Here is a 72,089-nt window from a genome sequence, read left to right on the forward strand (position 1 = left end):
TTTGAAAGTCATGACAATGAATATGTTCCTGTGTCCTAGAGAAAAATAAACTAAGACAAAAAGAAACATCATAGCCTTAAAAATATATAATAGGGTTCCAAGTAATAAATAGGGTATATTATAACAGTTATTTGTCAGCCAGTTGTCTGGATCCTAAAATATGTATCCATGCATCTAACATAGTGTCTGGCACATGGCTGGCACTCAGGAAATAGCTTTTGGATGGATGGATGGATGGATGGATGGATGGATGGGTGGAAAGTGTAAATGGCAGTTATATTCCCTGACCTACAGCTAGAAAGGAACTTGATGTGCTTTGTGTTGGTTATCCTTATGTTTCAAATTGGCTAGGCCCTAGTATCCACTTATTCAGTTAAACACTAATCTAGGTGAAGGTATTGTTTTAGATATGGTTAACATTTACAATGAGTTATAATTAGAAAAGGAGATTATATTTGAAAATCTAGGTAGGCCTTGTCCAATCAGTTCAAAGGCTTTAGGAACAAAACTAAGAGAGAGATATGTCAACAATTGTTGAATCAATATGAATGATATAGAGAAGCTCATTGCACTATTTAATTTTTGAAGGTGCAAAATCTTTTTCAAAATCAAAAAAATATTTTTTTATGTCAGGAATAAGGTGAATGGAGTAAAGTGCTCAAAGTCCTCATTTTGTCCAGGAAGTGGTAAAAGTATTTATTTATATTAATTAATCAAGGACTCATGTTATAAGTCTTGGGTAACCACTAAAAAGGCAGTAAAGAATACCTAAAAGGCAGCCCTGGCCGGTTGGCTCAGTGGTAGAGCGTCGGCCTGGCGTGCAGAAGTCTAGGGTTCGATTCCCGGCCAGGGCACACAGGAGAAGCGCCCATCTGCTTCTCCACCCCTCCCCCTCTCCTTCCTCTCTGTCTCTCTCTTCCCCTCCCGTAGCCGAGGCTCCATTGGAGCAAAGATGGCCCAGGCGCTGGGGATGGCTCCTTGGCCTCTGCCCCAGGCGCTAGAGTGGCTCTGGTCGCAACAGAGCGACGCCCCGGAGAGGCAGAGCACCTCCCCCCCCCCCCAGTGGGCAGAGCGTCACCCCTGGTGGGCGGGCCGGGTGGATCCCGGTCGGGCGCATGCGGGAGTCTGTCTGACTGTCTCTCCCCGTTTCTAACTTCAGAAAAATACAAAAAAAAAAAATACCTAAAAGGCTAAAATGCGGGGAGCAATGGAGTAATAAAAAATAATCCAAAAGAAAGCAAGAAAAGCTGGGCAAAAAGAATACAGAACACATGGGCTGGGTGGGAAAGGTGATGAGATTAGGCAAAGAGAAATCCTGTACACACAGACCACAGTGTGCAGACCGCAGCAGGGAAGGGGGTGGGGAGGTGGAGGAGGGGAGGCGAAGGCCAGACTGGGTGGAGGGAGACGACTTGGGGTGGTGAACACACACTGCAGTGTACAGATGCTGTGCTGTGGAACTGTGCACCTGAACCCTGTGTACTTCTATTAACCAATGTCACCCCAATAAATTCAATAAAAAATGTAAAATAAAGGAAAAGCAGTAAGATGATAGATTTACATTCAAATATATGAGTGATTACATTCATTGTAAACAGACTACTCCAATGAAAAGACAATGATTGTCGGAATGGGTTAAAAATGATTCTTCTTTCATAATGAGAGTAAGACATTCTTTGCCTTTCTTATTGTTCCACCGAGGGTGAAAGCAGTAGCGGGGCAAACCGCGGGCGCCTTTAGCCCAATTCCAGCAGCGCCACCAGACGGCACTTCAGCGCCAGGCACCTGCCAAAGCAAAGTCCGTGCCACTTCAGAATGTCTTTGAGGCCCTGGCCTGTTGGCTCAGTGGTAGAGCGTTGGCCTGGCGTGCATGAGTCCTGGGTTCAATTCCCAGCCAGGGCACACAGGAGAAATGCCCATCTGCGCCTCCACCCCTCCCCCTTTCCTTTCTCTCTGTCTCTCTCTTCCCCTCCCGCAGCCAGGGCTCCATTAAAGCAAAGTTCCTCAGGCGCTGAGGATGGCTCCATGGCCTCTGCTTCAGGCACTAGAATGGCTCTGATTGTAGCAGAGCAACGTCCCAGATGGGCCGAGCATCGCCCCCTGGTGGGCATGCCAGGTGGATCCCGGTCAGGAGTCTAACTGCCTCCCCTCTTCTAACTTCGGAAAAAGACCAAAAAAAAAAAAAAAGAATGTCTTGGATGAAGCATTAAACATTACTACTTTTATGAATCTACTTCGCAAGTACAGTTCTCTCTTAATACAAAAGGAATCTTAACAGTCTTCTCCTCCCGTCCTATTTTCATAGACAAATCACTTCTTCGGGATTTTTATAAATGCTTAATTAGTCTTGGCTTAAATGCTGCAAGGATTAGGGAATGTGTTCCTTAGAACAGAATTTGATGAGAGAGCATCTATTTCTACTGTCACATCTCCAATTAACCTCTTAGCACCGGGTGCTCACTTCTCCGCAAGTGTACTGTGCCCTATTTCAGTGGTCCCCAACCCCTGGGCCACAGACCGATACCGGTCCGTGGGCCATTTGGTACCAGTCCGCAGAGAAGAAATAAACAACTTACATTATTTCTGTTTTATTTATATAGTGTGTCCATAAAGTCATGGTGCACTTTTGACCCATCACAGAAAAGCAACAAAAGAGGACAGAAATGTGAAATCTGCACCAAATAAAAGGAAAACTCTCCCAGTTTCTACCTATTCAGTGCAGTTTGATGTGGGCTCACACACAGATTTTTTAGGGCTCCTTAGGTAGCTATCCCGTGTAGCCTCTACAGACTCGTCACTGACTAATGGCCTACCAGAACGGGGTTTCTCCACCAAACTGCTGGTTTCCTTCAACTGCTTATCCCACCGAGTAATGTTATTCCTATGTGGTGGCGCTTTGTTATAAATGCACCGATATTCACGTTGCACTTTGGTCACGGATTCGAATTTAGCGAGCCACAGAACACACTGAACTTTCCTCTGTACCGTCCACAGCTTGACTGGCATGGCCGTGGGCTGCTCCGCTGTATACACGGTATTACATCATCATCTGCGCATGCGCACATGCTGCCACATCAACCTACAGAAACTGGGAGGGTTTTCCTTTTATTTGGTGCAGATTTCACATTTCTATCATCTTTTGTTGCTTTCCTGTGACCGGTCAAAAGTGCACCATGACTTTACAGATACACTATATTTAAGTCTGAATGATGTTTTATTTTTAAAAAATGACCAGATTCCCTCTGTTACATCCGTCTAAGACTCACTCTTGACGCTTGTCTCAGTCACGTGATACATTTATCCGTCCCACCCTAAAGGCCAGTCTGTGAAAATATTTTCTGATATTAAACTGGTCCGTGGCCCAAAAAAGGTTGGGGACCACTGCCCTATTTGACCACACTTGTTGCTGAAGGCAACATTTCAGCAGCATTCTAATACCTTAGAACTGCAATTTTCAACCGTTTTTCCTCATGGCACACATAAACTAATTAGGAAAAAGAGGGGCACTGACCACTTCTCCCTTAGTAACCATTGTGGCAAGGAAAAACTAACATCTTATAGAAAAAAAAAAACCAAAGAGTGAAGAATAAAACAATTGATGCTGCCCTGGCGGGTTGGCTCAGCAGTACAGCGTCGGCCTGGCGTGCGGGGGACCCGGGTTCGATTTCCGGCCAGGGCACATAGGAGAAGCGCCCATTTGCTTCTCCACCCCGCCCCCCTCCTTCCTCTCTGTCTCTCTCTTCCCCTCCCACAGCCAAGGCTCCATTGGAGCAAGGATGGCCCTGGCGCTGGGAATGGCTCCTTGGCCTCTGCCCCAGGCGCTGGAGTGGCTCTGGTAGCGGCAGAGCAATGCCCCGGAGGGGCAGAGCATCGCCCCCTGGTGGGCAGAGCGTTGCCCTGGTGGGCGTGCCGGTGGATCCCGGTCGGGCGCATGCGGGAGTCTGTCTGACTGTCTCTCCCCGTTTCCAGCTTCAGATAAAAACAAAACAAACAAACAAACAAAAAAACAATTGATGCTCTGTTTAGATAGACACGATGTGAAAATGCCAGCCATATTTAATATTAGACAAAAAGACTCCGCCAAAATTGCATCTGATGGTCTTTAGGATTACATTTTTGGAAAGAATATTTCTGAAAAAGTTGCATTTCTTACATTTCAACTAATGTCAAGGATATTCAAAGCAAAAACCTGCCTGACCAACTTCTCTGCTGGATCTCACTCATCACGTGTGTCCCACCATGAAAACAGGACATGCTCCGGTGCACACACTCATGGCAAACAAGCCCTGGATACTAAATGACTTCAAACAAATGGTCAATAAGCTTGGGAATGATAGAGAAAAATCCAGCCTATCTAATTTCTTAGAAAACTTATAAGAGGCCCTGGCTGGTTGGCTCAGTAGTAAAGTGTCTGCCCAGCATGTGGATGTCCCAGGTTTGATTCCTGGTCAGGGCACATAGAAGAGACCATCTGCTTGTCCACCCCTCCCTCTCCCACTTCTCTCTCTTCCCCTCCCATAGCCATGGCTCGACTGGTTCAAGCACATTGGCCCCAAGCACTGAGGATGGTTCCAGGGAGCCTCTGCCTCAGGCAATAAAAGTACTTCGGTAGTGAGCATGGGCCTTAATGGTCAGAGCATTGGCCCAAGGCCCCAGACAGGCGTTGCCAGGTAGAACCTGGTCGGAGTGCATGTGCGAATCTGTCTATGTCTCCTTTTCTCACTTGGAAAATATTTTTAAAAAAGAAAACTGTGCCCTGGCCAGTTGGCTCAGTGGTAGAGCGTCGGCCTGGCATGCAGGAGTCCCGGGTTCGATTCCCAGCCAGGGCACACAGGAGAAGCGCCCATCTGCTTCTCCACCCCCCCCTCCTTCCTCTCTGTCTCTCTCTTCCCCTCCCGCAGCCGAGGCTCCATTGAAGCAAAGTTGGCCCCGGGCGCTGAGGATGGCTCCATGGCCTCTGCCTCAGGCGCTAGAATGGCTCTGGTTGCAACAGAGCAATGCCCCAGATGGGCAGAGCATCGCCCCCTGGTGGGCATGCGGGTGGATCCCGGTCAGGCACATGCAGGAGTCTGTCTGACTGCCTCCCTGTTTCCAGCTTCAGAAAAATACAAAAAAAAAAGAAAGAAAGAAAACTGTAAAAGCTGAAGAAGCCCAAATTTGAATTGGATAAACTAATGAAAGTAGTAGTTCTGGAAAATTTCTGGGGAATAAAAACTGTCTAGCCTAGCAAAAGACAGTGATGGATTTAAGAAGAATCTTCTTTTTCATTATTATTATTTATTTATTTATTTATTTATTTATTTTTGTATTTTTCTGAAGCTGGAAACGGGGAGAGACAGTCAGACAGACTCCCGCATGCGCCCAACCGGGATCCACCCGGCACGCCCGCCAGGGGGCGACGCTCTGCCCACCAGGGGGCAATGCTATGCCCCTCCGGGGCATAGCTCTGCCGCGTGACCAGAGCCACTCTAGCGCCTGGGGCAGAGGCCAAGGAGCCATCCCCAGCGCCCAGGCCATCTTTGCTCCAATGGAGCCTTGGCTGCGGGAGGGGAAGAGAGAGACAGAGAGGAAGGAGAGGGGGGTGGGGGGTAGAGAAGCAAATGGGCGCTTCTTCTATGTACCCTGGCCGGGAATCGAACCTGGGTCCTCTGCACGCCAGGCCAACGCTCTACCGCTGAGCCAACCGGCCAGGGCCAAGAAGAATCTTCTTAAAAACAAAACTTTTAAATGCTGACAAGGAAAAATTCTTATGAGGGAGGTGGAGAGCACATGAGTGGTTAAGAGAATATGGCATATATTATTTAAATATTAAATAAAAGTTTCTGTCCTCACAGAATCTATCTTCCCTTTTTGTATACTATACTCTCTTCTTTTTGTTTTATTGTCTTTAACTTCTTTGCCTAATGCTAGTCAAACTTGTTTAAATTTTCTTCCTCCACAGGACACTAACAATAAAATTTCTATTTTAAATTATTTTAATCAGTGTGTTGTACAGTCAGCTATTTATGTGCCAGTAGAAAAAGATGGTTGAAACCAAATTAGAAATAAGTGAGAAAATAGTGGTGACCAGATATAAAAACTTAGTTTTAAAAATCAACCACATATTGCTGATAACATTAAACATTTGTTTACAGCTCACTGTGTACCAGGCATCTACGAGCATTTGTCAGGTGCTCTCACACCTGAGGTTGACAGCAAATCTGAGTGTTATCAGTTGGGTCCTCAGGAAGCAGATGGGAGGCAGGAATACAAAAGGCATATCGGGGGACCATGCTCGTGAAAGACAAAAGGGGGAAAAGGCAGATTCGGGCAGGGAGTCTTCAGACCACACTGCAGATCTGACAGTTATTAAAGAAAGGGAGAAGGAACAGGTTGGGCAGGAACAGCTTCACATCATGCTGCCATCTGACAAGGTCTTGGCCATAAGGAACTCTGGAGCAATGTTTGCCCCTTACAAGGCTGAAATGACTAGGCCCATGCCCCACTGAGCCCAGTGACTGGCTGGGGGCGACCCCAAAAGATCATGACCTCATCTCAGAATCAGAGGTGGATGCTAAAATGCTAACAGGAAAGCACTCCTTAGAACTAAACTAGCAGGGTGGGTTTCTTGCAGGAAGATCTGCGTGCTATATTTCATGGCTGCCACAATGAGATAGGTTTTATTATGGTCCCTGTTTTTTGATAAGGAAAACAAAACACAGAGGTTATGCAAATTTTCCAAAGCTATACACCTAGTCAAGAACTAATAAATGTTTCCTATTTTCCTTGAGGCTCAATAAGTAATTTTAAAATGCTTTATTAATCATTTTTTTTATTATTAAATGAGAGGTGGGGAGGCAGAGAGACAGACTTCCACATACGCCCAGATCAGGATCCACCCCACATGCCCCATGCCCCCTACCTGGCGATGCTCTGTCCATCTGGAGTCACCACTCCATTGCTTGGCAACCAAGATATTTTAGTGCCTGAGGCAAGGCCAAGAAGCCATTCCTCAGCACCCAGGGCTGACTTACTTGAAACAATCAAGCCATGACTGCAGGAGAAGAAGAGAGTAGGGGGGAGGGGGGGAGAAGCAGACGGCTGCCTCTCCTGTGTGCCCTGACTGGGAATTGAACCCGGGACTTCCACACACTGGGCCAACACTCTACTGCTGAGCCAACTGGCCAGGGCTGTTTCATATTATTTTAAAGCCTGCTAAGTATACAAAAAGTTATAATTTGAAAGCAAAATGTAGGAGAATATATTCCAAATTCCAGATATGTTTAGCCTTATTTTCTTTTTTTCCCCCAATCAAAAGGCCTTGTTGTTTTTAACAATGAAATCTCCAGGCTGCAGTCAAAGGTGCTAAGTTCCAATGTGGATGAAGAGTTTACAACATAGTTTTAAACATCTGAAAACTGGAATTGCAAGAATTACAGTTCTCAGGACCTGTAATTACAGTAGCACTCCCAGGTGCTGCATAACAATTTTATTGTCAACACATGGGTCCTTTTTACTTCCTTCACGAGGGAGATATGAAGGTCCAGAGGAAACAGTCAGCAGGCCGTCTATTGGTTATAGGTACCATTTGCCTAATGACATTTTCTAAATCAATTCTTTATTGCCCAGAAACTTTCATGTTTTCCTGACTCTGAGGAAAACACAGCTTTGGCAAGCCAGACAGTCAAAGTGGCACAGGCCTTTAAAATTTCTGGGCTCGTCCATTTTAGCCAATTCTTGCTTCGTAATTTAGTTATGGGAAAGAGAAAGAGGAGAGGAAACCTAGGGAGGAAAGTTTTAGAGCCAGAGTTGGAATCACCTTTGCCGTGAAAAACAACCCATCTGGCTTTCATTGAGCTTTGTTTTTAACATAACTTTAAAAAAACCCAATATAAGTTTATTGTGGGAAAATCAGGAGGCAAAACGCTAGGAGGCAAAAATAATAAAAAACAACCCAAAAGAACAAAAAAAACCCTGCTGCCCAGGGCCACCTAAATTTCAGCGTATGCCCTTCCTGTCTCTCATTCACTTGTGTATTTTGGTTTCCTTTTTGTTATTTTTTTCCCCAAAATACAGGATCATTCCTTAAATATTATTTTGTAACTGGTTTTTCTTTACTCAATATCATGAACATCTTTTTAAATCAATAAATTAATTTCTACAAATTTGTACATATAGCTCTAGCACAGTTCAAAGAATGCCCTTATTGAACATTTACATTTTTTCTGCTTTTTTTCTTTTCTTTTTGAGAGAGGCAAGGAGAGAAAAACAGGAACATGGAGCTGCTCCTGTGTGTGCCCTGACTGGGGATCAAACCCACAACCTCCGTGCTCTAAGACATGGTACAACTGACTAAGCTATCTGGCTAGGGCTTAATTTATTTTTTCTTTTCCTTTCCTTCCCTTTCCTTTCCTTCCCTTCCCTTCCCTTCCCTTTCCTTTCCCCTTCCTTTTTTCCTCCTTCCCTCCCTCCCTCCCTTCCTTCCTTCTTCCCTCCCTCCCTTCCTTCTTTCAATTTTCAGAGAGACAGAGAGAGAAAGGGAGAGGGGAGGAGGAAGGGAAGCACTCACCTGTTGTTCCACTCAGCGGTGCACTCACTGGCTGCTTCCCCGTGTGTGCCCTGACCCAGGATCAAATCTGCAACCTTTTTTCCGGACAATACTCCTAACCAACTGAGCTAATCGGCCAGGGCTCTTAACCGAGTGAGCTAACTGGCCAGGGCTTCTTTTTCTTTTTTATTCTTTTTTATATCAAAAATAGCAGTTGAGCCTGACCTGTGGTGGCGCAGTGGATAAAGTGTCAACCTGGAAATGCTGAGGTCGCCGGTTCAGAAACCCTGGGCTTGCCTGGTCAAGGCACATATGGGAGTTGATGCTTCCAGCTCCTCCCCCTTCTCTCTCTCTGTTTCTCTCTCTCTCCTTTCTAAAATGAATAAATAAAATAAAATAAAAAATAGCAGTTGAGTGAACAAACTTTTTGTAAATTTTTTGAGATAAAATTCATAAAACTAAATTTACCATTTTAATCATGCTCAGAGTATACAATCAGAATTTTTTAGTATTTTCACAAGGTTGTGCCACCATCACCAGTACCTAATTCTAGAATATTTTCATCACCCCCAAAATAAACCCCATACTATTAGCAATCACTCCCAATTTCCCCCTACCTGTACCTCCTGTCAACTACTAATCTCCTTTCTGTCTCTGAATTTATCCGTCCTGGGCATTTTCCATAAATAGAATTATATTGTGTGTCCTTTTGTGTCTGGTATCTGTCATGTAGCAAAGTGTTTTCAAGACTCATCCACGTTACGGCATTTGTCAGTACTTTGTTCCTTTTTATGACTGGACAATCTTCCACTGTATGGATGTACCACAATTCGTTTATACATTCATCTGTTGAGGACACTTGAGTTGTTTCTCTTTCCTACTTTTGTGAATAATAATACTATGAACATTTCTGAACACATTATTGTGTGGGAATATATTTTTAATCCTAGAAATGAAATTCCTGGATTATGTGGTAACTCTGTTTTCACAGTGGTTATGTCATTCTATATTCCCACCAGCAATGTGTCAACGTTCTCATTTCTTCATCCTCACCAACGCTTCTAGTTTTCTTATTTTAAAATTACTGTTATAGCTATCCTAGCAGGGGTCAAGTGGTATCTAATTGTGGTTTTGATTTACAATTTCCTAACGACTGATAAAGTTGAATGTCTTTTCTTGTGCTTACTGGCCATTCGTATGTTTTCAAAGAAATGCCTATTTAGATCCTTTGCCCCTATTTTAATTGGGCTGTTTGTCTCCTTATCGTTGGTTGTAAGAGTTCTTTATATATTCTGGATACTATCCCCTTATAAGATATATTATTTGCAAATATTTCTCCCATTCTATAAGTTGTCTTTTCACTTTCTTTATAGTGTCCCTTAACATGCAAAAGTTTTCAATTTTGATAAATTCCAACTTGTTTTTTCTTATCGCTTGTGTTTTGGTGTCACATCTAAGAAACTGCTGCTCATCCAGGACCATGCAGATTTACACCTAGGTTTCCTTCTAAGAGTTTGAGCTTTGACACTTAGGTCTTTGATCTACTTTAAGATTATTTTGTATATAGTGTGTGTGCAGGAGGCGCAGTACAGCATTGTAATTACAGATGGATTTTAGGGAGAAATTTATTATGATTAGTAACAATAAAAAGTAACCAAGGCAAAATCAAAAAGGGATTTGAACTTATGTAACCTAAAGTAGAATAAAGAAGAAGAGTCAGCCTGACCAGGTAGTGCCGCAGTGGATAGAGCGTTGGACTGGGACATGGAGAACCTAGGTTCGAACCCCCAAAGTTGCCAGCTTGAGCACAGGCTCACCAGCTTGAGCGTGAGATCATAGACATGACCCCATGGTCGCTGGCTTGAGCCCAAAGGTCACTGACTTGAAGCCCATGGTCACTGGCTTGAAGCCCAAGGTTGCTGGCTTGAAGCCTAAGGTCGCTGGCTTGAGCCCAAAGGTCACTGACTTGAAGCCCATGGTCACTGGCTTGAAGCCCAAGGTTGCTGGCTGAGCCCAAGGTCGCTGGCTTAAGCAAGGTGTTACTGGCTTGGTTGGAGCCCTCACCCCTCCCCCGGTCAAGGCACATATGAGAAGCAATCAATGGACAACTAAAGCGCCACAACTACAAGTTGATGTTTCTCATCTCTTCCTTCTTGTCTCCCTGTCTTTCTCAAGACAGAAGAAGCAAGAGTGTACTCTCTAACAACACATTATGGTCTCTTTGTAAGCAAAGGATTAAAATCAACAAGAAATTATTGGAGTGCTACCTAACTCACCATCTATTTCTGTCTGCTATCTCTACTATCTCAGTTATCCTGTCTGGTGCATTTCAGAATTCTTGCTGTAAGAATTCATTTGGGACTTTAACTGTTAGGTCACTGTGGCCAAGTTTCATCTCTCTCTATAAAGCGTCTACATGAGCAGATGGCACAGAGTACACAGGCTCTTCATAAACATGAGAAAATGCAGAAACCATTTACAGCTATCAACCCTTGTTCATCTAAGAAAATAAACTTTCCTTTATCCTCTCATTTTCCAAACATGGATTAACTCCTCTTTCCCTAAACTCCTTTTCCTTTGAGCTACAAAATAGAAACCATTGAAGCTTTCATCTCTTCTCCCTGACGGTATTTTATCACTGCTGGTAAAGCTGTAGGGAAGAAATCTGCTTGACCCTCTCCTACCACTGACTCGCAAAGCTGCTGACGCAGCAGGGGAGCAGAAACCACTTCCGGAAAAGAGCAGGAACTGGAGACTGAGCTCTGGAGCGGAAGACAAAAGACCAAGGCTATTCTTGGATTGAGGGTTGGATTTACAAGTGCCTTTCTTTTCTTTTTTAGTTTGTTTTTTTAAATAGTGTTGCTCCATTACCTTCACAATGAAAAACAGGTTGCCTTCTCAACTATGGTTATTTGTTCTGGTGCAAAGAGGGTCATTTTTAATGCACCCATTGCACCCTACATGACATAAAGATAATATCATAAAAAGAGAAACTGTGTGAATGTATACATATAATATGTATAACTTACATATGTTACATATGTGTGTGTGTGTGTATATATATATATATATATTTAAATCAAGACAAGAAGAAAGCTGTATCTAACCAAATAGCAACTGAGTTCTCTCACAATGTGAAAAAAATAAAATGTGAGCTTTAAAACTCAGTTGAGGCCTAAAAGCTCTCTCCCTCAGATGAGTAAGAAAATCAAGCCTCTTGTTTCTTCAAGCTGTCTGACACAGATGATCAGATGATAGTGGAGCAATAGGGGTCAAGTTGGCAGTATTTTTTGTTTTAATATATTGATTTTTGAAAGAGAGATAGAGAAACATCGATTTGTTGTCCCACTTGATTGTGCTACATTCATTGGTTGCTTCTTGTATGTTCCATGACCAGGGATTGAACCTGCAATTTGGCATATTGGGATGATGCTCTAACCAACTGAGCTACCCAGCCAGGGTTGACAGTACTTTATATAGAGAGCACACTTTGCAGTTTCACTCTATACTCTATAAACCCCAAGCAAAGCTGTTTTTCTGCCTTCCTCTGTTTGGAAAAAGGCTATCCCACATGTTACTATTTTGTTCCTCTACTTCCTATCAGTGGTAAGCCTCCTTTTCCATTACATATAAACTCTATTTAAAAGTATACCTTAAAACAAAGATTTCTTAAAAGGGACATAAAAACATTAACCATAAAGAAAAAAGGTGGGCCTTGGCCAGTGGTTCAGTGGATAGAGCACTGGCTTGGCATATGGATGTTCTGGGTTCAATTCCCGATCAGGGCACACAGGAGAAGTGACCATCTGCTTCTCCTCCCCTCCCCCTTCTCTCCCTCTTGCCTTCCTGCAGCCAGTGGCTCAATTGGTTTGAGCATGGACCCCAGGCAATGAGGATAGCTCCTTGGTCTGAGTGTCAACTTCAAGCACTAAAAATAGCTCAGTGGAGAGCATTGACCCCAGACAGGGGTTGCCGGGTGGATTCCGGTCAGGGCACATGTGGGAGTCTATCTATCTCCCCTCCTCTCACATAAAAATAAATAATTAAGTAAATAAATAAATAAATAAATAAATAAATAGAAAAAAGGTGATAAGTTAACCTAATTAAAATTGAGAACATCTATGTTGATTAACTTGATTGAGGAATCTTTTTACGATAGTACCTATAAATACATAAATCTATCAAATGGTCACATTGTATACTTTAAATATCTTACAGTTTTATTTGTCTATAAAATTTGTCTCAGTAAAGCTAAAAAAAAACAAAAACAATTTCCACCCCAGTTGTGTATTTGAAAGTGTTTGGAACTCAATAGTTCCCAGGTCTCAGTTCCTCAAAATCTAGACACATCTCCCTACACACCGGCCAAAAATAAAATTAAGACCATATGATCAGAAGATACTATTAAGAGATCTAAAAGGCAACCCAACAGAGTGGGGAAAAAATATTTACAATTTATATGTGTACACACACACATGCACATATACACAGCATATCCCTCAAAGGACTCATATCCAAGATACATATACAATTCTTATAAATCAATAAGAAAAGATAATCCAATAAAAATACATTTCCTAAGAGGATACACAAATGGCCAATAAACACATGAAAAGTTATTCAACTTATCAGTCATCAGGAATATTTGGATTAAAACTAAAATGTGACCAGAATGTCTAAAATGAAAAGATGCAAAATAAGGCATGGAGCAACTGGAACTCTCATACACTGCTGGAGGTACTAAATGGTACGAACACTTAGGAAAACCATTTGCCAAACACTTCTAAAACGGAATGTGCGCATACTCTATGATACAATAATTCCACCCCTAGTAGATACCAAACAGAAAGCATCCATATGATCACCAAAAGACATGTGCTAGATTGTTCATCGAAGCTACCCAAAGAGCTCTGAAAAAGGTACGGTACAGTCACATGATAAAATATTAAACAGTAAGGAGAATGCTCTAAAACTATAGGCGACAATCTAGATGAATTTCACAAACAAGGTTTAGCAAAGAAAAAAAAAAAAGACCGGAAAGAGAACATGCCTTACAATTCTAAAGTATGAAAAGAGGCAAAATTACTCTGTATTCTTAAAAGTCAGGGGAAGAAGAGGGAGCCTTCTGGAAAACTGGTGATGTTCTGTTTCTTAAAGTGGCAAGTGAGCTCAGTCATTAAAATTCACCAAACGGTCCATCTATGACAGTGCCTTTCTCTTGATGTTATTACACATTGATAAAAGGTTTTGAAAATAAAGGTACCCAGGGAAGCGTACATTTCTCAGTGGCTAAATTGTTTTCTAACTATAAATACTTTTTAAGTTAGTTCTTAGTTTCTCAGATTTCTACTTATAGAATTTTTTGGAATCGGCATCAAACAGGTTTCTTACTAGCTGGCCTTGCTGGGCCCCTGTTTGCTCATCTGTAAAATGAGGACAACAGTCGAGTTTATTAAAAGCTTTAGTTTTAAAGTAGAGTAGATTTTAAAATCCAGTGTCGTTTTTAAAGTGCTTAGCACAGAGCCTGGAGCAAAATGCTCGATGAATGGCAACCTGGCATCGCCCCCTAAACCAGTGGGACTTGTTTAGAAACTCTTTCAGTGTGCTAACACAGCACCATGTACTTACCCCGTCTTAAGCATTTCTTTTTAAAACTTTATTTTATTTTATTTTTTTTACAGAGACAGAGATAGACAGGGACAGAGAGAGAGGAGAAGCATCAATTATCAGTTTTTCATTGCAACACCTTAGTTGTTCATTGATTGCTTTCTCATATGTGCCTTGACCGTGGGCCTTCAGCAGACCAAGTAACCCCTTGCTTGGGCCAGGGACCTTGGGTCCAAGCTGGTGAACTTTGCTCAAACCAGATTAGCCTGCGCTCAGGCTGGCAACCTCGGGGTCTCGAACCTGGGTCTTCCGCATCCCAGTCCAATGCTCTATCCACTGCACCGCCTGGTCAGGCTTAAGCATTTCTTACTGTCTATTTTCCAAGACTGTAAGGCGCTGGAGAGCAAGGGTAGTGTGTGGTCCACCTGGTATGGAATAAGAATTCAATATCTATTAAGTAGATGACTGAATAAATAAACTCCTGACACTTTGCAACATCTATTATTTTATTGTTAAACTATGGAATCACATTCTTTTTCCCTGAAAAAAATTTCCCTGGTTTCTAGTGCCCACGAATAAATTTTCCCCAAGATGTTCTGACTTGATTCTGTTCCAAGCGAACCTCTTTCTATTATTTCCTCATATTTTTTATTACCTGTCCTGTTAGGGCAGGTGTGTAGCTGCACTTTTACAACTGCTGAACCTAAATAACTGATTTTCTATCCTGCACCTTGTATCTTCCTTACAAAGCCTTGCAAGCGATTTTATCTGTCCCGGCCCACTTCAGGACCCTCAATAATGTAGCCACATTGGGAATTCCTACTATTTTCTATGGAGTTTCAAGATGATGAAGCGAATATGATTTCGGGCTAAGAATGGAGGGCATCCAGCTGAATGAGAGGCAAAGGCAGAAACTAGAAGTCCCCAGGTAGAACCAGGGTGTTTCTTTTCTCCATCAATGACAAGGCACGCTTAATAACTTTACTCCCGAGGGAGGATATCCCATTCTGAAAAGCACACTACTCATTCTACGTGATGAAGGCGGAGAGGAAACATTACACTGTGGGAGAGGAAACAGCCGTTTGATAAGCGTGTAATATAAGACAGTTCTGGCAGCTGATTCTGCTTCCCCTCACATGTAGTAAAGGTCCACAGGCCCAGTTTCTCTAATATTTCCCTAAAACAATCTCTTGGACTTGAAAACAAACAGTCCCTGCTACCAGCCTCCATCACTCTATGGCTTCTAAACCGCTGATCTTCAAATATTTTTAAAGTAAATGTCTTATTGACATATAATACACGTACAGAGAAGTATACAACTCTCTCCAATCAGTAAAAAATAACTATGTACCCTTAATTTTTTAAGTATGCACTTGTAGCACTGTGCTTGCATTATAAAAACATTAAAAATCGATCTTAAAGGTTCTCATCACAAGAAAAACATTTTTTTATAACTACACATGGTGACAAATGTTAACTAGACTTGTGATCATTTCACAATATATGCAAATACCAAATCATGTTGTTCACCTAAAACTAGTATAACATTACATAATTATTATACCTCAATTTCTTTTTTAAACAGGAGAAAAAAAGAATGAGGACAAAATAAACAGAAATAGGAGTTCTCATTTGAATAGGTATATTCCTCAATGGACCAGCCGTGCTTCCCACTTGGGAACTCACTCTGTAAAGACAGTACCTAGCGGCAACATGCTCGTCACACCAGATCAATTAGAGGCTCTAGGGACAGCTTGGCAACTCCTGGTCTCAACTGTAAGACATCAATTTAACCTTCAAAAATACACTGAACAGGCCCTGGCCGGTTGGCGCAGTGGTAGAGCGTCAGCCTGGCGTGCAGGAGTCCCGGGTTCGATTCCCGGCCAGGGCACACAGGAGAAGCGCCCATCTGCTTCTCCACCCCTCCCCCTCTCCTTCCTCTCTGTCTCTCTCTTCCCCTCCCGCAGCTGAGGCTCCATTGGAGCAGGGTTTGCCCGGGCGCGCTGGGGATGGCTCTGTGGCCTCTGCCTCAGGCGCTAGAATGGCTCTGGTTGCGGCAGAGCAGCACCCCAAGATGGGCTGAGCGTCGCCCCCTGGTGGGCGTGCGGGTGGATCCTGGTCGGGCACATGCGGGAGTCTGTCTGACTGCCTCCCCGCTTCTGGCTTTGGAAAAATACAGAAAAAAAAAAATACACTGAACAGACATTCAGGCTGTCCTCAACCTTTAGGACTATGGCCAAAACATCTGTGATATCTAAGAATTGAGTCCTACAATAGCATGCATTTATCCACATGGCAGTCTTCTGGGAGACGGGCATTTGGAGGAGTAAACAAACATTTCCTCTCTTCTTGGTGATAATTTTAAATTAACTGCAGTGCCTGACCTGTTGTGGCGCAGTGGATAAAGCATTGACCTGGAATGCTGAGGTCGCTGGTTCGAAACCTTGCCTTGTCAAGTCACGGTGCACTTTTGACCGGTCACAGGAAAGCATCAAAAGACGATAGAAATGTGAAATCTGCACCAAATAAAAGGAAAACCCTCCCAGTTTCTGTAGGATGATGTGGCAGGATGTGCGCATGTACAGATGATGATGTAACACCGTGTATACAGCGGAGCAGCCCACAGCCATGCCAGTCAAGCTGTGGACGGTACAGAGGAAAGTTCAGTGTGTTCTGTGGCTCGCTAAATTCGAATCCGTGACCAAAGTGCAATGTGAATATCGGCACGTTTATAACGAAGCGCCACCACATAGGAATAACATTACTCGGTGGGATAAGCAGTTGAAGGAAACCAGCAGTTTGGTGGAGAAACCCCATTCTGGTAGGCCATCAGTCAGCAACGAGTCTGTAGAGGCTATACGGGATAGCTACCTAAGGAGCCCTAAAAAATCTGTGCGTGAGCCCACATCAAACTGCACTGAATAGGTATGAAACTGGGAGAGTTTTCCTTTTATTTGGTGCAGATTTCACATTTCTATCATCTTTTGTTGCTTTCCTGTGACCGCTCAAAAGTGCACCATGACTTTACGGACACACTGTATATGGGAGTTGATGCTTCCTGCTCTTCCCCATCTTTCTCTCTCTCTCTCTCTCTCTCTCTCTCTCTCTCTACCTCCCGTCTCTAAAATGAATAAAAATAAAATCTTTTTAAAAAATAATAAAATTAACTGACCTGTGGTGGCACAGTAGATAAAGTGTTGACCTGGAATGCTGAGGTCACCGGTTCGAAACTCAGGCTTGCCTGGTCAAGGCATATGTGAGAAGCAACTATAAGTTGATGCCTCCCACTTCTCCACCCTCCTCTTTCTCTTCCCCTCTCCTCTCTCTAAAAATCAATAAAATCAGTCAATAAATAAAATTAACTGCAGAAAGTGCTAAGGGTTGGCTTTTAGTTCTTCTTGAGATTAAAATTATCTTGGTAAAAAGGAAATAGAATGATTCTCCAAACATTTTTAATGTTTCTAAGGCTTATATTTAAGCAAGATAACTATACATATTTAGTTGACAGTAGATAAAGCAATGGGCTAGCTTCCATTTTAGCTCCACGATTAACTAGGTAAGCAAAATGAGGGTGCTAAACTGGATGGTCCTAAATCATTCTCAGAGATCATGTGTGAGCAGCACCACCTCGTGGACATCCATATAGTGATATGTATATGATAAGGAAGCTAGCTTACATGGCCAGGATAGAAAAATTGATGGTTAGATACAGTAGTAACAAAGGGCTTATTTCTTCTGACATTTCTACATGGCAGCCTCCTTAATAATTCCATTAACAGGGCATATGGAATGGTTCTAGTTCTTTAGAAGAAAACAAAAATTATGTTTATCACAGATTTCTTCCTTTTAACAATTAAGACTGACATCCCCAGGATGCTCTGCAAATAGCCAGATATTCCTACGACATCCCCCATCACTGGCTCATTGGGAAAAGAAAATGTTACAGGGACCTGAAATCTGTCTAACAGAGAGTTTAAAAGCAGAGTTTCGTGCTACTAAAGCCAAAGCGCCCCTGAAACTGAGCGCTCCAGGGGACTGTCTTTGGCACCAGTAGAACTGGAGGAAGGGGCAGCATTCCTGTCACAATGAGACGGTGCTCCCTTGGAGCTGTTCCAGGAGGCTGGGCTGGCCGGGTTTAAACTAACTGGAGCTTTGGGCCTCGAAGCTGAGAGATATGTTGTGCTGTCTCAGCATGTTGTAGGAATTGGTTCCATAGTTCTGTTACCGCACAGCCAAATTTCACCCTTCAGAGATCATCCTGAGAGCCTATCTTGGCCACTCCCTGCATTTCAGCACACTTTTGTGTAGCTTAATTATGTCTGGCATGGCTTCATGCCCTCTATACAATTTCCCATTCCTGGGATTCATCTGCTGCCAAAGCATAATAATCTTGTAGTGAATACATTTTCTCCTTTAAACACGAAAACTTCAGGGAAATTTTTTTTTGGAGTGGGTACCTGTCTTGATGTGAACTATGTCAGACCTCTCCTGTGTTCCCTACAACTATAGACAGTAAAAGGTTTTTATTCCTACTGTACCAATTAGACCTCAGTGCTAGATTAAAAGAACAAACGATTACACAAACATCACTTTGTGACACACCTATCCCAGGCCCGGTCCTTTTTGATGCATTCGCTCATTCATTGTATACTGACTGCAACTCTATCACTTCCCCATTTACACAGGAAGAAATGAGCTCAGAGAAAATTTATCAAAGATCATAGAGCCGTGAAGTACCAATGTCAACATCTGAATTCAAGCCTTCTGACTTAAATTTGTTTTCTCATCTATGCCCTGGTGATATTAATAAGCTCGCCCTGGCCGGTTGGCTCAGTGGTAGAGCGTTAGCCTAGTGTGGGGAGGACCCGGGTTCGATCCCCGGCCAGGGCACACAGGAGAAGCGCACATTTGCTTCTCCACCCCTCCGCCGCGCCTTCCTCTCTGTCTCTCTCTTCCCCTCCCGCAGCCAAGGCTCCATTGGAGCAAAGATGGCCCAGGCGCTGGGGATGGCTCCTTGGCCTCTGCCCCAGGCGCTAGAGTGGCTCTGGTCGCAACATGGCGACGCCCAGGATGGGCAGAGCATCGCCCCCTGGTGGGCAGAGCATCGCCCCTGGTGGGCGTGCCGGGTGGATCCCGGTCGGGCGCATGCGGGAGTCTGTCTGACTGTCTCTCCCTGTTTCCAGCCAGCTTCAGAAAAATGCAAAAAAAAAAAAAAAAAGCTCATATGGTAAACATAACCCTTACCCCCTATTCGCCACAGCTTTACTTCTGAATGGGAAACACCAAGAGATCAAGAAAACAAAAGTCAAATGCAGTTAAATGGCAAGAATAAGCACAACCACCTTAGTGGGCTAGGATTCTTGAGGACTTAAGGATTACATGATTTCTCAAGTGTCAAGGGACTGTATAGAACACTTAGTAAGGTCTTGAACATATGCGCTCAATGAATACTTGAATAAAAGGTTATTTTTAAAATTCTCACAGTATTACCCCGCCGATTATTCATCCACACACAGAAAAAATGTACTTTGGAATAGAAAGATCTGCAAGTGACCAATCTTAGCATCCCTAACAGTGGACCAGCTTGACACTGTGTGCCTCTTGATGTGAAGCAAGAGAAACCCCACACACCTTGTCTCATTCTTGCCCAAAAGTATAATTCAAATCTATTGGTGAGAAAAAAAAAAGCATATAAAAAATCCAGGATATGGGACATTATACAACTGGTTTGAATACTTCAAAAAGTTCAATGTTGTGCCTGACCTGTGGCGACGCAATGGATAAAGCGTTGACCTGGAATGCTGAGGTTGCCGGTTAGAAATCCCAGGCTTGCCTGGTCAAGGCACATATGAGAAGCAACTACTTTGAGTTGATGCTTCCTGCTCCTCACCTTCCTTTCTCTCCCTCTCTCTTCTCTCTAAAATCAATAAATAAAATCTTAAAAAAAAAAAAAAAGTTCAAGGGAAGGGAGAAAATGACTATTCCAGATAAAGAGGAGAGACATAATCAAGTGTATGTGTGAACTTTGATTGTATCCTGGATGAGAGAGGTTTTTTGTGGGGTTTTTTTAAAAAAAATGTTTTTTAGGTGAGAGGAGGGGAGACAGTGAGGCAGACTCCCACAAGCACCCTGACTGGGATCCACCCAGCAACCCCATCTGGGGCCAATACTTGTGTACTGAGCTATTTTTAGCACCTGAGGCTGATGCACTCCAACAGAGCTATCCTCAGCACTCGGGGTCACGCTCAAACTAATGAGCCACTGGTTGCCAGAGGGGAAGAGGGAGAGAAGGGGAAGAGGATGGGGAAGAGAAGCAGATGGTCACTTCTCCTGTGTGCCCTGATCGGGAATCGAACCCAGAACATCTGTAAGCCAGGCCGACACTCTATCCACTGAGCCACCGGCCAGGGCCAACAAAAGTTTTAAAAGACATTTTGGAGAGTGATTTGACTTTGGGTGATGGGTATAGAACACAATCAATAGTTCAAATGCTATAGAGATGTTTATCTGAACACTGTATACTCATTGGTCAATGTCACCCCATTAAATTTAATTTTCTAAAAAAAAAAAAAAAAAAAAAAGACATTTTGGAACAGAAGGGGCAACTTAGTCCATACAGATTATCACATTAATTATTGAGTTATTGTTAATCACCTCAGGTGCAGCAGTGGCATTATCGTTTTATGTATAATACCTTATTGCAAGAAGATGAAGGCTTAAGTATTCAGGGATGATTGTCACAACTTTCAAACAAATTAAATAAAGTACATATCATAAAACGCTTTCAGTTGGTGACCTAAGGGAAGGTTATACTATTGTACTACCCTTTCATTTTTTTTATGTACGTAAAAAAAGTTTAAGTGTAATACTTTCTAAATTCTTAAAATTCAACAAGCCACTAGCATAAACTCAACTCTTTTATGAACCTGACATCTGAAAGTACAAAATTGTAATCAACCAGTGAATTAATATTTATTATGCTCCTACTTATATATAATAAATAACCACTAGACTATACTTTGGGAGCTATAGTGGTGAAAAAAGAAATGTAGTTGTTTTCATGGAAACTTCTTAGCATATAATTGTTTGTTGGGAGGGTTGGGGGTGGAAGCTATGGTTGTTCAGGAAGCCTTCCTCACGCCACCTAAACTTGAACCTGAAAAATAAGTATGTGTTACAAAGCTATTGGATAAGAAAATGGGTCAGAGGTGTGAAGGCACTAATGGTGAAGTCCGGTCAATCTGGGGAGTGATAGGAGTATTTATTCCTGGTGTTTCCCACAGTCTCCAACCCTTCTCACATAGCCTGTCTTCTGGTTCCAGTAACCACTCCCTCTTCAGACCTAGAATGGCCCCCAGGTGTCCAGTCCTGAGGACTGCACTCTCCCTTGGGGTTCCCCTGCACCCTGTGCAGAGCCTTATAAAGCCCCTTGATTAAACATACTTCAAACTATCCAATTTCAATAAGCCACCTATTTCTGCCAGCACCCTGATGGATAAAAAGCCCTGGAAATAGACCTGGAAGATACCTGCACATTTTAGATGGTATCTGGGACAGTGGGAATGGAGCTGGTCCGGGAAGAGGGCTGATGATAAAGACTGGGGTCAGTGGGCATCCAGAGTAGGAAAACCTGGAACCTGCAATATTATCACCCAAGAATATGTCAAGAAACTACAAAGCAATCAAGTGCTGTTGAGAGGCTAGAGGAGTGAAATGAGGGCTTTGGATTTCCCCGTGAGAAAGCCATCAGTGATCTGTGGAGCGGTGGGGACAGAAATCGACATTGGAATGGATTGTAAAGGTTGTTGGAAGCAAAGAATGTATTTGTTACCTTCAAAAAGAAAAAAAAAAGACAACTATGTTAACACTACCAGTGACTTGCTAAACATGAAACCATCCCTCTTCCTTGCAGTTACAAAATCGCTAGATACCTGAACAGTGTTAAAGCTCATGTAAGTTAGAGAGACTTGGAGAATGTCAGTTCTAAAACAGTCAATTAGACACTCCCCCCCTTTCAGACACTGAGACAAAGGGCAGGCTTTGCCAAAGCCTTTTGTCTAACTGAAAGATTAAGCTTTTTTACACTAAAACCTGCAACTAAGCATGTCCAAGAACCCCTACACAACATACAATAAGCAATTTCTAACCAGGGTGCAAGATATTTGAAACCTAAAAGCATTCTCATGATCACAATGAGTAACCAAACTCCACCACTCGAGAAACTGTTAGAACCCTTAGATCCCTTTCTTTGAGAACATGAGCCTGTGAAATTATCTGTCTTTGATCCAGTTTGGCTTTCTCCTCCCTTCCCAGTTCACTGAACATCACAGGAGTGATTGCCAGACACAGGACTAATTCTGAGGCAGGAGGAAACAGTTCCAGGGACACTGCATCGAGAGGCTCCTGCGTCTTCTTTTCCTCACTGCAGGGTAAGCAGTTAAGTCTGGCTTCCTTCATTTATTTTTAAACCCAATTGTTTCACTAAACCTCCTGGAGACTATTTTCTACACACACACACACACACACACACACACACACACACACACATTTATATTTCAGCATCAAAATTAACACACAAAGACTATATTTCAGCATCAAAATTAAGAAACAAAATTTGATGAACTGATTTAGACTGTAAAGTCAACCTTGCCTCAAGGGTAAAACTCACCCCTTGATTTCAGCCTTCAGAAGGGAGCCTGGTAACCTCTGGCACTGTAGGGTGAGACGCCCCCCCCCCCCCCCCCCCCCCCGGGCTACCGCAGGGAGAGTTCAATTTGGAGAGCAAAAGCTTGGGAATTCGGAAAGCTGATTTTAAGTTACCGGGATCTCCTTGCACTTCCACTCACCTGCAAACAGGTTTTGTTTTAATTTGCAAGGTTAATGTGCCTGGCCCCATAGTAGGTGTTTGATCATGGGGAAGCTTTTTTTTTTTTACTTGCTGCACAAACTGCTTATATTATAGGGTCAAGAGGCCCAATTTCATGTGACTCAGTTAAGAGAAAAATGAGGTGCTGTGGCAGAGAAAACTCTGAGGTGTCCCTGTGAGACCCACAGCCCACCCCTCGGGGCTCCTTGTGCACTTCCCTCCACTTGAATGTGATCTGTTCCTGGGAAGACAGTCTCACCAGCAGACTAGCTCCGGTGACTCGCTTGACACAGTAAAAGGCCATGGTAGGAGTCCACAGGTGTCAAGGATCTGAGGGGGCCTCCAGTCTGGGCTCACCAGCCTAAAGCCACAGGAAATTACTTCCAAGTCACCTGACAAGAATGCAGCCCAGCTGACACTATGTTGCATCCTTGTAAGACCCTAAGCAAAGGAGCCTGCTACTTTGTGCCTGGAAACCGAGAAATTTCCTTCAAATCCACTAAATTTGTGGTAATTTATTACACAGCAATAGACAATATAGGTAGTTACCTCTCCACTCTCCTAGTTAACTTCATAGTAACTAAATCAACAGCTGGCAAAACATCTAACTAGCCTAAAGGAAATTTAAATCGTAATAATTGTATAAAAAGTTGGGCCCACAGGATCTACATCTCCCACATAATAAAAAAATCCATTTTTTAAACTTTGATATGGATTACACCTATTTGGATTTCTCATAATCCCATAAAATAAATAGTTCTGTTAATTATTTCAGACATTTGGAGGCTCACAAAAGCCAAGTGACTCAAATGGCTGATAAGGGACAGAGCCAGGAAAGAACCCAGGTCTGACCCCAGTGCCAAAACTCATCTTTCCCTAAAATCACTTTTTATAGTTTCTCTAAAGTTTTGATGATGCTTCTCACTATGCCCATAGATAAGGTCCTACCAAAAACATTAAAACAATGGATGGATAAAGATGTGGTACATCTACACAATGGAAATTCATGCAGCAATAAAAAAGGATAAAGTCTTGCCATTTGCAACAATATGGATGGACCTAGAGAGAATTATGCAGTGAGATGTCAGAGAAAAACAAACACCATATGGTTTTTACTTATATGTGGGATCTAAAAAAACCCAACCAAACAAAACGCAGACTCAGAACTAAGAGACCAAAAGGATGGTCACCACAGGGGAGAGGGTGGGGAGAAGGGTGAAAAACGGGGAGGGGGTACCGTCAATATTGTGGTAAGTTTGCAGTGACAGATGTTTACTAGAATTAATGGGCTGATTGCATAAGATATAAAAATGTCAAATCATTATACTGTACACCTAGAACTAGTGTAACTAATGTATTATATAACAACTGTACTTAAAAACAAAAAAACCCACTGGAAACATTTGATTCTTCATTGTTAAAATAATCTTATCCATGAGGTTAATTGTTGTGTACATCAGTTGAAGTGTATTTTAAAGTCTTTATTTCTCAGTAAAGAGGGCTTTTTTCCTTCATGGCTCGTAATACCAAGAGCTTAAACTGTATCTCTGAAGGCCAGAAATGTTCTTTAGCCTTACCCAAGAATACCTTTCCAACAAAGCCACAAAACAGCTTCTTTTGTTTTCTAATAAGACTAAATTTATTCAATAACCTAGTAAAGTTTTGATTATAAGTATCCAACAGTATAAAAAGTACAAAACAGATTTGTAGATTTCTAATATATTAATACAAAGTGCATGACTACATACAGTACATCCTACAGGCAAAGAGAGGTGGAAGGGGAAAAAGAAGACTGTGGTTGAAGTCTAGTAATAAATAAATAAATACAGAAGTTGAGATGATCCATATTATAGTATATTCTACCACCAATACTGCAGCCAAAATGTACAAAAGAAAAAAAAAGAACCATTTCAAAATAAACTCAGGAGGAAGGTGATAATGGCCGAGATGCTTGTCGTACACCTGAAAAGCTGTGGGACAGCCGCCCAACTCACTGTGCACGTGGTGGCTGGTAGTTTCTTCCAAAAGCAATATAAAATCTTAAGTTTAGAGTAAGAACTATAAAACTACAGGGTGCCCTTAAAAAAGTGGCTCACTCCTTACTGTTATTTATGCTATCCAATTTTTTTAAATCCAGCTTCATAAATAAACAATGAGTCATTTTATTATAAGGTAGGCAAATGATCCTCCCTCATTATGATGCATGTGAACTGGTATTTCCTGAACTTTGAGAAAAGAGGTAATGAGAGTACTTTGGTTTGGGTTCAAGTAACAGGCTGTCAATAAAGATTTTAGAATTGAAGGGCCTGTGTTCGGGACTTACCATCTAACATCTCCATGTTCAGAATGCCTGACTACAAGAAGCCAAACCAAAACCAGCCTGCTCAGCATGAACACACCTCTTTTCTTTTCTTAGAATTTTACTTTAATATAGTGAGGAAAGAAACAACAACCCAATAGGTTAAAACAAGTCAAACAACCACTCTACGCAGATAAAACCTTCACAAAGGTCAACTGAAGTAATCCAGAGCTAAAACTGAATTGTGTCGTTTTTCAATGAAGTCACCAGTCATAGAACACAAACAAAAGTCAATTATTTACACACTCGGCAAGCCCTCTAGGAAATGGGCCCCCAGAAGCATTAACCTTTGTCATTTTTATGCTGTCCTAAAGGCTTGCCCATTTTATTTTTCAGATAATTTAACATTTTTAATAGTGTGTTCTCTACCATGTGGTAAAGCTTTGGTACTATTCATAGTAAGATTGCTTATCCTAAAGACTTGACATTTCCCCAAGAGGAGCTTTGATTCTGCTTTAGAAGTTTCATATAAATTAAAATCTTCATCAAATATCAATATGAGGGAGGTGACACAGGGTACAACATATACAGTCCAGTTACCTCTTTGTATACTTAGAAATTACTCCTTCAAAGTACTTGCACCAGGGAGCTTAGTCTGTCCTGCTTAATATTCAGTAGTACAGGTTTGAATCATCAGAACCTTGGCCAGACCTTACTATTTCAAAATTATTAACAACTACCTCTAAGGGGCAAGTCCAGGTTACTGAGTTATGACAAATTTATTATCATGAGGGAAAAACAAGTGTAGTCAGCCATCTTTAAAAATGCCCCAACCACTGCTTCTCAATATAGAAAGACTAAAACTACATACGTTTATCATACAACAAATCCCATCTCTGTCCCCTGAAATTCCCCTAGTTTCATTCATTAGAAGGGGATTTAAAAGAAAAAAGACTTAAAGAGCACTTTACAGCAGCATTCAGCTTTCCTATGAAATACTCAGCCTCTTAAATATTATGTACACGTCTTTTTTTCTTTTAGTAAGCTAGACACTGGCTTCAGAGTTTGTGGAACTTGTGGAAATGGAGGAAAAAAAAAACACCCATTCAGAACTATTATAGAAATTGTCTTTTGGCAGAATAGCGGGTATCCAAGTTTAAAATTGGAGAGTTATTTTGTTGCTGTGGGGTTTTTTTTCTTTTCTAAAATTTAAATCATTTTTGTTCCCCTTCTGCATAAACCTCAGTCACCACTCCTGAGTGGAGATGGGCAGAGGCTCCGGCCCCGGCTCCGCCGGCTTCTCAGCGGCCGCCTTCTTGTTGCTGCAGCAGGGCTTGAACAGGTGTGTGTCGATGAGGACTTCCCCAAAACGGCCTTTATAGATAATCCCACAACAGATTTTCTGTCTAAAAGAAAAAATAAAAGAGGAGAGAACAAAATATATTAATAAGGCAGAAAAACAGAAATACAAAAGTAAAAAAGAAAGAGAAACCTACTTCATCCTAACAGCTAAGTACATGATCAAAAGGACTACTTCTGCATTCCAAATGAAAGAGCTCCCAGAATGACCCCAACTGGCTAGGTACCGGGAACCACCCAGGTCCCTGCAATCCCACGCCAGAATTTTACCACAGAGTCAGGGGAGAGGAGGCATTCTGAGAGACGGCCATCAGTTTCAGAGGCTGCTGCCCAAGTTGTAAGCGGTTTCCTCCAAAACTCACCAATGCTTGAAGGAAAACAGCCACCATAAACAGGCTGATCTAGATGGTCATTTTATTATAATTAAGTACTTAGTAGACATAAGACATAAACATAAAGGCACACACAGAAAAAACGACAATACAAAACATCCATAAATCACATAATCTTTAAGGAAAAAAAACTGACTACCTCCTGTGAAATCCCTGTGATTGTCTCCAATCCCACCCCAAATCTCAGTCTTCCCTCCTCAAGTTTAGGGTTAGAACTCCTTTTTATTCTATACTTCATGGTTTCACATTTGCATCCCTAAACATAATACTTAGTTACCTCATTCATATATAAAATCATTGCATATAAAAAATCAGATAAAGGGTAAGGCAAAAGTAGGTTTAGAGTTGTTCATGTAGAAAATTAATGATTAGTAATAATATAATACAACATAAACTGCTTCACGTACAACTATAAATCTATTTTTGCCCCACCCTGTATATAAAATCAGATCACATTGATTTTATGCATAGCATTTATGGAATATAGAAACATGGAACCACACTCTATGCTGCATTAACTGAGGTTCATATTTACTGCTAGATAGCTTTATTTTTCTATTAATTTATTTTTTTGTTTATTTATTGTGATAGAGACAGACACAGAGAAGATAAAGCTTTATTTTTTAACTTACGTACAGCATTCCACCACGTGAACATACCACAATTTACCAATATCTCCTTTTCGTGAGGCAACTATGCTATTAAAAACATGCTGTACGGCCCTGGTCGGTTGGCTCAGTGGTAGAGCGTCGGCCTGGCGTGCAGAAGTCCCGGGTTCGATTCCCGGCCAGGACACACAGGAGAAGCGCCCATCTGCTTCTCCACCCCTCCCCCTCTCCTTCCTCTCTGTCTCTCTCTTCCCCTCCCGCAGCGAGGCTCCATCGGAGCAAAGAAGACCCGGGCGCTGGGGATGGCTCCTTGGCCTCTGCCCCAGGTGCTAGAGTGGCTCTGGTCGGGACAGAGCGACGCCCCGGAGGGGCAGAGAATCGCCCCCTGGTGGGCAGAGTGTCGCCCCCTGGTGGGCGTGCCGGGTGGATCCCGGTCGGGTGCATGCGGGAGTCTGTCTGACTGTCTCTCCCCGTTTCCAGCTTCAGAAAAATACAAAAAAAAAAAATGCTGTACATATTCTTGTGTGTGTATATATATATACATATATATATATATATATCTAAAGGGTTTTCCTAGGTTACATTGCTGGGATAGAGGAATGGGAACATTCAACTTTACTCAAGAATGCCAATTATTTATCAGTGGGTTCCCTATTACAATTTTGCTACAGGTTTTATTTTAAACCTTGATGAGATGTTAAAATTTATCAAACATCTTCAATGTACCACTAAGATGACAGGCATTTCCCCCCCTCATTTAGGGGAAATTATATTAGTAGCAAATTATATTAGCTGACTTTCTAATGTTTAAACAAACCCTACATCCCTACTATAATCTAATGTTTTGATATCAAACTTACGTTAGCCTCCCAGAATGCTTGAGGCCTATGCCCTCTTTTCTCCATAATCTGGAAAAGCCAGTGCAAGATTAGAATCATTTGTTCCTGAAGTGTTTGGTAGAACTGGCTTATCTGGTCTGGAGTATTTTCGAGGAAAGAATTATAACCACTGGAATAATTTTGATGAGACTAATCAAGTTTTCTATTTTTTCTTGAGATAGTTTTTGTAAACTGTCCTTTCCTACTAATATATGCACTTCACATAAATGTTCAAATTCACTGGCATGCAGTTGTTTATAATAGCCTATTGTCTTTCAAATTTCTGCTTTAGCTATATAGCTAAATCTCCCTTTCCTTATCCAAAATGCTATGTGTACCGTCTCTTTTTCTTGAGCCGCTTCATCTCTAGTCATTTCTTTTTGGTCTTTTTCAAGAACCAGTTCTTAGTTTTACTGGTCCTATCCACTACATAATGGTTTCCTACTCCATTTATTTCTACTTGTTATCTTTAGGATTTCTTGCTTTTATTTATCCTTATATTGGGCTTTATTAACCTTTAAAAATTAGATATGCTACACTTCATTTACTTTTAGTCTTCCCTTTATAAGCATTAGGGTGATCACTGTTCCTCTTTCCGCCTCTTTAACATCTTATCACATGTTTTGATTTGTAGGCATTTTTCAGTTATTTTTTAGTGATGAAGATTTTCTAATTTATTTTATACTTTCTTCTTGGAACCATGATTTTTTAAAATTTACAACTATATGTAGGTTTTCTATTACTCTGTTTTTTGCAATTATTAAAATTCTGTGATCTTCCCTTCTGGCTCTTGAAGTTTTGGGGGTTTTTTAATAATTTTATGTATTGCATTTTTATTTGTTTTTTTGTGACAGAGAGAGAGAGACAGATAGGGACAGACAGGAAGGGAGAGATAAGAGGCATCAATTCATTGCAGCACCTTAGTTGTTCATTGATTGTTTTCTCATATGTGCCTTGACTAGGGGCCTCCAGCAAAGCGAGTGACCCCTTGCTCAAGCCAGCGACCTCTGGCATCAAGCCAGCAACCATAAAGTCATGTCTATGATCCAACACTCAAGCCAGCAACCTCGTGCTCAAGCCAGTGACCTCAGGTTTCAAACTTGGGTCCTCTGCGTCCCAGTCCGATGCTCTATCCACTGCACCACCATATGGTCAGGCTATTTATTGCTTTTTTAGAGAGAAGAGAGAGAAAGATAGTGGGAGAGGAGCAGTATGTGCCTTGACCAGGCAAGCCCAGGATCTTGGAACAGGTGACATCAGCGCTCCAGGCCAAGGCTTTGTGCCACCACAGGTCAGGCAGCTCTGGGAGCTTTGTACTTATTTTTTACTGATTCTTTTGGTGGTTACATAGTTAATCAAGTTCCAAAACTATTCAATATATTTTTCTCAACAATACAATACATTTATATATTTTAACCTCTATCAATTCTGTTACCTTTACTTACGTTATTACTGTCACATAATTCTTTTTAACTTTTTAATCTCACAACTGTTATCATTTTAAGAAATCAATGTTTGTTTAAATTTATCTAATATTTGCTACTTTCTTTATTTCTCCTCAGAATTTCCATCTGGGATCTCTTTTTTTTCTGCCTGCTTTGCTGCACAACTTGGCAACCACTCTCAGTGGTTTTTTTTTTCAGTCAGAAAGTTTTATGTGGCCTGGCTCAATGGTAAAGCATCAGCCGGCATGTGATGTCCCAGGTTCAATTACCAGTCAGAGCACACAGGAGAAGTGCACATCTGCTTCTCCACACCTCCTTCTCTTGCTTCTCCCTCTCCTCTTTCTCCTCCCATCCTGCAACCATGGCTCGATTAGAGCGAGTTAGCCCCGGGTGCTGAGAATGGCTCCATGGCCTCTGCCTCAGGCACTAAAATGGTTCCGGTTGCATCGAGCAAGGGCCCCAGATGGGCAAAGCATCACCTGCTAGTGGGCTTGCTGGGTGGATCCCAGTTTGGGCATATGCAGGAGGAGTCTGTCTCTGCCTCCCCTCCTCTCACTAAAATAAAAATAAATAAAATAAAGGTAAAATCTTATGCCCTCATTCACAAAAGGACTTTGTGATATGTGTATATATACACACATACATAATATTCTAAGTTGAGACATTATCTGTTGGCTCATCAAAGAAAATAATCTATTGTTTTCTGTCTTCCTTTACTCACACAGAGAACTCAACTTTGCATACCTTCCAAAATAATGTCTTTCTTACTGCTTAACAGTCTGTTTTGTCTTTCAAGTTCTTTAGTTTCACTATGATATGTCTACGGGTCAATTTTATTTACCCATAAGACAACTGGTAATGTTAAGTCTTCCTGAATCTGACCTAGAAAATCCTTAACCACTTTTTCTTTTAATTTTTTCTCTTTTCTAGCCTATTATCTTTTTGACTTAGGGGATCCCACATTTACTTAGAATTGACCTCTGTTTATACCTTATTAACTTGCCCACTTATCAATGCCATTTTTAATGAACTGAAAATATGTATTTCTTGCCTGACCAGGCGGTGGCTCAGTGGATACAGTGTCGGACTAGGATGCAGAGGACCCAGGTTCGAGACTCTGAGGTCGCCAGCTTGAGTGCAGGCTCATCTGGCTTGAGCAAAGAGCTCACCAGCTTGGACCCAGGGTTGCTGGCTCAAGCAAGGGGTTACTCGGTCTGCTGAAGGTCCGCGGTCAAGGCACATATGAGAAAGCAATCAGTGAACAACTAAGGTGTCGCAATGAAAAACTGATAATTGATGCTTCTCATCTCTCTCCCTTCCTGTCTGTCTGTCCCTGTCTATCCCTCTCTCTGACTCTCTCTCTGTCCCTGTTAAAAAAAAAAAAAGGAAATATATATTTCTAGCCCTTTTACTTTTGTCGGTGCATAAATTAGGTCAGAATATTCATTCTGAGTCTACTCATACTAAGTCAACTCCATTACAGGAAATTTAGGTTCCCTAACATAATATTCATTTTAAATCATTTTAAATAGAAAAACACAAAATCCCAACCCTCAGCTCAATTCTTGTTTAATCCACCTCCAATCATGCATGCTAACAGTCATTTGCCAAACGCCATTTAACTGCTCAGGAAGTGGGAAACTGTTGCCTGTAATTAAGAAGTTTTGTTGGTTAGAGAGGTATTTTTCTATTGCTTTTACCTTTTCCAGTATGTGAGATCTAAAAAGGAAAAAACTGGCGTTCTGTTAGAGCCCGAAGCCATCTCTGTATCTGAGCCGTCATCTGACTGGTTACTATAGCATGGAGACTGAGCTGGGGAGGCACTTGAGGTGGTACTGTGAGCATCAGAATCTGCAATAAAGGTAAAAGAAATATATATAATTTAATTATGTGCAACTGCAACTAGGCCTCAGCATAGAACACTGTGAATGAGTTAAAAAAAAAAAAGAATTTATTTTCTCTTTACTACTGATACTTGAAGATATTTGTACTAAATTGTTTCTAAAAGAAAACAAGAACTTAAGCTTCCAGGAAGATAAGAGTAGACATACTTTCCCCTATTCTCCCTGTTTTAAGAAGTACAACTAAAAGCCCCAAGTGTTATATGTAAAACAAAGACTATGGAGGTTGGCAACAGCTAGAAAGCTTAAGACCCATAGAAGGTCATGGGGGCGAGTTCCCTAGTCTTTGTGGGCTTTATTTTGCCTTATAAATTGCTAACCCAGAAATATCTATGGATAAAGACATTTAAAAGAAGAAATAAAAAAACCTGGCAGGGCCCTGGCCGGTTGGCTCAGTGGTAGAGCGTCGGCCTGGCGTGCAGAAGTCCCTGGTTCGATTCCCGGCCAGGGCACACAGGAGAAGCGCCCATCTGCTTCTCCACCCCTCCCCCTCTCCTTCCTCTCTGTCTCTCTCTTCCCCTCCCACAGCCAAGGCTCCATTGGAGCAAAGATGGCCCGGGCGCTGGGGATGGCTCCTCTGCCTCAGGCGCTAGAGTGGCTCTGGTCGCAACATAGCGACGCCCAGGTGGGCAGAGCGTCGCCCCCTGGTGGGCAGAGCGTCGCCCCCTGGTGGGCGCGCCGGGTGGATCCCAGTCGGGCGCATGCGGGAGTCTGTCTGACTGTCTCTCCCCGTTTCCAGCTTCAGAAAAAAAATGCAAAAAAAAAACAAACCTGGCAGGTTAGCTCAGTTTGTTGGAGCATCATCCCAAAATGACAAGGTTACGGGTTTAATTGTCAGTCAGGGCACATATGGGAAGCAGCCAATGAAGTAGAATACATAGAATAACAAAGTGAATGTTTCCCCCTCCTCTCTCTTTCTCCCTCCCTTTCTCTTTCTCTCTATAATCAATCAATAAATTTTGAAAAGGAAAAATGTCAACAAAAACTTGCTCTCTCTAGCCAAAGGACCAGGAAAGGAGCAGTCTAGCAAGACAAGAACTTTTATTAGACAAACTACTCTACTCCTGGCACCCCACAGGAAAATACTGGGCCCCAGCCCTACCCACCTAAGCAAAGGCCAAGTGGGGAGCCTAGCTTTCCATCTTCATGAGACTGTCACAGAGCACCCGAACACCTCCACCAGTGTGGTGTCAGCATGCCGATTGAAGAATTAGGACTTTCACTATAACCTACCAAAAACAGGGCCACCCAACCATATGGGAACCTTAATTCCCACCCCCACATAGCAGCAAGGGGGAGCTCCTCCCATCTCAGAGGTCAGTTGAGGTAGAGAACTTGACTTGTAATAACCACCTGGCAATAACAAAGTGGCGCCCCTCCCCCACAGCCCCTGCTGGAGCAGTGTCAAAAAAGGCCAGTTAAAGCAGGTTTTAAATAAAATCCAGTCTCAAAAACATAACTCTAAAATATCCAGGTGTCAATCAAAAATCATATATCCAGTACCTGGAATATCTCAAACTGAATGAAAAGGCAAGTAGATGTTAACACCAAAGTGACAGAGATGACAAAATTATCTGATGAAAATTTTAAAGTAGACAAGACAAAAATGCTCCAATAAGCCGTTAAGAATGTGCTTGAAACAAACGAAAACACAGTCTCGGCAAATATGATGTCTCAGTTAAAATAAGAAAAAGAAACTATAAAGAAAAATCAAATGGAATGGAAATTAGAACTGAAAAAATATGATAAATGAAATAAAAAGCTCAGTGATGGGCTCAACAGCAGAATGAAGAGGACAGAGGAGACAATCAGTGAACCGGAAGAACAAACAACAGAAATCACCCAACCTGAGCAACACAGAGAAAACAAATGAATAGAGCTGCAGAGACCTGCAGGATGCTAAGGAAAAACCTGCATTCCTGTTACTGTAGTCCTGGGAGAAAAGGAAAGAGGGTGGATGGAGGTGCAGAAGTACTCAAAGGAATATAATGGCTGAAAACTTGCCAAATTTGGCAACAGACATAAACCTATAGATTTCAGAAGCTGAGCACACCCCCAACAGAATATACCCAAAGAAATCAAAGCCAAGGCACATAATTAACCTTCAGAAAATTAAAGAGAAAGGAAAATGACACCTTACAATAGATCTTGATTTAAAAGAGAATAAAGGTAATTAATCAGATATAAGCTAAATACAATTTAGTATTTTTGCCCTTAGAAGACTTCATATAAATTTCCAAGCCAGAAAGCAAATCTTTTGGTTAATAATCAGTTTACTATTTTCACTATTAGGCATTATACTGCTTCCTATCCACAAGAGACTGGGCTGACCACACATCTTACCTTCAGCTAAATTAGACTATCCCTCCGGGAGGACAGAGCAATCCTTCAATTCAGAGAACTAATCAAATATTTATTAAGCATCTACTAGACATCAAACCCTGTGTCATACCCTCAATGCAAAAAAAAAAAAAAAAAAAAAAGACTAAAGAAAATATTTTTCAATAGAACTCACAAGTAAAGTTTACATAAAATTAGGTGTCTAAAACAAAGAAAAGCACCATGTGTTCTAATTGTTTATTCATTATTAATCTCTGGATAGCCTAACTCTACACACACACACACAATCCTCAAGAATAGCAGACTTTAAAGAAGTAAGTCTACTGGAATGTTCTCAAAATATAGATAGCAGCAGTCAGCTCCATACTGCTGAAGAAAACTTACTACCCTAGAAACTGCTTAATGTCTATGAACCATTCAAACTTGCAATTATTTGGCCATTTTATACCTATAAAAATGGCAATTTCATATGGTTTAATCTACAATATTACCTGGGATACTAGGATACAACTTAATTATATACAAGCAATTAGTAAGAAAACTCTCTTCTAGAATGATGTCTGGAAATTCTTCAAAAAACTGCAATTTTAAAAAGAGAATTTGGAAAGGCACAGAGGAGTCATTAGACAGCATGGCACGAAGTAGCTAGGTACAATGAGCAAAACTGTGAAAGCAGAACACACTATGTATACGAGGGCAGCTGACTCAGCCCAAATATTGGGGTTTTTTTTAATTAATTTATTTTTTTACAGGGACAGAGAGTCAGAGAGAGGGATAGATAGGGACAGACAGACAGGAACGGAGAGAGATGAGAAGCATCAATCATCAGCCTTTCATTGCAACACCTTAGCCGCTCATTGATTGCTTTCTCATATGTGCCATGACCGCGGGCCTTCAGCAGACTGAGCAACCCCCTGCTGAGCCAGCGACCTTGGGTCCAAGCTGGTGAGCTCTTTGCTCAAGTCAGATGAGCCCGCGCTCAAGCTGGCAACCTCGGGGTCTCGAACCTGGGTCCCTCCACATCCCAGTCCGACGCTCTATCCACTGCGCCACCACCTGGTCAGGCCCAAATATTCTTATAAAATAAGAACTCCAAAGGCTTGACAGAAATTCTCAACTTTACTCTATAGCAACTTCAGAAATCAGATTTTAGGAAGAAGAATGACAAAAAATATATAGCTAACAATTTGTTGTATAGAAATTTGTTATAAAAAATAAAAACTCTTTTGGCCCTGGCCAGGTGGCTCAGCGGTAGAGCATCAGCCTGGCGTGTGGATGTTCTGGGTTCAATTCCCGGTCAGGGCACACAGGAGAAGCACCCATCTGCTTCTCCACCCCTCCCCCTCTTGCTTCTCTCTCTTTCTCCTCCCCCCCCCCCCTTCTGCAGCCATGGCTCAACTGGAACAAGCTGGCCCCAGACACTGAGGATGACTCCATGGCCTCTGCCTCAGGTGCTAAGAGCTCAGTTGCTGGGCAATAGAGCAATGCCCTACATGGGCAGAACATCACCTCTAGTGGGCTTGCCAGGTAGATCCTGGTTGGGGCGCACACAGGGGTCCATCTCTGCCGCCCCTCCTCTCACTTAATAAAAAAAAAAAATTAATAAAAAATAAAAACCCTTTTCACTTGATTTTTCCCTGCTTCTCTGATTAGGAAATTGTGGTTAAATCAATGTTAAGCGACACCAGGGTCACATATTTATGTCACGGGCAGTAACTCAAATCCAGATTTCAAGCTCTAGATCCAATGCCTTTGGAAAGAACGTCTCAGGGAGAGAAATGCAGGTATGGGCAGGATGCATGGAAGCAAAGGCATAACCAGAGGCAAGGAAACCATTTCCAAGATGGTGTGTAAACACTCAAGTATCTCAAAACTGGTGAATTTGCACACAGGTGCTAGCAATTCACAACACACCTGGGGAAACCCTGTTTAAGTCTGAATCCCCCAAACCCACACACCCTGCCTTTTCAAAAGGACCTATGTTTCCGTCTCCAACCACTCAACACAGCTTTATCGTAAAAAATCTAAAACTACGCAGGACACAGTCCCTTAAGTAAGGCAAAAGTTAGTCACATTATCACTTTCCCTATAATTAAAGGGATGAGCTAGGAATATATGCATGAATAATTAATTCCTCTAACCTTCATGTGGTATAAGAAAATTACTATTTCCCAAAGTTTATTAAAAACATCTAGTGAAGGCCCTGGCGAGTTGGTTCAGTGGTACAGTGTAGGCTCCGCGTGTGGCTCCCAGTCAGGGCACAGAAGCGACCATCTGCTTCTCCACCCCTTCCTCTCTCACTTTTCTCTCTCTTTCTCTCTCTCTCCCTCTCTCTCTCCTCCTCCTCCTCTGCTCCTGTAGCCATTGCTCAACTGCCCCAGGCTCTGAGGATGGCTCTATGGCCTCTGCCTCAGGCGCTAAAAAAAATGGCTCCAGTTGCAGCACAGCTGCTCCCCAGATGGGGAGAGCATCGCCCCCTAGTGGCTTGACAGGCGGATCCTGGTGGGGGCACCTGTGGGTGTCTGTCTCAGCCTCCCTTCCTCTCACTAAATAAAAAAATTTTAAAAAAAGACATCTAGTGAAAATGGATGGTGCAGTTAAAGTTAGTCTTTTTTCCTCTTGGAAATAGCCGGTGAAGAAAGGAATATGTATCATTAAAACATTCCAATCTAATGTTACCAAAATGTTTTACTATAAATGTATTAAAATATTTTAGCTAAAGATTAAATACAGGGTGAGGTAAGTTTACAGTTGTTCGTATAGAAAATAATACAATATTAAACAGTAAAAGTCCCCGAAGTCTCAAAAGAGCAATGATTTGTGGGATAGTATGGTAAGCCCAAAGCCCTCATCAACGCACATCTCATATGCAGTAATTGAACTCATTAACATGAATTTTGAGTATTTAGACCACTGCTTATAGGTTAATATTTTCTTGCATTTTTAACCCCAGATGTCCTTGAGCTCCACTGTTAGCTCTTCGGTTTCCATTCCTGAGTGAAGCCATGGAGAACGAGCTTCCAAGTGAGGTCTTTGGGAAATCGTGTGTGGCAGAGGTGGTGGGAAGAAGCAAGTCGAGCTTTTTCCCATTGAGAAACTTCTACATTTTGTATCTTTCCAAGCAAAAAAAAATGGGTACAAAAATCTTTTCATACCATTTTCGAACTTAACATTTGTTAAACACTTAAGATTGATGGGAAAGGCCTCATGAAACACTGTGAGTAAAGAAAATGACTGTACTAAACCCAGTTAATTGTTGAAAATGTTAAGTATCAGCTAGTCCTAATTGTCTCTAAATATAACTCTTCTTTCCTATTGGCTTAGAGTATTTGACGTGAAGAATGAATGGAGTGCAATGATAATGATCTGGTCCCACTTAGTCATACAGGATTAGCTTCATTCTCTTCACACATTCACTAATGACTCAAGTATCTGGCTAGTAACATACCCTAGGTTGCCTTTTTCTTTTTAATTGCCATGAGCCAAATATCTCCTCTTCTATACAATATCATTTTTTCTTGCTGCCACCACACCTTTTGATATAAAGACTTCATCTTCAAAGCGAAGATTTTGAAAGAACCTAGCGTGGAATAATACCACCACACTGGACTGAGTGGAAACTGCCCTTTTCAAAGGTGCCACATTTATGAGCCAAAAATTTGGTGTTTAACGGTTTATCTGGAGGGAGTAATGTGTGATAGAAATGGAAATAAAGATGTATAGCAACCTCATAAAAAAAGAGATTACTGATTCCATTGTGAATGGGGTGAAACTGTTAAATGGTAAAGTTTTCATGCACAGGCAAAATGTATTCACTAGGTTTCTACGTAGTGATCTGCTTTTACTTTGTAGTCCTCAAAAGGCTTTTAAAAAATAATGTCTATCCTTACACTTAGGTTATATAGGTCAGTCTTCTTTATTAATTTTTTATGTTTTTGTAAATTCTATGTTAACATCCAGTGGTAGCTATATATTTATACATTCAGGCATCTCAACTGTATACGCATTAAATAAATGCTCTTTTCGTCCTTTATAGGTCCCAAAATGTAAATGCTGGCACAGAATTATGATGCAGCGGAAACTACATAAACATTTCTCCAACCAAATCATTGTATGTTACCTCCATTCAGTGTGTTCCTCGTTCTATTATACATTGTATATAGTGAAAGAATGTGTCGTCTTCCAAAACTACATTATATCTTCTTTGTCTGATCAGTTTTTTTCCTTCAAAATGGCAAAGTAGTGTTTACTTACTACAATATTATAGTAAATGAATAAGTCACCTGTGCCAGTATATATAAAAAAGGGGGAATGCTTTCTGAAAAAAACTGTAGACTCGCATTTTAAATTTTAAGTGGTAATTCTGGAACTCAGCTGCCAAGGCCAACCTATGGCCTCAAGTACGTAATTCTTAACGTAGATGTTAAAACTGTACCTGCAGGACTGGATAAATGTTGGTTTTCCTAACTTAGTGCAGGTTTCAAAGGATAAGTCTCTTAAATGCTGTAATTAAATGTGTGTTTTGAGCTGATCCTAAGTTGTCCTAAAAATATTTATTATGCTATTCTTATGAAAATTCTAAATACCAAAAACACCACAGCTATTTTAACACAGTACTGATGGTGAGAGGAAATGCATGCGACGGAGGTTTACTTCTCATTCCATGTTTCTCAAAGCTCGTGAGCAACCTTCACCAAGAAGGCATTTTAGACTTTTCTAACAGCACTCCAATACATTTTATTATAGAGAAATAATAAAATAATAAATAATAATACAAGAATCGTTTAGCATACTTGCAACTGTAAACTTATGAAGTGGTAACACCTACTTACTTGAGTACCGGCGAGCCGCAGACCTGGACAGATCTTAGCGTTCTGAAGTATTGGTAATACTGTGCCAAACAGCAGGATGGTAGAGAAGGAGCACAAGGCTCTCGAGTTAGACAAACAGGAGGTCAAATTCATCTCTACCACTAACTGAGTGACCTGGGTCACCATTCTGTACTTCTAGTGCTAATCTCTAAAACAGGAATCATTGAGGTAATTATGCACGTAGAGTGCTGGGCAGTTATACCCCAGTGCTCACAAGATGATGGTTATCCTTCCTTTCTCAGTCGACCTGATCAGTAAATTTAACTGTCTTTTCCCAGTGTCCCAAAACAAGCATGAATTTATAATATTTTGTCGAATAGGGTCTTACAGATTTTTTTTTTAATTCTGAAAACTCCAATATAGGTCCACAATCCATATCTACAAACCTGACTAGCCTATTTACAGTTTATTTATTCCACTTACATGAACACTGTGAATATTTATTCTACCTATCTAAATAAAGTTTCACTGCAAAACACTAATAGGTTTGATTCAGTAGAGCTGCCTCTGACCTTACCAACCCAAAGAGTATGATACAAATATTACATAGTAACATCATATGCACTGTATTTCCTTCTCAAAAATCTTAAAACTACATTCCCAAATACAGAAGTACCACTATAGGCCCTGGCCCTTTGGCTCAGCAGTAGAGCGTCGGCCCAGCATATGGAGTCCTGGGTTTGATTTCTGGCCAAGACACACAAGAAAAGCCCCCATCTGTTTCCCCACCCCTTCCCCTTTCACTTCTTTCTCACTCTCTCTTTTCCCCTCCTGCCGACATGGCTCAATTGGAGCGAGTTGGCCCTGGGTGCTGAGGATGGCTCCATGACCTCCACCTCAGGTGCTAAGAAAAGCTCAGTCGCTGAGCAACAGGGCGATGGGCAGAGCAATGCCCCAAATGGGCAGAGCTTGCCAGGTGAATCCTGATTAGGGAACATGTGGGAGTCTGTCTCTCTGCCTCCCCTCCTCTCACTGAATAAAAAAAAAGTAGTACCACTATAGGTTCCCTACTCACAATGACAACTTCCTGTAAGAGTTTAAGAACCAGATATTAGCCTGAGCTGTGGTGGCGCAGTGGTTAAAGTGTCAACCTGGAAATGCTGAGGTTGCCGGTTCAAAACCCTGGGCTTGCCTGGTCAAGGCACATATGGGAGTTGATGCTTTCTGCTCCTCCCCTCTTCTCTCTCTCTCTCTCTCTCTCTCTCCCCCCCCATAATGAATAAATAAAACCTTAAAAAAAAAAAAAGAACCAGATATTAATTTGTCATTCTTCTGCCATTCTATCAACCCACACAACACACACTGCCCCCCTAAACTTCAAAGTCCTGAGGCTGGCTTTATTGCATGCAGTAAGTGAGTTATAATTTCTAAAGTTACTTTCCTGCACTTTGGTCTCAGATAATCCACTAATTATTAATGTACCTTTCTGCACATCTCCAGGACTGAACATCCTTATGCATAAAATATCAAGTAAACAAGCTTGAAAAATGGTGTCTTCTAGAAAATTAAGATGTCAATAAAGACATCAAAGTGGTCTCAGCACAATTTGAAGAAGGAGCTAGCTAGTGAAAGAACTTTTATGACATCAAAATCAAGAACAATGTTCTAAGATTGCACAAAAATAATACGGCTACCAAGTCAACGATCCCTTCCAACACTCCTTTTCTTAAAAAAAAAAAAAAAAAAGCAATGAAAGATAAAATGGCTCACATATAGCATATGTCACCCCAAGGCAAAAATAAAAATTAAACAACTATTCTTAAATACTTGTGTTTCCATATCAAACTTACTGTGACGTTTAAATTCCTTCTGCAATTTGTTGATCTGGTTGCTTTTTATCCTGTTTCCAGATAGAGTTTTCACTTTCTTTGGTTTCAATGTAGTCTTTAGACTGGGTCCTGCCCTTGCATCTACCACCTGGAAGAAAATACTGAATATTTAATACCATTTAAAAAATGACACCTCTGTACTCCTTTGGTTCAAACAAATGCCAATTTGAAGGAGCCCAATTTGAGGACCACAATTTTCTACTGGAGTGTTTGAGAGCCCGTGTGTACTCTTTTTTTTCTCTAATCTTTATATAGAATTAAAGAATAGTTTAACCACTATGTCGTACATCTGAAACTAATATAAATACTGAATGAAAACTAACTAAAAAATAAATAAAACAAAAAATAAAGCGTATCAAGGAAAGAGAAATTTTAAAAAGAATAGTTTATATGATGGGGTTTTCTTTGAAGTAGGTAAGAGCAGGAGTCTGCTGGACCAAAACTTGAAATAGATTTAAATATGGTGAGGATGACCCAAGTAGGTTAAGAAAGAGCAAGTCCAACAGCTAACATTTCTAACGGCATTTTTCGCAGTTTACAAAAACCTTTCATATACTTTTGATTTAACCTTCACCACAAAGCAGTATGGGGGCTATTTTTGTTGCTCCCATTATAGGGTAAAGGACAAAAGAGAAATGAATGATTTACTTTGCCTTATTTCACTAAGCTAGTAAAATGGGCAAGGGGAGGGGGCCAAGCCTCAATTCAAGGCGTTGGGACCTATGCTTTCAGCTCTTTTCACTACACACCCTTAATGCCTGAATCGGTCACCTGCGGATAATGGCATGTACCCCCCCCCCCATCTAGCACAGCTGTTGGTTCAGCCCTGTATGTGCCACTTCTCATGCATTCATTTATATTTACTCCTTGCAGATTTCTCCCCTGATATAGAACGGTTGCCATCACCTTCCAAATCATAATTTAGATCTTCTCCAAATTAGGTATTTAAAAAAAAAAACAACATCTTTTTTTTTATAAGTTAACAGGATCGACAGAAACCTCTCATAACAATGTAAATTACCAAAGGACAGTATAAGGCAAGTGTAGGAAACAAAGGTAAAGAATAAATACCTGATTAAAAACAAATATGTTTGTATTGAATCCATGTTAATACAATAAGTTAAAATTAATAAAAAAAAAAGGTAAAAAAAAAATATGTTGTATAGGTGTCATAAATCTGAAAGCTAGCACCCAAAAAAAATGAAATAAGACTTAGTGGTGTTACGGTAATCAAAAATATTTTTTGAAGAATTCTGGCGACATCATAAAGTTAAAGGTCAGAAGAACGCACATTTATATACCAGTTGTATCTCAACTAGATTTAATTACAGAGTAACAACAGCTTCCATCTAACTGAGTGCCTACTGTGTTATACTTTTTCTCATTCAGTTCTCACAACAGCTCTGAGAAAGCGATTATCTTGATGCTCTATAAGTGAATGTAACTTACCCCAAAGTTCGCAACTATGTAGTAGGTGAGAAGGGCCAGATTCAAACCCAGTTCTGATTCAAAAACCTACACACTCATTAGTACCAACACAACTCAGGATAAATGTCATCCTAAGAGTTGAAAAAAAGACCCATGCCTGATTAACTCTAGGAATTTCCGGGTTAAACCTAAAAATAGGTGAGAGTGTAGACTGGGAATCTCTGAAATGGGGATACCAGATACAGCTGGAGGGAAATGCCACACCACGCTACTTTGCTTCCCAACAGGACAAAACGTCAAGTGACTATATCTGAGCAGCAACTGTTTTTCTTTATTCTTTTCATATTTTCCAGGGACATATTACTTCCTAAATTGGGCGGAAACTCATGTCACTTTAACATGTAACTGAGGTATAATTGCGAGAGATGACAGATGCACTAACATGATTCCAGTTTTTCTTCGACCCTGCCGGCAGTTTCTTCCATCTCTTCACCAGCAGGACACAGGCATTGCAGATGTCTCCCGACCGGGTCTCGTGCAGCCTGAGAAGAGAACAATCCAACCTTTATTGGTCTCCTTCACATGAAAGAATTCAGGCAAGTACATTCCTTTTAGAAAAAAACAAACAAACAAACAACCATATCCATTTATAATTTATTTCTAATCATCCTGGATGATCCAGTTCCATTGTTTCTGTAGTATTTCAGAAATATAATTAACTTCTAGAATCAATGAATCAAAACTTTTATGTGCTGCAACTTGGTTATTTTAAAATAATGTTTTTAAAATTTAACAACAGTAAAATTTAGATCTACAGGGGATCCTGGTCACCATGGTTTTAAACAATACTGTCCAATTAATCTTTCCTGAAATATGTAGACACCTCATAAGCAATAAAATGCCACCTTTTCAAATATTGTGCAATGGTATTCTAGTTTCACAACTAATAAAACCAGAGGCACTGTCATTTTTAAAAAGTGATTATATCTGCATAAGGGGGGAAATCTATTAGTCACACCAAGCTGTTTTTTAATTATACCTCTGAGGAACTTTATCATTTACTATACCTGTCCCATATTAAATACATCAGAAAAATACTGATAATATTTATGATGTATACAACTGGAAATGACATTAAAAGGAAAACATAATTTTAAAAGGCAAGGTCAGTGGGGACCCTTTTTGACACCCTTAAAAATAAATACAATGTCCAGGATGAACAATAAATAATCAACAAATGTTTTGATAAAAAAGTGGTGAAATTAATTTCTAACATGGAAACTAGTTCAACATTAAGTATTTTATTTTATGCAAAGATATGTTGGGAAATAAATTCCACTTCTTATCTTACCATAGTCTTACTACTATCCCTAGCAGGCTGGGTTAAAATATATTTCTATAATTTAGCAAAAGAACACAAAAGACAGAAAATTACTAGAGAATAAATAATAGAATTTTTTTTTAATCTCTTTATACATACTGAAGTTAATAAAAGGGTTTGTTTGGCTATAAGTTCAAAAGGTTTCACAATTAATTTGGTAGTTCCTCATAATCTTAAAAAAGGTAGGCTGTCAGTGTGTTTAATTGGTTTTAAGAGCAAAGGCCTTAAAATAGCCTAGATTAGAATATAAGTGAAAAATTAGCACACTGCTACAATCTCCTTGTTCAGAAATATTTCCATAGGCTGTGATCCTTCTCACTCTAAGACTGGCACAGACATAGATGATCTTACCCAAAACAGCTCTGGAAGTCCTTTTCATAGCGTTTGCTGTCGGTGAATCGGGAGCTGGAGGACTTAGCTCTGCAGATACAGCAGCCTTCTATACTTCGGTACATCTTTGGCTTGTGAAAACCAAACATCTTTTCTTCTGGGCAATAGTCTGTAAAGCCAAGGGAATTGACACAGCTTTGTTGAGGGCCATTAACAAGAACCCATTAAGAGAGAGAGAGAGAGAGAGCGCTCTCTGCTCGACCCACCCCCACCCCCTTGGTATTACATGACCACGCCAGAGAGGAGGGCCCTGGGAGAAGACCTCCAGGACCGCCCTCCATTCTTGGCACTAGCCTGACAAGAAAACACACAGATGAACTCAGTTATTTACAAAGGCCTCTACTATAACTCCTTCTATCTTCCTGGTAAACATGCCTTCTTAACCTAGGGGATGGGAGGCATTTTTAAAAAATCAAGTTTTAAGTAGAAAATACAACAAACTTTCCACAAACCTATAAAATGATGGACTCCTACACAATGAAGGACATACCTTAAAATTTAAGCTAAGGCCCTGCCCTTTATTTTGTGCCTCTGTGTCAATGTGATTCCCCTCCGGGGGAGTTTTGAGCATTTAACCATGACTACTATTTGATACTAAGTACACAAGTAATGCATCAACCCACACTACTTTTGCCCTATGGGAAACAGGAGGGGATTTCTTCTGTGATAAATGGGAAGTGCAAAGCAGGCAAATGGGCCCTGAATTGAAACTATCGAAAAAAAGGATGTAAAATTTACAAAAATCCAGGGTTAGAATTTAAGAATATAATTTCATAAATCATAAATAGGAATGAAGAATAAGCTCACGTTGCCTGACTACTGGTCTGCCTCTCAGCTGTTTAGAGGTTTTCAGAGCTCTTTTATGAGGCTCCATGCCTGAGAACAGTACTAGTGGGAGGCAGATGTTCAACAAATATAGAGTGAGATAAACCGTGATTCTGATGAACAAAAAATCTTAACATCAAGCAAGAAGGAAGAAACAGCTCTAAGGCTACATGCAGCAAAAATGTAGCTGGCAGTAAATATGAACCTCAGAAGCAATTTAAAACATCGAAACCAAGGGCCAACTTTACCAGAACATAAGACTACAAGAAGTGATGAAAAGGCAATGAATATAGAAACTATACCCTAATAAACAAGTCTAGAGGGTGTGGGCATGGGGGTGTGTAAGAAACCAATTACAAATAATCACAAAAGCATCATATAAAAGCATCAGTAAGAGAAAACTATTAACACCAATTTAATCGGTGTTCATTGTTTTAGGACTTGTAACCACAGAACACCATCCTCCTTTTAAAGTTCTTTTAGAAATACAATGAAATATATGCAGACAACAAAAACTTCAGTATTTGTCTTTGAATAACCTCTTGCCTGACCTCATTCCATTCTAACTCTGGTTAGTAGTATATCAAAGCAAATACATTGCTCACAAAAATTAGGGGATATTTCAAAATGAATATGAAGCAATAAAAAAAGCATTTCATTTCTTTTTATTAAACAAGATCAGAAAAGCAAACACGTCAAAGAAAGTTGTTCGATTATGCAAATGAGCTGCAATCTCAATTATCGTGATTGAGTAGCAAGTGACATAGTTTTGAAGCAAAAAGGTAGTGAAATTCTTTCTAGTCCTCAGACCAAACCGTGGACTCTCCAAAGTCCCCTAACACCCTCCACCACCATCAAGAAGGTCAGAAGTCTACTGTGCCTCTGTGCCTCCTACAGCTAGTTGCCAGCTTCATCAATAGCTCTAGGAAACTTCAGCCTCCCTTCTCAGCAAGGACAAAGGAAGCATACCAGAAAGGCCGGTTCATTCCATTAACACACAGACCAAATCCTATTACAAAAGATAGATTCCTATCTCTACCCCCACAATCCCCTCTCCTCCCACAAATAAACATGCCATCAAAACTGTCCGGCATTCAGATCACCTCCAAAGTATAAACTACCTTCACTGAGGCTGAATGGGACCATGAAGCCATAGTTTGTGCCAAAATCAGGCTGGCAAGCTGTTAAGGAATGCAAGGGTTATACCGCATTCTACACTGAGGAAATACTGAGACTTTCCTTCTCATCAGCTGTTACGATGACTCAAGTGTTCATTTTCAATTTTCCTTTTTGTCCATACAGATCTCTACACAACATACACAAACAGTTCCCCCTGCAAGATAATCTAGTCCTCAGTTTGAAGACAGTATTATTTTTCTTCTAAGACATCAGGAACATAAAATAGCTTGATGTCTTGATTATTAATCTTTCATGCAGCTTTGTGACTTTATGTTTGTCCATACAAAATTCTTCTGCCTGAACATTGGAGAGGGATACAAATCCTAGGGTTCACCCTCTCCTAGGAAATGCTAAATACAGTGAAGTGTCAGACACTTGTCCTAATGCAACACACAAGTAGCGCAAGAACCTTTTAAAGGATGATTATTTAAGAAACTTATTAAACCTTTTCTGAGCTTATTTCTGTACTTGAGAGGCACCTGGGAATCTGCGACGAATACACAGGGGTTTCAGGCTGGGCTTTGTTTACACTAACCCCATTAAGCAGTAGTTGGTGTTCAACTATTTTGAGCTTTAGGGAGACCAGATGTTAAATGAAAGAATTTTCTCAAAATCTATAGACCCACCACTAATGCTTTTAAACAAAAAAAGAACCTACCTGATCTCTGGAAGAAAACTAAGAACACAAAATGGTTCTGAAATCAAGTTATTTTGTATACATACACGTATTGAGAAGGTGGATGTGGAGCAGCTTGATTGTAAACTTGGGACTGCTGTTATTTCAACCAACATAGTGGTTCCTTTTTCTTTTTTTTTTAGCAAGACAGAGACAGGAAGGAAGATGAGAAGCATCAATCCATGGCTGCATCACTTTAGTTGTTCATTGATTGATTCTCGTAAGTGCCTGGGGGTGGGGGCATTCCAGCCAAGCCAGTGACCCCCACTCTGGCCAGTGGGCTTTGGGCTCAAGCTAGTGACCTCAGGGCTTCAAACCTGGGTCCTCAGCATGCAGGTCACTGCTCTATCCCAGGGCACCACCACCTGATCAGGCTAGTGGTTCTTTAGAATACTTCATTCCTAGTCCTGCATTTGTGCAATACTATGAACTGTCAGCTACTAAACTGTCTGTGACTTCTCCATAATTCTCATAGGCATCACATCACTCAGCACTGTTTTAATAGAAGGAAGCTGACACTATCTGCTTCCTAATCTATGGGCAAGGACCCCACACAATCTCACCCTTATGTGTGTGCTCAGGGAAAGCAGAAGAAAATTAAGCTTTGAGATAAAGCCAAAAAACGAGGTAAGACTTAAAATGCTGATTAAAAGTAGTCATTTATCCTCTAAAATTAAGAGTGTTGATGATTGCAAAACTCTGTAAATAAAATAAAGGTCACTGAATTGTATACTTTTAGAGTAAATTTTATGGTAGTAAATTATTTCAATGAGCTTGTTTTTAAAAATAAAAATAGGGGGTGGGAAGGTAGAGGAGGGTATAGGGGCACAATGGTGACAGAAAGAGACTTGATGTGGGTACTGATGTACAGATGATGTGTTGTGGAATTGTGCATCTGAAGTCTGGGTAATTTTGTCAACCAGTGTCACCTCAATAAATACAATAAAAAGAAAGAAAAATAAAGTAAAAATAGACTGGGCTAGAAATTCTTCTGTCTGTATTTATCTTTGTAACCTCAGCATCTAGAATAGTGCCAGTCACTTAGTAAATATACAATCAAGTTTTTTGAAAAGATGTCATTTGTATCTCGTACTTTATGTTTTTTGAAGAATTTTCACTGACATTATTTCTTTGGCTACTGTCAGCCAAGTAGCCACAAAATTTTACAATACTGTTAACAGTTAAAGACAAATCAGCCACACTAAAATGACTGTTGTGTCCAATTAAGTGCAATTTCCCTAAGTTAAAAAGATTCAAGTTAACAGCCAAGTCAGCAAAAACTCTAAGAGGAATAACCAATATATATGAACAATATTAAACAGAAAACAAAAAGTGAGTTTAAAAATGTAACAATTAATTTGAAACATTTGTTTTTATTTTTTTGAGGTTTCTTCTACTTTAAAACTATAATTTCACATAACTCTTAACAATCAACCATGAAATGATGAGGAATGCAACCTCAGAGTTAAGACCAGAAAAAGGTGAGGTAACCACTGTATTTTAGAGATACAAAAGAGCCAATTTGAAACTAATCTTATACGATTATGAAGTCAAAGATCAAGGTCAATGTCCTATTTTACATTTAAGTCAACACATATATAAGATAAGTCTACTGAGTACAATATAACATAAAAGGGAAAGAAAAGGAATCTTCACAGCAACAACCAGTACTGGAGATATTATTCAAAGGAGGTCTTATGAAAATAATCCTAAATTTACATATTATCTCTTATAAATTTTCAGCCCTTACAAAGAATGCAGTACATCTGTGACCATGTGCAAGGAGGAAACTATCCAAGATATTTTGTCCTGTGCAATAAATAAGCAAGTTGAATAATAGTTATACAGTATAATCCCATAGCATGTTTTTCAAATGAGATCTCAAATAAACAAACTGGCATTTTGAAAGATTTTTAAAACTAGTAGTAAATTAGTGGTTGCCTCTCAGGTGGTACAAGAATGAAGGGAGCTTACTTTCACTTTACTCCACTCTATCCTGCTTTTATTTTTTTATTTCAAGAGCACCATGCCCCAAATCCTTAAGTCACCGTCGCACACCTTGACTTAACTAAAGAGGAATCTGAAAAACTTACAATTCCGCAAAGGCATACAGATAGAGATACACACACACATTAGGAGATATAGTCCACAGGAAAGCAAAGAACAGACCAGTAAGGTCAGAATAGACACAGAGCAGAGGGAAGGAAAGTGCCCAGAGAGACGAACTAAAACATTGGTCAAGAGGGAAGGAAGGAGCAGCAAACGAAAAGACAAAAGGAACCAAGCAACCAATGACAACTTTGAAGTGAAAGAGATTCATTTCCTTAGGGCTGAACTTTAAATGACAGGATGATGGGAAAGGAAGAGGGGAAAAAAAAAAAAAAAAAACAAGAAAAAACACTCTGATCAGAAGCTAGAAGCAACCATGAGTTGCTGTAATTGGCAATGCTATCCTCCACCATTTTAGTCAATGGTATCCTATCTTTAATCACATATAAGTACAAGATCCAGTAAACACTAACAGTGTCACTAGAGCAACTCTCTTCACAAAGGGTCAAACAGGACCAAGCGCTTTGTGTTCTTGGGCTGCTAGGCCACCGGGTTCCAGTATCCCACAACAATGAGACAAGTTTCCTCAGCACTTAAGAAAAGCCATGAAGCAATTAAACACTACTGTTCCCTGTAACCTGCTTCTAGATACTAGCCCACATCCCAACATCAACAGTTCTGAATTTATTTATTCACTTTTGCGGGACAAATTTAATCTTGCCTGGAGGAAAAGTGAGACAGGGTGGCAGAGCCCACTTGTTTCTGATAGCTTCTCCAAACACGTATCCAGTCTCTGAGAAATTATACGGTCAAATATATATATATAAATTGTGGCTCCTGTGAAATCCACATCTTGCAGAAGAGCCCAAAATTCACTATATAGGAAAAGTGTCAAATTCAAAAGTAAGTTTTCAGCTGAAATAGCATAGTTTTAAAACTTTTTTTTTTACATCACAAATCCAAGTCTCTTGAGTTTTAGGTTTTACTTACACACACACACACACACACACACACACACACACAGTATCCCAATTCTAGATTCCAAGCAATTCTAGTGGCTAAAAATGTTAAGGTTGGAGAGGTGGTATTTATTTGCTTTTAAGGGATGATTATCAATTAGAAAATGTAACTACTGTGAATCTGGTGAGAAAGGCACTGTCATAAAGTTGGAGTCTATTTCGCTTTTGTCTTTACAACTGAATAGGAAGTTATTTCTAATTTTATTTGCCCCTCTGTAATACTACTGTGAAATCTTGCTTCTACTTTCCAGGGATACTGTGAAGCAAAAGTATGAGAGAGTTAGTCTATGCATACCATTTACTTTCTTGAATTTGAGACCTGCACATTTCAGAAATATAAACTGTCTGTCTCAGGACATGTACAACAGATTAAACTGGAGGCAGAATCATGTTTTCTGAGGGTTTTAAGCCAAGGTCTATGAGAAAAGAGGAACTTAGCCTTTTCAGGGAGACTTAAGGCCATGAAACTGGACCTTCCTGTAAAGCTGTTCTCCCATTATTAAGTTGACAAAAATGTTAAGGGGGTATGACAGCACACACCTGGTCTCTAACCCAAATCTCAGGAAAGTTCCTTAAGCTCTCTGACCTTTCCATTTCCCTCTTTATAAAATAAGAATAAATCGCCTGACCAGGTGGTGGCACAGTGGATAGAGCATCAGACTGGGATGTGGAGGACACAGGCTCGAGACCCCAAGGTCACCAGCTTGAGCGCGGATTCATCTGGTTTGAGCAGAGCTCACCAGCTTGAGCCCAAGGTCACTGGCTTGAGCAAGGGGTCACTCGCACTGCTATAGCCCCCAGTCAAGGCACATATGAGAAAGCAATCAATGAACAACTAAGGAGCCGCAATAAAAAAAATTGATGTTTCTCATCTCTCTCCCTTCCTGTCTGTCCCTATCTGTCCCTCTCTCTAACTCTGTCTCTGTCACACAAATAAAAAGGATAAATCTCTACTCTTTTGCTTAATATCTGTGAAGCATCAACACAAGGACTAGCAGTCCTAACCTTTAAATACCCTGAATTGATTACATAAGCTTGTTTTCCAGGTATGTTCTTCCTGTGTTCACCTATCTTGGTTATTATCCATAAAGTCGCACAAAAAATCTGGAACACAATTGGGCTCTCCCTTCTCACCCTGGGCATGGCTCACACCACATCCACTATGAAGTCCTTCACGAGATTTTGCTGCTTCTTCCTTCACTTCTCTGAGTTCGTTCATGTCCCTTCCATCCCTGTTTGCACCTCATCAGCTCGAACTGCTGTCAGGGCCTCATAACTGACTTTCCTGCGTTCCTCAAACAGGTGGTATCTTCTTCAAGTTCAAATATTAATCATCTCTTCCAAGGTACCAACACTGGTTTCAAGATAATATCTAAAATCCTTGGCAAGAAATTCAAAGCTTTGCCAGAGCTGGTCCTGCCTTCCAGCTGTTCCCAATTTGGAATTCTGATATTTTGGGAGTATCAAACCAACTTTAATAATTAGCCACACATCTCAGGTTGTTATTCTGTCTAAGAGAGTTTCACCTCCACCCTCCCGAACCTGGGAAATTCATTAAGAATTATTTCTTTTTACAAAACCTTTCCATACCTTTATTAGAACACCTAACACACAGGATTTCACAAACTTATTTACTGTGTTATCTCCTCTACTCAACGGTAAACTGTTGCAGGGCAGGAACTAGGTCTTATATTACAACCAGGTGCTGACTGTACATAACAGAAACAGGTGAAATTTGCTAACTACCTTAGAGTGATGTAGCCAAAATGGATCTGAACAATATCTTTAAGGGCATGAAATACGAAAACGTGTCCATAATATAAATGTGTATTTAAAATCTCATAATTTGCACTGCCTGGTTTGCTCAGTTGGTTAGTGTCATCCAGATACACCAAGGTTGTGGGTTCAATCCCCATCAGGGTACATACAAGAATCAACCAAGGAATGCATAAAGAAGTAGGACACCAAATCAATGTGTTTTTTTCTCTCTCCCTTCCTCTCTCTCTCTAAAATCAATAAAGTAAATAAATAAAAACTGATGTTTTGAATGTAGTCATTTTTCTTTAACATTTACTCTATAGACTTTTTGTAGCGAAGAAAATTTTTGAGGCTTCCAGATTTCCAGGAAATGTAAACTGAATCAATTACTTTAATTACAGAAGATTAATAGTAAACAATTTGTAACAATTGGTAGAACTAATATTTCTTGCTTATTTCAAGTAGAAATGAAGAAGAAAAGGAGATTAGGAGAATAGTGTGGGAGAAATGAATCTCAAATTAAGAGCTACTTAAACTCAGCATACTTTAACATCAATCAAATTAAAATAACATGAAGCCAAATCAAACTTATAATACGTGAAAACAACTAAATACAAACTAGCATTAAATTGTTTGTTCAATTGCAACTTTTGTACTTGAGTATGTAACAGTAAATGTGCCTGTGACTTCAGTATTTCTGGTGCAAAAACAAAGCCTCCCTCCATTGAAAACAAACTCCCTTCCTTCGGACTAGATGCATTTCCAGATTATTTCCATAATATAGAAAACCTTAGCTGCTGATTCAATTAGAGGAGAAACTGGACAACCAAAAGACAACAAAGTATTTTCAATTTATACCCCTTGAGTCAAAATTAAGTATGGGGAATCCAAGGAGCTCCTGTGGACAAGAGAAATCAGGAATAAATAAAACGGCATTTCCTTGCCCGACCAGGCGGTGGCACAGTGGATAAAGCGTTAGACTGGGACACAGAGGACCCAGGTTCAAGACCCTGAGGTCGCCAGCTTGAGCACGGGCTCATCTGGTTTGAGCAAAGCTCACCAGCTTGGACCCAAGGTCGCTGGCTTGAGCAAGAGGTTACTCGGTCTGCTGAAGGCCCACGGTCAAGGCACATATGAGAAAGCAATCAATGAACAACTAAGGTGTCGCAATGAAACACTGATGATTGATGCTTCTCACTCTCTCCATTCCTGTCTGTCCCTATCTATCCCCCTCTCTGACTCTCTCTGTTAAAAACAAACCAAAAAACATACGGCATTTTCTAGATTTCCACAGGACTTTTTGATGTGAAATGGTTGATTTGGAACTGAAGAGAGAACCAGGAGCTGAAGGCAGTTTCTTCCCAGAACCAGTTAACTAAAGGTGGGCAAGGGGACCAGAAATCATTCTTTTCACTCAACATTTACTGAGTATTCCCTCCAGCAAGGTAACTGCATCCTTAGTTATGTCTTTTATTTTAATTAAGTGAGAAGTGGGGAGGCAGAGACACAGACCCATGGGCAAGACTCCTACCCTGTGATGCTTTGCCCATCTGAAGCACTGCTCCGTTGCTCAGCAACTGAGCTATTTTAGCGCCTGAGGCAAGGCCATGGAGCCATGTGCAACACCCAGGCCAACTTGGCCAACTTGCTTGAACCATTCCAAGTCATGGCTGCGGTGGGAGGGAGGAGCAAATGGTCACTTCTCCTTTGTGCCCTGACCAGGAATTGAACCTGGGACTTCCACATGGGCCCACGCTCTACCACTGAGCCAACCCTCCATGGCCTGTTGTGTCTTCTGTAAAACATCTACTTCCCAAAGTTTTGAGAGGAACCACCACCAATATTTACCAAGTATGTTATTCACTTATTTACAACCCTATGAACTAAAGTAGTAACATTATTACTACTTTGCACATGAGATATCTAGACCACAAAGTGACTTATTTAGGATCTTCTGGGCTTTGGAATTTAGGCATTTTAACCTCAGATTTCTGAACAATTAACCTAGTGCCTCAACAAATGTGTCCCCTTCCTTTTCAGCCAAGTATATCCTAGCCTCTAGAAAGGAAAAAAAAGAAAATGTCAGTTTTAAAGCAACCTACTATGTGCCTGGCATGGTAAATTAATATGTCCTCATAACAGCTTAGGAAGTTGGTTTAGATTTCAAATAAGTTTAAGATTTCCCCAGTGAAAAATTTATTTTATACAGAAAATCATTCTCAAATTGCTTTTCTGACATGAACGTGCCTGAGTTTGAGACCCATAAAACAGGTTTTCCCAGGGCCTAAGACTCTGGGTAAAATAAAGTGGCCATCCAGGTTCCAGATTATGAGAAAAAATTGACTATCCAGGTTCCAGACTTACAAAATTAAGAACACCATGCAACAGCAGTCTGAAGATGTTAGGATATACTATCAACTGAACTTTTCATCTCCAACCTCCCGCAAAAGTGCCGCAGAAAGGGAAGGGAGCAGAGACCTTGTCTCTGTGTCTTTTCCACTCAATCTCTTCACCTTGGTAAACCAAATCTCTGTTGCACTTATCATCTGATATTTAAAGCATCTGCTATTTAATGGTTTTATTAAGGTCTACATATTGTATTTGAAATCTCCCAGGATATTGAAATTCTAGTCGGAATTTGACTAATTAAGAAAAAAATAAACACCCTGACTGGGTAGCCAGGGTTGGTTGGAGAGTGACCCCATACTAAGGTTACAGGTTCCATCCCCAGTCAGGGCACATACAAAAACCAAGAAATGCATAAATAAAACAATAAATCTATGTTTTCCTCCCTTCCTCTCTCTCTAAAAATCAATAAATTTTTTCTAAAAAAGAAACAAAAAATATCACAGCCAGGCATTTCATATGCTTTTATTTTCTTTTTTTTTTATTTGAGAGAAAGAGAGAGAGACAGACAGACAGACATTGATTTGTTGTTCCATTCATTCATGCATTCATTGGTTAATTCTTGAATGTGCCCTGACCCAGGATCAAACCCACAATTTTGGCATTTTGGGACAAGGCTTTAAATAACTGAGCTACATGGCCTGGGGTCATATGCATTTTAAACACATGGCCCAGGAAAATAACTGCCCAAAGGAAGCCATAAAGTTATTAATCCCAAAGTTTTTCCTTTTCTTGATATTCTCTTTCTATTCACTTCGGAAATGTACTGTTACTGATAGTTTGCCTTTCGGTATCTGTAATTTGGTCAACCAAAACTTGGGAGAGCCTGACCAGGCGGTGGCGCAGTGGATAGAGCATCGAACTGGGATGCGGAGGACCTAGATTCGGGACCCCAAGGTCGCCAGCTTGAGCACGGGCTCATCTGGTTTGAGCAAAGCTCACCAGCTTAGACCCAAGGTCGCTGGCTCGAGCAAGGGGTTACTCGATCTGCTAAAGGCCCACAGTCAAGGCACATATGAGAAAGCAATCAATGAACAACTAAGGTGTTGCACGAAAAACTGTTGATTGATGCTTCTCATCTCTCTCTGTTCCTGTCTGTCTGTCCCTATCTGTCCCTCTCTGTCTCTGTAAAAAAATTAAAAAAAAAAAAAAACTTGGGAGAAATGTGTTTACTTAATAGCAAAACAATGAAGAGCAGAAAATGGATTTCAATTTGCACAGGTCTGTGTGTGTGTGCACGCACACACATGTGTGGGCATGGCATCTGAGGATATTATTTTCCAGTAATGACTAGGTTTAGATTCTAACCCTTAAACACAATCTAAATGCAGTAGAAATCAGGAAAGAGACAACAGACACAGTGCTGCTTATCGGATGTCTAGACTGCAGGCAAACCCCAAATACCAAAGAAGCATCCATGTGTCAAACCAGCATAATTTTTGAGCTATGCCTGGGGCCACATACCAAAAAAAAAGTTGGCTTGAAAAGAAAATCTAAGAGGGGTAACCAGAAGGTCAACCCCGATTCACAGGAACTAGAAAAAAGCTAGCAGGGATAGCACAGCTAGCCATTACCTTGTAGTCATTCCCCTGTGCAGCTGCTTCCCCAGCCCCCATATAAAAAAAATCTCCAAGGCCCAACTCCCTGTTTGCATGCTTCTTCAAGGTCATCCTAAGATATCGCAGGGAAGAATCACCAGAGGTTTCGCCAAGCATACCTTTAGGGCCAAGAAATATCCCCCTTCCCCAAATCATTATATAAATACTTTAAATGCCATCAGTTTTTCTCCAACTTCACCAGAAACAAACTCCCATACTTTTCATTTAATTTAGATTGAGCAACTAATAAACGTGTTCAGTTTTGCAACATAAATTATTAAAAGGCTTCTCAAGTCTGGCGAACTCCAATTCAAAAACGTGTTTGCTGACGCGATCAAATTCACTTTTTAAAAAAATTGTTAAAAGAAAAGGGGAGAAAAGTTTTCTAAACCTTATTTAGGACAACGTGAGGAGGTGAGGGGGAAAGGATAGCAGGGGTAAAACTGTCTCACACGGGGTCCATGTTCAGCTAAACAGTAATTTCTAGTCTAGCAATCGAAGGTTCGAGGAAGAAAATAAAAACAAAGAAACCTACTAGGGTTCCAGTTACCAGAACAAACTCTGAACCGCCCTACCACCCAAAGAAACTCCCCCCACCAACCACCACCATCACCAAAACAAACCTCGCCCCTCCTGGCTCCCCCTCCCACACGTAAACACACAAAGAAAACAGCAGCACGCACAATTCGGACAGAGTCCTCACTTCCTTTGTAGGACAACCCCGGAGCCCCGAAACTTCCCCACGGTGGTTTGCTGCATGACGTCGGGGCTGGGTCCCCAGAACGTGGCGGCCAAGGCTCAGCTTAAGGGGACGGGGGTGACCGCCGCCCTCGCCGGTTTCCCCGAAAGCAGCAAAAGGCTTCCCTTGTCCTCCCAGTCAATCGGGTCCCCCAAAGGCCTTCGTGTGTCCCCAAACTCTGCCTACCCCTTGGGCATGCGGTGACCACCAAGAAAGAGGAACCAGCAGCAAATAGAAACGTTCCCGGGTGGATCTGATGGTAAATAAAACAACTTGGGTCGGGAAGAAAGTTCCAGGGGAGAGCTGCTGGCCCCGGCGAGGGCAGCGGGAGGTGAACCGCGTCCCTCCTCCCTCACCTGCGCCGGAACAACGGGCCCCCGTGCCCGCCGGCCGCCCGCCCAGCCCGGCCCGGCGCCTCCCGCAGGCCGCGCCTCCCGCACGCCGCGCTGCCGGGGCTTGTTCCTCCTCATGGCTTTGCCCTGACGTAATTCAAACATGGCAACAGTTCGACTTCAAAGGCGAATCCACAGACCTCCCAGACACAGGCTCCGGGCCGTGGGTAACAGGCCGAGAGGTCGGGGCCACGGTCTCTGGACCCCTTGGCATCACGGCACCGGGCGCGGGGGCTGAAGCGCCCGGACCCCGAGAAGCCGCCTCCCTCGCCCGCCGGCCCGGAGCGCGGAAGCCCGCCACCTCCCCGCGCACCAGCATGGCACCTCACACAAGTAGCGCCGCCAAAGTTTCCCCGCGAGGGACCGAGGGACAAAAGCGCCTCCCGAAACTCGCCCGAACTTCGGGGTGCTCGGCCCACACAGCCCTCCGCCTGCAGCCGCCCCGCGCGCCAGCGGGGCCCGCATGGGCACATGAAGCTAGCTCTTTGTTTTCTGTCCAGCCGGGCGCTGCCTACGTGCAGCATCGGGATGTCGGATTGTTTCCCAGGGCGAGACACTTGACGATCACCCCGGGAAAGCTCCGGACCCCGCGCCCCAAGTGTCCAGAGCCCTGTCCTCCCGTCCTCCCTTCGGCTGCAGGCCCATTTCATCAAAGTTTTGCCCTGTCCTTGATGAGAAACGCCTGGATTACCCGCCCCGCACCCGCCTAGAGTTGGCGACTTTCGCTCTGCTTTTTAAACTGGCAAGACGCCATCATCAGCAAATCACATTGTCCTGCCGGGCGCTCGGACCCGACAGCGCCCGCACCTCGCTGCTGACCCAGGGCTGGACACTCCGACGAAAACCAGGTCGCAGCCCTCAAGCACGTGGTCTGTCATGTTCCGCACAAAAAGCAGTGTCCTCCGGAGTACTCTCACCCCATGGACGCAGAGAACGCCGCTGCCTCCATCCCCAAATCAATGGGCTCTGGCTGGCCATCTTAAGCCCTACACGGTCGCCCTAGAAAGCCCTCTCCGTAGCGCCCACAGCTACGCTACAGGTGAATACATTGCGAACTAAACTTGAGGCTCCACGCACGGACACATCGGACACCAGCGCTGCTTGGGCGCGGCCCGGAGGGGAAGAGGCGTGTGGGAACTGGGGCTGTTTCCGAGCGGCCGCGTGTTGCTCTCATTGTCGCATCCGCATCCCTCCGGAGTTCGGCAAACAACGCCACGCCGCGTGCGCTCGGCAACCGCGGCACCGAACCAAAAGCCGATTTAAACCCCTTCACGCCCGCCAGCTCGCAAGTACACACAGCAAGTTAGTTTTCGAGCGAATGGCGTTTATGTTCTACCTTTCTCAAAACACGCGCAAGGGGTTGCAATGAACTATAAGCCACGAGGTTCAACCGCGGCGCCCGACCACTCCCGGGCGCGCGCCTACACGGTGCACAGACCCGGGGCCCCTCCGCAATTACCAGCGAGTCGTTTTCCTCTCGGGCCTTTCTGCCGCCGGGCTCTTTTCTCCCGGGAACACTGCGGCTGACAAAAGTCATTGTCACCTTCAACGTGGATCCCTCAACTCCAGCGATTCCGCACTCATTTCCAGGATCCATTCACTTCCCCCACCCCAGGACTTTCGGTTTGCTTTAAATCCCCTCCCCAATTAAGAAAGACACACTAAACGTGTGCATACAAAAGAATCTGGAGTCTGAAGATCACGAAAACAGCACTCCCCGCAATGCCATCTCCAAGACAAAACTTCCTGTGTGTAGTGTGTTTATGGAAGGATTGGGGGAGGTGGGTGAGATGAAATGAGAAGAAAAAAGAAAAAGCTAGTCTGAATAAATCAAAGCCTAGTAAGACAGTTTTGCACCAGAGTAATGGTTAGTCACTCACCTTCCAAAAACAGCCGTTCCACGCGCAATAACGTTACCGAGGTGCGGAGTGCACGCCAGGCCAACCCCCGCCCCCCTCCAATCGCTCCCTCCTCTTCAACTGCCTCGTCTAGAAAGATTGTCTCCTGCAGTTCTGCAGTTGCTACCGCTGGCCGGGAAGGTGTAGATTCCGCTTTCCCACTGCGCACGCGCAGCTCCTGGTACAAAATTCTCGTGAATCGAACTCATTTGCATACGGGCGCGCGCGCGTCGAGGGCGGGGAGGAGAGAAGGACAGGCAGCCGCGCGCGCTCCCGGGGCCTCTATTGTCCTTTTAAGGGGAGAAGCGCTGCGGCGCGGGAAACGCGGCGGCCAGAGGGAAATAGGGGCGGGGACTGCTTACTACGGCTTACGTCACATAAACAAACGCCTCCTGGACTGGGACAGCGGCGAAGGGGGAGTGGCGGGGTGGGATAGTAGGAAAGGTTAGCAACGCAGGGAGAACACTAGACTAGGTGACATGCTTTCCACTCTGAATTTCTTAGGAAGGATGCAAAAATAATTCGCGTTGAAAATAACTTTGAAAGCTATTGTTGCAAAATGTTCACACCTGTGCCGTTTCTGGCCTAAGGTGACGCGGAAGGTGGTCTTGCAAGCGCCCAGACTGAATTTATACGTTTCCGAAATTCTGTTTTAAGTTGGATTTTCAAAGCTTTTTTTTTTTTTTTTTTTTGATCCTCTGGAGTCAGCGGAGGTTTATATTTCGTGCAGTTTTAATGAGTCGTTTAATAAAGTCCCATTTGACATTCTATCCATACACTAACTCCCGCCTGCCCTCCCCAAACAGTAACCCAACCCATAAGGATCCAATTTTTTATCTACACTTCGGCCTTAAGATTTCAAGCCTGTCCGAGTTGAAGGGTTGTTAATTTCCGTGGCACCAGGGTCACTTCCTTAAAAGACTAGTCAGTGGAAAGCCAGGATTCTTGGGCTGTGCATACCTCCCCCAGCCGCTTGTAAAGAGTGTTTCACTCATCCAGAAATAATACCACTAACTGGTGGTCTTAGGAATTGAAAAAGTAGCCAGTGAAGTGCAGGTTTTCTTTTATGGAATATATAAATAAAGCAACAATCTAAACACTTCTTGCCCTGGGAAGGGGAAAAAAATGAAAAACTAAAGTAACTCTCAGGTTGATATGTGAAAAATGAAAAATAGAATGAGTGTGATGCACTTCTATTCCAAGAACACACCTAACACAGGCTGAGAAGCTGATTTAATGATAGAGGAAGGGTGGGGGGGAGAGGAAGGATGTTTTCTCCAGAAGCTTGATGTTGGTCCCAAGCTACAATAAAAGTGTGGACATCAACCATAAAACTTAATAATCTGTTGACAAGTTTCACTGCTTTCACTGTAGTGTCAACAATATGGATTTAAATACACACTTCTGAAAATGCTACTTTAATTCAACCATCAATTTCTAGTATTATAGAAGACAAACCCAATTCTGAAGCCACCAACTAATGCTTCTTTAGGTTCTGTAACATACTATTTTTATAAATGGACACCTCTCACTAAAATGCAAGCTCCTGAGGGGCAAAATTTTATATCATATTCATTTTTGTATTCTAGTGCTTAACACAGTGCAGTTTTAATGAGCATCAGATAATAAATTCTGAATAATTGCTTGTAAAATAGTAAATTAATGGACACTCACAAATTTATTATAGCTTTATCTCAGTTCAAAACAACTTTAGAATTTTTATATTTAACCTAAAATTTGTTTGGAAGTTATAGTGGTCACCTCGATCAATAGGATGCCTCTCCTTATAATAAATAAAACAGAGTAGGCTTAATAATTTTCTGGGCTTTTTATGGTGGCAAACTGGACTCTGAGCATAAACTCCTAACTTCTTTTTGAAGAGAATTTTAAAAAGTTGTCCTACGTTGTCTCATGTACTTACTTGGTTTATGACAGATCCTCCAAAAGTAATTTCAAATTAGTATATACTTTTGAAAGTATGAAAAATTTAAGTACCATGATTTTTTAAAACTGAAATTATTGCTTACATGATATACCTATATATTTTTATATAAATATAAAAATTATATATTTATATAAATATTAAAATGTACCTCAAATGCCATTTCTCTTCAAAGTATATATAAAGAATATATGTATATGGTAATCTAGGGATGAAATAGGTTTAAATGTGCAAGAAATACAGGGATTACAATGATCAGTATATCCTGTTCAGATAAGAAAGTACCTGGAAACTTCAGAGTTACTGAGCTAATACATCACACAGCAAGATTTCCTCTGCTTTCAAAGTAGAGGTCAATAAGTAATCTGGGTAATTTTTGTAGGAAAGGTAGCAACAAAATCCTTAAAGAGAAATTTGAGATCCTTAGTCTTTTTTTTTTTTTTAGCCACCTGTTATTTTTTTTTTTTAACAACTAGGTACATTCCAGTTTCTTTTGTTCATTTTGTTGTTTGAACACATTATTATGGCTGGTTCTATCCAAGACCAATAGCTCATTTATAAGCTACTTTAAAATACTGTTACCTAAATAGCACAAGTGAATTTTTCATTAGAAAGGAGGGAGGGGTAGAAGGAGGAAGGAAGGAATTTATAATATAAATTTGGATCATAGGCGATTGAATTACACCATGTTAGGAAAATATTTCAGTATTTTTAGTCACTGTAGTTTAACTCATACTGAATTCTCAAAAATACTGAAATTGAAAATATAGTAAAAATTGAAATTGAAAATAAGTTACCAGATACTCTAGTTAAGCCAACTACTTTCCTTATGTTATCCCTGCTGTAGAATAATCCCTAAAGCTTGAATGTTTTAATTCATTTAACAAACATTTAATCATAACTATGTGCCATATAGTAAAACCATTTCAGAAATAGAGAGGCTCAAGCTCTCCCTCACCTCTTCTAATTTCTCTTCATGTAATTTTATTTTATTCCCTACTTTTTCTTCTGTAGCATTTATTGCCTTCTTCTGAGACTTAACTATTGCCAGCAACTTTACAATATATTACAATATTTTTGAAATGGAGTATAAATTATATAAAAGGGCTGAAAAGGACGATTCTTGCTTGGTAAAGAAGGCTATTATCAGCAATTTAGTCATGTTTGTAATGACAACTCAAACTAATGGTTGTTTTTTAAATGAAGGCTGATACCCTCATCCGAGGCTCTTACCAACCACATCAAAACATTTCTGTTGAGCCCAGGAAAGAGCTGATTATTATTATTAAACATTGGGTTTGGTTCCTTTGCAGGTAACTATAAGACTAAGCCTTTTCCTCACAGCAAAACAAGCACAGTATTTTGTTACTTATTTGTTTAAATCCTTTTGAAGTTCACCTAGCAAGTGGTCAGAGCAAGTAAGATTATTTTAAGCTATAAGGTATAGAATTGGTTATGTGATCTAAGCAATTCTCCAGCAACCAGTGACAGCTGCCAGAAAACGATATCTTTTACTTAATCAAAATTATCTGTTCAAATTTCTGAACTTAAAGGATTAAAAATTGGTCACAAATTTGTTCTTAGAAAAAGTAACCCCTGAATTTTTAAGTCTTTTACTGCTATCTTATGAGATTTGATTAGTATACTTAGAAAAAATAAAATTACTGATAACAAATGTAATTTTATTTTGAGAAGGTCATTGACAAACTAGAATGAATTCACAGGAGAATAAATCAGAATGATGAAAGAAGCTAGAAACCACAACATAAAAGCCATAATTAAAGGGGGGGGGGCTGTGTTTTGATTGAGCAAGAAAGCAGTGTTTCACTGTCTGAAGGACCATCATTAGAAGAACCAATGGGCTTGTTCTTTTTTATGCTAAGGAACTGAATTCATCTTGAAAATCACAAGAATGTAGATTCTTGCTAAACATCATAAAAATGTCTAAAAGTACAAATAGTCCAAGGATGGTTCAGTATACATCAGAAAGCAATTTCTCATAATGATGATACTCATAAAACTAAAACCAAGAATTTGATTTCAGCGAATTAGTCATTTACAATATAAAGATTGCGACCTTTAATTCCTATTGAATTCTATGAATCTGTGATTCTATAGGATAAATGAATGGTAGCAATAACAAATGCCTCAAATTTAGTAGAGGAATTTATCACTGTGGCTGGATAGGTTAGAAATGTCTTTTTAAAGAGGATGGGATTTGAGCTTGGACATGAATTCATTCATTCATTCAACAAATACTTAGTATCCATGAATTGCCAGGCTCTGATAATAAAATAATGAGCAATGTAGAAACAGTCTCTCATTGAATGTGGGAGGCAGGCATTCCAAATAATCATACAAATATAATTACAAACTGTAGGGAAATAAAAAGATAGCGTAAGCCTAACCACGTATGGCCAGGGGATCTGATCTAATCTGCAGGTAAGAAAAAGCATTTTTTGAAGAAATGAAGTTTAATTATATCGCTTAGATGGAGATTTGGAGAGTGAAGAGTATTGAACCAGTGGCAATTTCAGAAACAAGTTCTTTGAGACAGTTAAGTACTTGGTGTGGTGGGAAAGGACATAACTAGGAGAAGAATAATGTTTTTGACTGAATAAAAGTCATACATGAAACGTTACTGAGATGGAAAAAAGTGGTGTCAGGTGTTGGATACTACAATAAAACAGGATTTAAGCCCTATGGTTCTGGAAGTACCTACATTGAGTTGGACATAGTTGTACACCAAAAGTACTCCAGACAAAAGCTCGTGATTAAAGTACACTTGATTTGTCTGACCTGTGGTGGCGCAGTGGATAAAGCATCGACCTCGAATGCTGAGGTCACCGATTCAAAACCCTGGGTTTGCCTGGTCAAGACACATAGGGAGTTGATCCTTCCTGTTCTTCCCCCCCTCTTTCGCTCTCTCTTTCTCTCTCTCTCTCTCTAAAAATAAATAAATAAACAAACAAACAAACAAATAAATTTGAATAAATAAAGTACACTTGATTTAATCAATGTGTGTTTCTTCTATGGAAAGAAAAAAATTTTTTGGAGATTAATAAGAAATTGATCCTCAGGCATAGAATACACTTCCTGGAAGAACTCCTGTTGTAATTATTCAAATCAGTACTGAAAACAAGCATGCCACATCACCAACACATGAATAAGTGAACAAGCAGACACATAATACAGAAAGTCTAAAAAACATGCTGGGTTGCCATTTCTAAGAATTTTGGATATAAAATATCCAGGAATCTAGAAGAATTTAATATTTTGCTTACAGTTAATATAAAAACTTTTAAATATATTTTTTTTAAGAATTTGAATTTTTAACATGAAATTTTTTTAAAAATAGAATGAATTCTCACATCTTAGATCAGCAAATAAGAGTTACTGGTTTCAATGTTTCAGATGATACAATCATTAATAGTTTATCTAGATATATTGTTAACATAGCAGTGCTTTAGTGTTCCAGAAGTGGAAATACTAAGTAAAGCAGATGGAACAGAGGTAGTCAATGTCCTACGGTATCTGAGGCGATGGGTAGAGAAGATGGTATTATCAGAGAACATAACACATTGTATATTATCTTTCTAACAGGCAAGGTTTAGTATATGAGTATAATTTAAAATTTTTTATAGGAATAGAATTAAGAAACAATCCTCAGGTTTGCTGAAAAATGGAAAGGTGTTAGTACCCAATTTTTTGATAATTAAAATGCTACTGAAATGGCAATAATATAATCTATACTTAAACTAATAATTTACAAAATAAGATTTTGTGGAATAGAGGGCTCTAAGACATCTGAAACTATTTTTGAAAAAAAATGAATTCTTTAAAATTTTACCTTCCATTATTTTTCAAGTCAGAACAATTGTTCTAGAATGCTGTGCTAGAATGAATTTCATATATTAAGTAATTAAGTATTTTTTGTCCAAACTCTTGATTTGGAGAACTGAAATAAACCAAACATACCAGTATTCTTGTTAGCATTTTATGATAAGAGAAAATTTATAAATAAGAGAAAATTTATAAACTTTCTCCTGTTTTTGGCATATCATAAATATTATTTTAAAAGAATGTTTTAATTAAAGGATGGAATTAAAATTTTATGTAAATAATTTTTAAATCCTGGAGTGAGGGAACTCAAAAGACTTAAAATATTAATAAATTTATATACAATTTGAAAATTCATAATGGGAGAACATACCACATACTTAAAGAAAAAAAGTCTCCTGACCAGGTGGTGGCACAGTGGATAGAGCATCGGACTGGGATGCAAACACCCAGGTTCGAGACCCCGAGGTCGCCAGCGTGAGCAAGGGCTCATTTGGTTTGAGCAAAAAGCCCACCAGCTTGAACCCAAGGTCGCTGGCTCAAGCAAGGGATTACTCAGTCTGCTGAAGGCCTGCGGTCAAGGCACATTATGAGAAAGTAATCAATGAACAACTAAGGTGTTGCAACACACAACGAAAAACTAATGATTGATGCTTCTCATTTCTCTCCATTCCTGTCTGTCTGTCCCTGTCTATCCCTCTCTCTGACTCACTCTCTGTCTCTGCAAAAAAAAAAAAAAAAAAAGAAAGAAAAAAAGTCAAACTGAAAACAATCTTGCAAAATAAAGGAATAGTTTCTTTTTTTAACTGAATGTATTGGGGTGACACAGGGTAACATAATTAATCATACAGGTTCCAGGTGCTCAATTTTACAACACATTTGTGTATACCATACTGTGGGTCACCTCAAGGGAAAATTTCTCTTTTTAAAAATTTATTGATTGATTTAGAGGTAGATGAAGGGAGGGAGGGAGAGAGAGAGAAAGAAACATTCATCTGTTCCTGTATGTGCCCTGACTAGAGATCGAACCCGCAACTTTTGGATATTGGGACGATGCTCTAACCAACTGAGCTATCCAGTCAGGGCTGGGATAATTTTTTTCTTTCTTTGTTTAATATTTATTTCATTGATTTTAGAGAGAGAAACAGGAACATTGATCTGTTCCTGTGTGTGCCCTGATGGGAAATCAAACCGGCAACCTCTGTGCTTTGGGGGCAATGCTCTAACCAACGGAGCTATCCTGCCAGGTGAAGGGAGGAGGGAATCATTTCTTAATATGAGTAAGACATTAAAAGTTAACTCACCCAAAAGTATGTAAATGGAAATAAGCATCCAGAAAGATACTAAACTAAGATTGCTTATTTATAAATTTTATGACTTTATAAATAATTTTAATTTAAATAGAATCAGCCTAACCAGGTGGTGGCACAGTGGATAGAACGTCGGACTGGGATGCAGAGGACCCAGGTTCGAGACCTCGAGGTTGCCAGCTTGAGCGCGGGCTCATTTGGTTTGAGCAAAAAAAAAGCCCACCAGCTTGAACCCAAGGTCACTGGCTCCAGCAAGGGGTTACTTGGTCTGCTGAAGGCCCGCGGTCAAGGCACGTATGAGAAAGCAATCAATGAACAACTAAGGTGTTGCAACGCGCAAGGAAAAACTAATGATTGATGCTTCTAATCTCTCTCCGTTCCTGTTTGTCTCTGTCTATCCCTCTCTCTGACTCATTGTCTCTGTAAAAAAATAAATAAATAAAATCAGCCATTTTTTATCTAGATTTGATTGTAAATAAATTTATTTGATAATATCCAGAGTTGATAACCATGTAGAAAAAGAGAAACTTTTATACTCTTTTTTTTGGAGTATAAATTATTCCTTCCATTAAGACATCAATTTAGCATTATCTATTGAAATGTAAAACTTTTTGTTTGGTTCTACTTCTGGGAATTTCTCCTAAAATACATTCACACAGGGCACACAGGTATGTGTATAAGGATATTTATTCCAGTATTATTTGTAATAGAAAAACCCAAATGCCCATCAATAGGGAACCGGTTAAATAAATGATGAAGCATTTGTACAATGGAATTCTACTTTGCTATTACAAAGAATGAGGTTACTTGACATATTTACAAAAATAAGATATTAACACTCTAATTAGTGGCTAAACAGCAATTTCCAGAACAGTAGATAAAAATGATTTTATCTGAAGGGCAAAAAGAAATATACATATGTAAAATTATATATATATTTATATATGTATGAATATACATGTATATATCATACATTTGTACATGCATAAAAAGTGATACAAGACAGAATCCAATGTTAATCACCATTACTTCTGAGGATAAAAGTGAGAAAGAAACTGGAAAGAGTGGTTTTTGTTTTAGAATCTTTAAAATATTTTTCTCGGCCCTGGCTGGTCGGCCCAGTGGTAGAGCATCGGCCCAGCATGTGGAAGTCCCAGGTTCAATTCCCAGCCAGGGCACACAGAAGAAGCGACCATCTGCTTCTCTACCCTTCCCCCTCTCCTTTCTCTCTGTCTCTCTCTTTCCCTCCTGCAGCTAGGGCTTCATTGGAGCAAAGCTGGCCCACGCACTGAGGATGGCTCCATGGCCTCCACTTCAGGCTCTAGAATGGCTCCAATTGTAGCGGAGCTATGCCTCAGAGGGGCCAAGCATCACCCCCTGGTGGGCATGCCGGATGGATCCTGGTTGGGCGCACACAGGAATCTGTCTGTCTGCCTCCCCCCAGCTTCTCACTTCAGAAAAATACAAAAAAAAAAAAATATATATATATATATATGTATATATATATTAAGGTAGGAAAACACCTATTAAACACATGAAACACATTAGGAATACAAGCAACATTACTAAGAGAGAAAGTGACTGTATTAGTTTAAGACAGACAGGAACAGAGAGAGATGAGAAGCATCAATCATAGTTTTTCATTGCGCGTTGCAACACCTTAGTTGTTCATTGATTGCTTTCTCATACGTGCCTTGATGGTGGGCCTTCAGCAGACCGAGTAACCCCTTGCTCGAGCCAGCGACCTTGGGTTCAAGCTGGTGGGCTTTTGCTCAAACCAGATGAGCCCGTGCTCAAGCTGGCGACCTCGAGGTCTCGAACCTGGGTCCTCTGCATCCCAGTCCGATGCTCTATCCACTGAGCCACGCCTGGTCAGGCTGAAGTAATAGCTTCTTGAACCCAAGATCCATACATGGATTGGCATTAAAGCTTCCAAAATATTTTGTATGGTACATGCATATAAATAGCTATAAAACCATGCAATGCATAAAAGCTCTTCTTTCTGCTGCAGAAAACTCCCATCTCCTCATCTCTGAAATGTTTAAATCCTACCCATCCTTCAAGTCATGATACAAATGCCAGCTTAGGTTCAGACATAATTATCATTTATTGATTGCCAGCTTTGGATCTAGGTAGCATAGCTCTATGTGCTTCCATGTGTTTTATCTCTCTTCACTGTTCAAAGTCTTCACAATAATCCTGTGACATAGATGTGAATCTTTCCCATTTACATATGAAAAATAGACCTTAGTAGTTCTAAGACTTATTCAGTGTCGGGTGTGTCATTGTAAGTGGTGGCGCTGAGAAAGGAAAGCAGGTCTCTTGAGTTTGAATTCCTGAGTCATGTCATTCGGCTCCTCCACGGACTTCTCCGATTTCTCAAACTGGAGGTAATATTTTCCTCCTCTCCACTCTAACACTTTGTCAATGCATCTTAAGGCACACATCAATTTCTACTTTATATTTAAACTAATCATGCACAGCCTTGTGTCTCTGTATGATAAGGATACCTAATTTTTTTTTTTTTTTTACAGAGACAGAGAGTGAATCAGAGAGAGGGACAGACAGACAGGAACGGAGAGAGATGAGAAGCATCAATCATTAGTTTTTCATTGCGCGTTGCAACACCTTAGTTGTTCATTGATTGCTTTCTCATATGTGCCTTGACCACGGGCCTTCAGCAGACCGAGTAACCCCTTGCTTGAGCCAGCGACCTTGGGTTCAAGCTGGTGGGCTTTTTGCTCAAACCAAATGAGCCCGCGCTCAAGCTGGCGACCTCGGGGTCTCGAACCTGGGTCCTCTGCATCCCAGTCTGACGCTCTATCCACTGCACCACCACCTGGTCAGGCAAAGATACCTAAATTTAATAGTTTCAATCCTGGAAAGGCATGAAATTTATATGTGTGTGTGTCACATTTTGCTTCTCCATTCATCCATTGATAAACACCAAGATTGTTTTCATGTTTTTACAATTATTAATAATGCTACTAAAAACACAGGTGTACAAATATCTCTGTAAGGCCCTTCTCTATATACCCAGAAGTTGAGCTGCTTAATTATATGATAATTCTTTTTAATTTTTTGAGGAACTACCATACTGTTTTCCACAGGAGCTATTATACCATTTTACATTCCCACCAACAATACACAGGGTTCCAATTTCCCTACATTCTCACCAACATTTGTTACTTTGTCTTTTTGATATTAGCCATGCTAATGGTTGTGAGGTGATATCTCATTGTAGCTTTGGTTTGGTTTTTGCCCAAGGTTAGTGATGCTGAGCATCTTTTCATGTGCTTATTGGTCATTTGTGCTTCTTTTTTGGAGAAATATCTATTCAAGTCCTTTGCCCATTTTTGAATAAGCTTGTTTTTTTTGTGTGGTTGAGCTTTAGAAATTCTATATATATTCTGGATATTAATCCTTTCTCAAATATATGATTTGCAAATATTTTCTTCCATTCTCTGGTTTGACTTTTTATTCTGTTGATAATGTCTTTTGATGCATAAAATCATTTGATTTTATTTATTCATTTTTTTCTAGAGAGAGGGGAGAGAAGAGAGAGAGACAGAAGGGGGGAGGAGCAGGAAGCATCAACTCCCATATGTGCCTTGACCAGGCAAGCCCAGGGTTTCGAACCAGTGAAATCAGCGTTCCAGGTCAACACTTTACCCACTGCACCACCACAGGTCAGGCAAACGTTTTCATTTTTAGGAAGTTCAATTTGCCTATTTTTCTTTGTTGCCTGTGCCTTTGATGTTATATCCATGATCACTGCTACATCTAATTTCATGAAGGTTTTGCCCTATGTTTTCTCTTAAGAGTTTAATAGTTTTAGGTCTTACATTTAAGTCTTTAATCTATTTTGAGTTAATTTTTGTATTGTATTAGATAAGGGTTCAATGTCATTCGATTTGCATGTAGATATTCAGTTTTCCCAGCACCATTTGTTGTAAAGATGACTTTCCCCATTGAATGGTCTTGGCACTCTTGTCAAAAATCATTTGGCCCTGGACTGGAGTTCAGTGGTTAGAACATCATCCCAAAATGCCAAGGTTGTGGGTTCAATCCCCAGTCAGGGCACATACAAGAATCAGCCAATGAATGCAAAAATAAGTGAAACAACAAATCAATATTTTTCTCTCCCTTCCTCTCTCTTAAAAATCAATAAATAAAAATATTTTTAAATTCTTTGACCATATATATGAGGGTTTATTTTTGGGTTCTCAAGTCTATTTCATAATCTATATCAGCAATTTTCAGCCTTTTTCATCTCATGGGACACATAAACTAATTACTAGAATTCTGCAGCACTCCAAAAAATATATTTGCTGACCTGACCAAAAAAATTAATTCTGATTCATTCACACCTGATGGCTATTGTTGTATTGGCTGTTGTCATTTTTTCATTTGACAATATTAGAGAAAAGAGGTCAGTGCCCTGACTAGTCAGGTATTGCATGTTTTAAAAATTCTTGTGGCTCACCAGTTAAAATTGCTGTTGTATATGAGTCTTTATGCCCATACCACACTGTTTTGATTAGTGTAGCTTTGTGATAAGTTTTAAAATTAAGATGTGCCTGACCAGGCGGTGGCGCAGTGGATAGAGCATCGGACTGGGATGCCGAGGACCCAGGTTCGAGACCCCGAGGTTGCCAGCTTGAACGTGGGCTCATCTGGTTTGAGCAAAAACTCACCAGCTTGGACCCAAGGTTGCTGGCTCGAGCAAGGGGTTACTCTGTCTGCTGAAGGCCCACGGTCAAGGCACATATGAGAAAGCAATCAATGGAAAACTAAGGTGTCGCAATGTGCAACAAAAAACTAATGATTGATGCTTCTCATCTCTCCGTTCCTGTCTGTCTGTCCCTGTCTATTCCTCTTTCTGACTCTTTCTCTGTCTCTGTAAAAAAAAAAAAAAAAAAAGATGTGTAAGCCCTCCAGCTTTGTTCTTTTTCCAAAGCCTGTTGACTATTTGGAGGGCCTTTATGATTCCACATGAATTTTAGAATAAGTTTTTCTATTACTAAGGGAAAAAAAGCATTGGGTTTTTGGTAGAGATTGCATCGAATTTGCAGGTCATTTTGGGTAGTATTTACATCTGTACAGTATTAAGTCCACCGGCTCATGAACATATTTTTATCTTCTTTCATTTCTTTTAACAATGTTTTGCAGTTTTTATTGTACAAATCTTTTACTTTGCTGGTTAATTCCTAAGTATTTTATTCTTTTTGATGCTATTGTACATGGAATTATTTTCATAATTTCCTTTTCAGTCTGTTTACTGTTATGCAGAAATACAATGGGTTCTGTGGTTTGATTTTTTATCTTGTACTTAGCTGAATTTACTTATTAGTTCTAATAGTTCTTTTGTGGAATCCTTAGGGTTTTCTATGTATTAAATCATACTATCTGTGATGAGGTTCAAGACATGCTACCCTAAAATATGGCACTGTGGCATATTGAATTTTTTATTTAATTTTTTGTGACAGAGACAGAGAGAGGAACAGATAGAGACAGACAGACAAGAAGAGAGAGATGAGAAGCATCAATTCTTCATCACAGCACCTTAGTTGTTCATTGATTGATTTCTCATATGTGCCTTGACTAGGGGGGCTACATCAGATTGAGTGACCCCTTGCTCAAGCCAGCAACTTTGGGCTCAAGCTGGTGAACCTTGCTCAAACCAGATGAGCCTGCACTCAAGCTAGTGACCTCGGGATTTTGAACCTGGGCCCTTCGCGTCCCAGTCCGATGCTCTATCCACTGCATCAACAGCCTAGTCAGATGACTTATTTATTTTTGAAAGAGAAAGAGAGAGACAGAGAGAGAGATAGGAAGGGAGAGAGATGAGAAGCATCAACTCATAGTTAAAGCACTTTAGTTATTCATCAATTACTTTCTCATACATGCCTTGACCAGGGTGTTGGGGGACTCCAGCTGAGCCAGCAACCTTGGGCTTCAAGCCAACAACCTTGGGCTTCAAGCCAGTGACCATGGAGTCATGTCTATAATCCCACGCTCAAGCCAGCAACTTCACATTCAAGCTGGTAAACTCATGCTCAAGCCATTGACCTTGAGGTTTCAAACCTGGGTTCTCAGTGTTCTAGGTCAACACTCTGTCAACAGAGCGACCGCCTAATCAGGTACATATTAAATATTTTAAGCTAAAGCATTTAAGAACATGGCAGAAACCAGAAGGTCATTCTTATTTCTCCCCACAACTTTCTCCCCTGAAACAGATCATAACACTCTCCTGTGAGAGATGCCCTGCCTATACCTGAAGGAAAGGAGCAATCTTCTGTCCAAATAAGGATAGCGTGATGACAAGAAGAATCCA

General features: G+C 40.8%; 1 protein-coding gene across 7 annotated transcripts; it reads right to left on the bottom strand.

The window, feature by feature from the left end:
- Positions 1–24,624: 24,624 nt before the first annotated feature.
- SINHCAF (SIN3-HDAC complex associated factor) lies at positions 24,625–58,800 on the bottom strand. Of its 7 annotated transcripts, none has more exons than XM_066368899.1 (6): positions 58,643–58,800; positions 44,083–44,230; positions 42,793–42,892; positions 40,884–41,010; positions 31,682–31,832; positions 24,625–26,705 (listed from the first exon to the last, which is right to left on the bottom strand). In XM_066368899.1, the coding sequence occupies exons 2-6, from the start codon at positions 44,208–44,210 to the stop codon at positions 26,546–26,548; spliced, it is 666 nt and encodes a 221-aa protein (XP_066224996.1). In that variant the 5' UTR covers positions 44,211–44,230; positions 58,643–58,800; the 3' UTR covers positions 24,625–26,545. The 7 variants fall into 7 exon arrangements, with proteins under 7 accessions (XP_066224996.1, XP_066224993.1, XP_066224991.1 ...); XM_066368896.1 differs by lacking the exon at positions 58,643–58,800 and adding an exon at positions 58,222–58,463; XM_066368894.1 differs by lacking the exon at positions 58,643–58,800 and adding an exon at positions 57,680–57,875.
- Positions 58,801–72,089: the final 13,289 nt, after the last annotated feature.

The sequence above is a fragment of the Saccopteryx leptura genome, chromosome 2, assembly GCF_036850995.1.
Source record: "Saccopteryx leptura isolate mSacLep1 chromosome 2, mSacLep1_pri_phased_curated, whole genome shotgun sequence".
Lineage (NCBI taxonomy): Eukaryota > Metazoa > Chordata > Mammalia > Chiroptera > Emballonuridae > Saccopteryx > Saccopteryx leptura.

Bases quoted from the DNA above. Each gene is read 5' to 3' on its own strand.
- SINHCAF (XM_066368894.1), bottom strand. From the start codon at position 57,740: ATGGCCAGCCAGAGCCCATTGATTTGGGGATGGAGGCAGCGGCGTTCT. The intron at 42,893-44,082 runs GTAAGATCATCT...TTCTCTTCTCAG, and splicing joins GACTTCCAGAGCTGTTTTGG to GCTGCACGAGACCCGGTCGG. The intron at 26,706-31,681 runs GTAAAAGCAATA...TTTTTCTTTTAG, and splicing joins GATCTCACATACTGGAAAAG to ACAGAAAATCTGTTGTGGGA.